The sequence below is a fragment of the Bidens hawaiensis genome, unplaced genomic scaffold, assembly GCF_021521415.1.
Source record: "Bidens hawaiensis isolate Kalapana, Puna unplaced genomic scaffold, B.hawaiensis_p1.1 tig00031510_1, whole genome shotgun sequence".
In the NCBI taxonomy this organism is placed as follows: Eukaryota; Viridiplantae; Streptophyta; class Magnoliopsida; order Asterales; family Asteraceae; genus Bidens; species Bidens hawaiensis.
The window spans coordinates 12174-83990 of NW_027495326.1; the positions used below are offsets into that span (position 1 = coordinate 12174).

A 71817-nucleotide genomic window follows, 5' to 3' on the forward strand; every position below is an offset into this window, starting at 1 on the left:
AATTAAGGGCGTTCCCGGATCTTGAAGCTTAGGAGGAAGATCTTCTTTTAAAACCGCACTTACCCGCTCAGTTAAATCTACTCATTTAGGCACTTTTTGTTGCCTCTTTAGAGTGCATAGATCTTTTAAAAACTTAGCATACGCAGACACTTGTTTTATTACCTCAAGTAAAGGTAAATTTACCTTTACTTGCTTAAAAACTTCCCACATCTCTTCTTTTTGAGGACCCCTTCTAGAAATGATGTTTTTCTTACCCGGGTCAAGTAAAGCCGAGGGAAATGGAACCGCATTTGGTTCCACTTCCTTATTTTTATCATTTAAATTTGAAGTTTGACCCGGATTTTGTAACGGTTTTTCAAAAGTGACATGTTTAGTGGGTTTATTTGTTACAATTTCATCATCACTTTCATTACCCATAATATCCTCAACTTCCCCATCAACCACACCCGGTGATAAATCTTTTTTATATTCTTTACCACTTCTTAAAACACTAACGTGGTTAATAGGAACATTACGAGAAGAGTTATGAGAAGGATTTACCTTTGTGTCGCTTGGCAATTGACCTTTATTCTTCTTCAACTCGGACACTTCAGTTGCGAGTTGACCCATTTGTGTGGTCAAAGATTGGATGGCCTTATCTCTAACTTCATCCTTTTGCATTTTAACCTCATCAAGTTGATTTCTTCATTGCATGTCTTGTTGCATCAACTTCAACATGTCCATCACTTCATTTCCACTCGATGAACTTGGACCCGTTGACCCGCTTTGACCACCACCCCCTTGACCTTGAAACCCTTGATTGTTCCCGCCGTGATAATTACCTTGGTTATTATATTGTTGGAGAGGGACATAATTGCTTAGACTTCCTTGAAAATTCGGGTTAGATTGAGTGGCCGGATTTCCATATCGAAAATTCGGGTGATTTCTTAACCTGGGGTGGTAGGTGTTGGAGTTCATGTTGTAATTTCTAACACCTCCCCCCTCGAAGTGCATTCACCTCTTCCACCGGTGGTTGACCTACCGTACACACCTCCGTTGCATGACCCAACTCGTTACAATTTGTACACACATCAATTACTTGATTAGTGGTTTGTACATTTCCTTCTTCCACGGCTTGCACTTGCGGTCTACCAACCGCCGGTCTTGCTCTTCTTCCGATTTGGGCATTTCTCTTTGAAGTAACCGCCATTTGTTCCAAATATGCCCAATCGTCTTGTTCATAATTGGTACCAAATGTACCATTCATGATCGACCTCAAATCCCGTTCATCCTTCATACTCAACCCTTCATGAAACGCATTCAACAACTCCCATAAAGCAATACCGTGATGAGGACAATTCTTTATCATCATATTGAACCTCTCAAATGCTTCATGAAACATTTCCCCCGTTTGTTGTTGGAAGGTTCTCAAACTTCTTCTCGCATCATTGGTCTTTTGGGCCGTATAAATTCTTCCAAAAATCTTTGTTGCATCTCGGCCCAAGTATAAATAGACGCGGAAGGCAAAGTGTAAAACCATCTTTTTGCCTTGTCTTCCAACGAAAACTGAAATAAAACCAATTTTACCTCATCCGATGTAAAACCTTGACCCCCAATTGTATTGCAAATGGAATCATATGCCTTCAAGTGGAAGTAAGGTTCCTCCGTTGCTAGACCCTTATACTTCGGAAGACTTTGAAGGGAATTGGTTCTTACTTCAAATGTCCTCCCTTGATTATTGAAAGGGATAACCACCGGAAACGGATTATTAGTAATTATGGGTCGGAAATGGGCTTCAATACCCCTTACAATCTCTCTTGCATGCCTTCTTGGTACACCCATGGGTACCCTTGGTTTACCCATTTGCCTATAAACGGGCCTTGGCTGCGCAAACTGTTGTTGAAACTGTGGTTGGAGCATTTGCGGTTGGAATTGTTGTTCTTGAGGCTGCCCTTGTGGTTGTGGAACAATTGGTGGCGGTTGAACTTGATTATCCGGTTGTTGTTGAGCTTGTTGTTGAATCGGTGGTTGCACATTATGTTGGACAACCACCTGTTGTTGTTGAGGTTGTTGTTGAACAACCGGTGGTGGTTGTGTATTAAACTCTTGCACCGATTCCGGATGTTGCCATTGACTATAGGCCAAATTTCCCGGATTTACCCTTTGGCTTCCATCACCTCCCGTGTAGTAACCTTCCACTTCATACCCCTCGAATTCACTGTCAAACCCATATCCATATCCATCACCTTGTGATCTTGAATGTTGCATAAACGGTTGGGGTTGGTATTGGTAGTTTGATTGTGATTGTTGAAAGGGTGGTGGTGGTTGATATTGTTGAGATGATGATGACGCACCAAAGGTAGGAAAAAGGTTTGTAATAGGTGGCAATGTGGATGATGTTGCATAGGTGAATTGAGCATTAATGGGTTCAGTTGTGGGCGGTGGTTGGAGTTCACTTGATGCTGTTTGTATATTAGTAGTGATTGGTGGAGGTGGATTTGGTGAAGGTGTAGTCGGGACTGGTTGACCCGAAGTGGGAACTAGTGAATCCATGTTGTTTGATGCGGTAGGAGAACCAAGAAGTTTGTTCTCCCTGAGTAAAACTCGGTTTCTTCGAAGTGTTTTGTCAATTTCGGGATCAATAACTAGCGGTGATGACCTGTTAGATCTTCTAGTATGCATACACCTGTGGGTACCTGCACACTAACACAACCAGCGTAAACCCAAAAATAACACAAAAACTACTAAAACTAACACACGTTGCGCACTACTCCCCGGCAACGGCGCCAAAATTTGACGTGAGATCGAAGACTCACTCAAAAATAAACCGATTACAACTATTAGCTAGCGGTAAGCGGGTATCGAACACAGGGAGTTTGTGGAATTGTGTTACGAAGTACTTATGAAATTTATCTATATTAATCTAAGTGCAAAATGTAAATTCAATGATTTGGTTGTTTGATTTTTAATTAACAAAATTAACTAAAACAATAAACGAGTTTTAAACAATATAAGAAAGAATCCCGATTTCAGGTTTCCAATGTTAATCACGTTAAAGCTTATTTGTGGGATGAACTACACGAATATAGTTTGTGAAAATGCAGTAGGTTGTGATAAAAGAGGACTAAGTACTTGGGTTGTAAAAACACAAGGTTATCACTCGATAATCAGTATAGTATAATGAACCCTAATTCTCTTCTACTAAATCCCGATTGTCTATGGCACCAAGAACGGATAGTCAAGAACACGAATTCAAATCATACTAACAATTACAACACAAACTTACAATCACCATAGCAATATATTCATAAGATCAAAAGATTATCTCACAAATAACATAAGCAATTAACAAGTAATCCAATTGAAAACCTTACAATTCGGGAGAGAACATAAATAGTACTAGCCACACATTGTTTGATTAATCATCACCTCAATTAAGATAATTGAACGAATCATAAACCCAAACAATTGATTAGAATCACCAAAGTCTTGTTTTCAATCTCCAAAATTCGGCTCTAGCTTGTTGTTAATGAAAAGATAATGAAAAGACCCTCAAAAACGTCTAAAAATAATGCAGGAAAAAGGTAGTTACAACTTGAACCGTGGCCCACGGTCTACACCGTGGGTCACGGTGGATTTCTTCAAAAGCTGGACCGTGGCCCACGGTGGAACCGTGGGTCACGGTGGTCCTCACGGTGACCATACCTGCTACGGTACGGTACCCTCTGTCATTTTTGTCAATCTTGGACCATGGCCCACGGTCTACACCGTGGGTCACGGTGGATTTCAGCCACGAAACGTCAATTTCTTCACTTGTTTGATCTTCTAAACTCGTCGATTCCTTTGGTTTCTTCGTTATACACCATAATAGCTCCGGAACCTCCTTTGTACCTACAATTTACCAAACACACCGTAGTCATCTAATTCCACCAAATAAATTAATTCAAAACATGATTATTACGGCTTTAAATCAATTAAGGGTTGTCCCATGGAACACCCGTCAGTATTCCACATCGGTATAAACAAGGAAAATGGAAACCATCCCACATGGAAAGTGATAAAGAAATGTAAGCTCTGTATAAGAGATGGAGTTTCCATAGTTATATTATTTTATGCTTAGCATGCACCAAGTGGTCCTAGCGGAGGGTGCGGAGCACCCGACGCGCACGGGCTGGGCTCGGGCGAGGACGAGGATGACGGCGAAGGAGAGATCGAAGGGCGTTGGGCGCAATGTGGCGCACTTCGCACGCTCGCATCGCCACGAGCCGCTTGAGAGCCGCCTTAGTATTTTTGGACAAAGAGAGTAAGACTCAGAAGTAACAAGCTATGAGGGACCAATAATGAAAAATGGTGTCCAGGGACCCATCACGATACGCGATGAGTCCAAGAGAAAGGCCATCGCGTATCGCGATGGGCCGTTAAGACTCAGCGACACGCGTCGCAATCGGGTGACACGTGGTAGAGGGGTCAGGCCACGTGGCGACACGTGGCGGTCTCCGAGTATTATGTGTCATCGCGATACGCGATGACCATAAGGGAGGGCCCATCGCGTATCGCGATGGGACCAGTTTAAGCCTATAAATAGGATGTGTTATGGTTCATTCTCATCACACCTCCCAACTCTCTATCTAGAAACTTTCTCTCTCTACCTCGGTTTCCGTGCCCCGACCCGACAAATCATAACCAAGTAATCCGTACCATATACCGACGACACCTCGAAGTTCGTGCCGACAAATCCCGACGATCGGCGTACCTCGTTTTGCGTGCCGATCTCGTAACGCGTACCGACGAGCTTTGAAGACTGGCGTGATTCGATTTGCGTACCAAGAAGGTGTTGATCAAAGAACTCGAGAGAAGTAAAGGCGTCGAAGAGCTGCCGAAATTTATAAGATTATATAAGCGAAACAAGGTAGGCATAATGCCCAAATAAATATTAATAAAATAATAAAGGCTAAGACCCTAGTTAGGGGTATAGCCTAGACCTTGATCAAATTAAAAAGTAATAATTAAAATAAGATTTCTTGATGATTTAAGAAATACAAAATTATATAAACAAAGGTTATAGCTAAAAATAATTTCTTCATGATTAAGAGAAATAAGCTATTACCTATAAAGGGTATAGTCTAGTGTTTCATTACGATTAAGAAACATAGCACATGATTAGCCAATAAAGAGAAATAATTCATGTCCAAAATGTTTTATTCAAACAAAAGATCAATCAAGGTTTAAGCTATTAAAACCAGACTAAAGGTCTGTAGCCGGATTAAGAGATTATCCGAATATTTATATAAACCTATTTCATTATAGGTCAATCATTCATTCATTCACAAAGGTTTTCAAACGAGCTGACCACATCATTCAGAACAGACAATCATAGGTAAATACGTTAAACCTTTTTCAGTCAAGATAAACGGGTTGTTTATCTTAAACAAAGTCAGTCAAATAAAGATTTATGGGATTGCGTGATCCCTATCAAAATACAAGATAGAAAATAAAAGCAAACTCAGACCGAGTACACATGTGTCTGGATCCAAACATAATTAATCTTGTCTATCAGTCAAGGCTACGTGGCCACAGACTAGAGATCATAATAAAAGTTCTCCAATGGGCATCGGTTCCCAATGGGCGTCAGTTCCCAAAGGGCGTCAGTTTCCGGAGAACCATAATTTTATGTGTATGACAAGTGGTACAAATCCCAGAAATAAAAGACGTTTCTGCTAAGGGTGTTCCAGAAAACTATCTTGTCAGTCAAAGAATGATTTATAAAAATGTTTTTAGAGTCAACGATTCACCAGCATATCGCTGACTATCCACCAGTTTAATAAGTAAAATGCCCAATATACAACGTTAGACCATGATTATTCAAACATCTGTTTGGTAGCTAAAATTAACATGCGCGAAGCTTCTATAGGGCCAGGGGTCTCCGACCCCTCCGTTCTTTTGCTCAGCAGTGTAAATTTACCCGTTTTCGTCCAAAAAATTTTATACGTGATGTAAATTTACCCACTTTCATCCTTAAATTTGAGTACGGCCCCCTCCATTTATGAAAAATTTATACGTATTTTCATCCGGCACCCTCGGCGTTTTGGTCCAAACTTCGCTACTGCAAATGTGATAAACAATGTTTATCACACTCCCATTTTTTTCGGTTGGCAACACCATTTTCATGAGGTGTCTGATCATGTGTTCTTCACAACATGCTTTGAAGTCACACAAAGAGAACGTACTGACTGCCAGCTATAAAGATATGCAACCAAATAGATATTCTCATTATCAGTTTGTAAATATATACAAAACATTACAAAAGACAAGGCTATGAATGTGGGATTTCATTACAACAAACTAGGAAAAGTAATAACGAGAAAATATATCCAAATACATAATAACAATTTAATATTCAAAATATGTTACTAATTGGGCGTACAATCAGTTGTAGTGCTAATATGCCCCCGTAAGTTGGACGATTGAGAGGCTAGTGTTAGAAATCTTGTATAATAAAATCAGAAATAAGAACAGAATTAAACACGAAACAGTGAACCGGGATTGTGTTTAACACAATTCCCTTAAACAGATTCGCGGTCTGTTTCCAGCATACTCCGGTTCTAAGCAGAAGCGTAGCACTGCCGGACTCGAACACTTGCCTGAAACGAAAAACCGTAAATAATATTGTTGCAACAAAAAGGAAGAAGATGAAGCGTGTTGGTGTGTCTAAAACTGAAGCCTGGTCATGGTATTCATAACCATGAATCATAATCAAACCTGTTAATGACTATTAAGTTGAAATAATTTCAATTTAATGGTCATTAGTGCAGATTACAAAATACAATATAATAACCATTTTCTTAATGATTATTAATGGTTGACCAGACCAGATTTTGAATCTCAAAAACAAATTGTCTCACGCGAGCCCGGGTTTTTGGAGTTGCATTCGTGTCCGCGGGACGTGCGGGCATACACGAGTTCGATGAATTTCTAGTCCAGAAACCCAAATTTGCACCCCCCCTGCGCGCGCGTAGGACTTGTGGTAAAACATGCCATAAAGATTCAAATGAGTGGTGAAGGCTCAACCTTATATACCACTCCTTATTTTGTTCCCAATCCGATGTGAAACAACCTTTTACCATTTCCTTATTAAGACTTCATTCACACACTTTTACTTAAAACTTCCAACAGCTAGTCCAATCTTGGAAATGAGATTATGGAATGGTGGCTTCAGTAGCGCTTTAGTGAGGAGTCAACAAGTTGGCCGTCACCGGAAATACGCGTGACACCTATCTCACCTTGTTGAACTTTTCTCGTATGAAGTGATTTTTAATAGCAACATGTTTAATATGGGAGTGAATAACCGGGTTTTCCGAGTAGTGTGTGAAACTTAGATTGTCACAATAAATTGCGGGTGTGACGGTGGAAGAGTGTGCTATGGCTGGTTGGGGTTTAAAACTCCAAGCAACTGGATTAGATCCTAGATAGACAATGTAGCCCGTGGTGCTACGATAAGTAGACATGTCACTAGACCAATCCGCATTAGTGAATGCATGAAGGTTTAAGGGAGAATTGTTTTTGAAAAATAACCCATGGTGTAGAGAGCCATGACGATAGCGAAGTAGTTGTTTAACTGCATACCAATGTATATTGGTATGTGAATGCGTGAACTGGGAATTTTTTAAACGACAAAGAAAACGTCTGGTCTCGTAAGGGACAGTTGTTGTAAGGCGCCAACGAAAGCACGACATTGAGTGGGTGATGATAAGGGGGTGTTCTATTAGTGGGTGTGAGATGGTCCAAGAAGGACATTAGAGTGTTGGTCGGCTTGCAATCACTCATATCAGCTTGAGTTAACAAATCAAGAATATATTTAGGTTGCAAAAGAAAAAGACCATTGTTATGTGGAATGACACCGAGATCTTTTAGGGAAAAGCTTGAAGTAAGAGAGTTTATAAAACAATTTATGAGATGAATTTGGGCCGTTGACAATGATGTCGTTCACATAGACGAGAAGATAAACAGGAGATCGAGTGGCATGATTGACAAAGAGAGAAGGATCAGAAATTGTTGGTTTGAAACAAACATAGGGGAGGTATGATTTTAATTCGTTGTACCAAGCATGTAAAGCTTGACGAAGATCATAGATAGCCTTTGCTAATTTGCAAACATGATCCAGGGGATTGATTGGTAAAGCTAGGTGGTTGAGACATGAAAACATCCTTGGTTATGATACCTTGGAGAAAAAAATATAGTTGTTAATTAATGATTCAAATAAAAATATTTGCGGCATGATATGCTATAAAAAAAATTTTAATATAATAGTTGTTACATAAAAAAAATGCTTTAAAAGTTTGTGTATTCTATCGCGTATCAAAAAAGAGTACCAGGTATAGGGTATAACCAGTCTCGGGTAATTTTGGGTATAAATCGAGTATGGTTGCTGGTACGGTTATTGAGCTAAAAATGTGTGCTTTATCCATACCCTAGGGGTAGGGCCTGGTTCAGTTATAGATATAAAACACCCGGGGTACAAAAATAAGTGGTTCGGGAATTTTTCAGTGTCCGGTTCCGTGTACGCGTTATTTTCACCTATACTAACTAGGACCTAGGTTACTCGTTCTTGCCTTCTGGGTCTCTACTCTCTACTTGTCTAGTCTCTAACTCTCTACATTCTACACAACATATCTAACAGCCCATTAAAAGGCCCAACAACATTCTGCCAAGCCCAAGACAACCCTAGGTCAAGACTGTATCCCTTCATAAACCCTATATCACTCCCACATCCTCATTTCCATTCCACCTCTCTGCACTCCACCAGCCGTCACCTCAAACTCAAACCCTAACCACCACCGTTATGGGTCGAGTCATCCGAGCTCAACGTAAGGGAGCAGGGTCTGTCTTCAAGTCCCACACCCACCACCGCAAGGGCCCAGCCAAGTTCCGAACCCTTGACTTCGGCGAACGCAACGGCTACCTCAAGGGTGTCGTCACCGAGATCATCCATGACCCGGGTCGTGGAGCCCCGTTGGCCCGTGTGACCTTCCGTCACCCGTTCAGGTACAAGCACCAGAAGGAGCTGTTTGTGGCGGCTGAGGGTATGTATACCGGACAGTTTGTGTTTTGTGGGAAGAAGGCCAATTTGATGGTGGGTAATGTGCTGCCGCTTAGATCTATTCCTGAAGGAGCTGTGGTGTGTAATGTGGAGCATCATGTTGGTGATAGAGGCTCGTTTGCTAGAGCTTCTGGGGATTATGCTATCGTTATCAGTCATAATCCGGATAATGGTACTTCAAGGTATACTTTTTTCTTATTGTTTGTGTTAAATTGCATCATTTGTTACATGTTTATGTTTTATAGTTTATTTTTGTATTAGTGGTTTTATATTGTAGTTATGATTAGTTATTTAATTTAGGTTTTTTCATTTAATTTTGTGAAGTAGTTTATGGTGGTACTTATGATACTATGTTTCAAGTTTTGTTTATGTCATCTACATTATTTGTGTTGTATAGTTTTAAATTTATATTGGTTTTTAGGATTCTTTATCATGTACGTTCTTGTATATATATGTTTTGTTGATTGGTGGTTACAAAATGTGGATTGTTAATATAAAATACTTTATATTTTTGTGTTTATTTGCTTATGTTTTCTAGAGAATTGTGTTGTTTAGTTTAGAACTTTATGTTGGTTTTTAGGATGAGATGAGCTTGTTTATTACCATTTTGTGTTTTGTTTTTTTACATGCTTGTTGATGTATGCTTTTGGTGATTACAAAATGTATGCTTTTGGTGATTACAAAATGTATGCTTTTGGTGATTACAAAATGTGTTTTTTCTATTTTAATGCGAAGGATTAAATAGCTTGTTTATGCTGTTAAGCAAATGTATAAGTAACATTTATACATGTATTTAGGCAATATAGTTGATCAATTGGTGAAGCAGACACTGGTTATAAGTAATGATGTAATCTTTGCAAGACAATCATGGGAATAATATTTACATAATGAACTTGTATAGACATATTATTTTTTGTAGTTATACTTTGTTGGTTAATATTTTTGTTGTAATTTCTTGGTTTTGTTAAGTTTGATTAGGATATATGTGTTAATAACTCACTATATCAAAATATATATGTTCATGGCTTGTTCTGTATAAGCAATATATATTTGTAGTTATACCTTGTTTGTTTATGTCCATATTTTTGTAATTTTTTGTTTTTGTTAAGTTTGATGTGGATTTGCATTAATAACTCACTAAAACAAATTAATTATATTTATGGCTTGTATTGGTATTATGAAGCTTTTATTTTTTTTCAAACTATTAAACATTTTATGTTTGCTGATAATATTGTAGAGTGAAGCTTCCATCTGGTGCCAAGAAGATTGTCCCAAGTGGATGTCGTGCTATGATTGGTCAAGTAGCTGGTGGAGGACGTACCGAGAAGCCAATGTTGAAGGCAGGTAATGCTTACCACAAGTTCCGTGTGAAGAGAAACTGCTGGCCTAAGGTTCGTGGTGTGGCTATGAACCCAGTGGAGCATCCCCATGGTGGTGGTAATCATCAACACATTGGTCACGCTAGTACCGTTCGTCGTGATGCACCACCCGGTCAAAAGGTTGGTCTTATTGCTGCAAGGAGGACTGGTCGTCTCAGGGGTCAAGCTGCTGCCACTGCTGCTAAGGCTGATAAGTGATAAACTGGTTTTATGGATGTTGAATTTAGTTTTGTTATGTTTGGATATGTTGCTTTTATTGTTAGTTTTTTCTGGATTACTTGTTGCTGTTATGTTTTTGAGAATACATTCTGTTATGTTGGAAAGTTTTGCAGTAAGATGCTGATTATTGAACATTTTTATTGCGCTTGTGCCTCGTCGTATTGTTGGTGATTTGTTTGATTTCGGTTGCTGCTCTAGTTTTATGTGGTGCTTTTTAGAAAAATGTCTACGTAACATGTAATGTTAATGACATAACTGAGTATTAGATTAATTTATAAAGTTACAATGCTCAGTTAACTTAAAAATTGGTTTTTGTACATTTGACATGAACAGTGAAACATGAGTCTATTAAATAATTTTAATAGCAGTTTTAATTCAGTATTTAGGTTTACAATAGCTAGTTTTATAATCCGCCACTGAGTTTATATTAGGTGTATCAATAGTTCTAAACTATTCTTTGTGTCTTATTTTATAACTCTGGCACAAACTTGGATGTCTTGTATTATAAAGCAAACTATAATTTGGTTTATGCATCGTAGCCCTACGGCTGTTCATGCAGACTTATGTCGGATGTGGAATTTTTCCGGCCATACATAGCGTAGAGCAGTGTGGTCATGCTTAAGTTTCCTTTTGGTGGATTTAGGTTATGGGGCATACAAAATGTTACCATGGATGTGGACGTTTAGTCCTCTCTTAAATCGGTCTTGGGTAGCTTGGGAGTATATTGCTTTTCTAATTTTAAGGCTCCAACCAAGGTTCTTAAATAGTTGGGGAAACGAAAAGGAGAAGTTTTTTGTGGGGTGGCAATGAAGAAAAAGAGAAGATAAGTTGGGTCTCGCTTAGCAGAAAATATTATTTGACAAATGTCGTGGGGGTTTAGGTGTTGGACGCCTAAAGGCTGCTAATGTAGCCTTACTTGCTAAATGGTGGTCTAAGATATAAAAATGAAAGAACATCAATATGGGTAACTAAGAACTATAGCGGCTGTCCATATGGGTGCTAAGCAATTGGTAAGTTGGAGAATGAGGCTTCTTCTAACAATCTGAGTTTGATGGGAAGGTTACGGGTTCAGCTGCTGGGTGGTGGGGATAAGGCCCTATTTTGGCTTGATAGTTGGGCTAATGATAAACCATTGCAATTGCTTTTTCCCTCACTATTTGTCTTAGAAAAACAAGATGATATTTATGTAAATGATTGTTATACTCAGATCGAACAACAAGGTGAGCTAGATTTGGAGATGGAACAAGCATCCTAGCACGGTCAGTTGAACAAAAATTTCAGATGCTGTGCAGAGTTGGTGTCTAATGTTCAGGTCAAATTGGGCCCGGATAGTTGGGTTTGGAAGAATGGGGACGGAACGGAATTGAGTTACATGGTTAATATGAAGACGGCCCTGCTGGTCACTTCTTGGTTAATATGGAGAGCACGGAATGACAGAATCTTCAACAATAAATTGGTTTTGGTAGATAAGTTGGTATATGATATTAAGACGACCTCATTCCTACGGGTGAAGAGAAGAAGCCGGAGATCGAACCTTGATTGGGATATGTGGTGCAAGTTTAATTTTGTAAATTCTATCGTTGTCTTGTTTGGTTGTTTTTTTCCTTCCTTTGTATGTTCCCTCTTGCGACTTGTTAGTTGCCCTTTTGTTTTCTTTTTATACAAGACTGGCCTTTCAAAATCAAAACAGAGAAACAAAAATTTAACCTTTTAAATGTGTTTGGCTTGTGTAATCTAGTGTATTTATACTTTGTAGGTGTAATATGTCAATAAAATATCTTGAATATGTTTTATAACAGAGCTCACACCGAATTATCTTGAACTCAAACCCTATTAACTTCATTTAAATGATATTGCAAAAATATTAACATTGTTACTTATTAATTAGGGGTGAGCAATTTAACCACCATAACTGTTAGACCGAACAATAACCAATTTTAACCGATAACCAACATAACTGTTGGTTCGATTTAATAAATTTTTAAAAATCGCCAAATACGGGCAAGTTTTAGTTAAAGATAATTCCAAAACAGCCATAATCGAACCGACCCGTTTATTGAACCAGCAATATGGTTGGGATTCACTTCCACTAAACATGTTTTTGGTTCAATGTTTGTTATCAAATTAAATTGAATTACATTGTCGGATTATATAATGGCATCTTTTTTTGAATATTTGTTATTAATATTATGGATTATAATATACTTTGTTAGATTATATCATGTCGTTTTTTGTAATAATTGATACCAAACTTTTAGTCCTAATTATATTGGTTTGGTTACGGTTAACCGACCCATAACCGACTTACTATAATCTACAAAACTGATTAACGAAAACCGTCATTACGGGTCAGTTATGGTTATGGATGGGTTTAGCTTAAAACCGACTCAAACCGACCTATGCACACCCCTACTTATTATTGCCTCGATCATTATTAATTTAAGCGGTTTACATTTTGGATGTTAAACCTTTTTCACATCAACGATTTTAATGTTTTACATATCGATCCGGTTTTTAATGAAGTCCATCCAATCCAATTAGACCGGTAAAAACATAAGTAGTCCAGTTAGATATCTATCCGGTTCTTAACATCGCACAAACTACAAACCACAACCGTGAACCGTCTAGAAAGACACGTAGCAGTTTAAAATCTCAAATAGTTAAATGAATTGTGGTGATCTGAAATTGATTTTAATGAATAGGCATAAGTTATTTGATGTATAGTAATATTAATATGTAATAGTTATTCGTTTATGAAAACAAAAGTTCGGGGGAAACATTTAAACTCAAAATCGGGCATCTTAGTGAGTTTTGTTTCTCCAAAATGCAGGTCTCAGCAAACGCACAACGGATGAAGGACTTCATGAATGCTTTGCAAAGTTTGGCCAAGTTCTTCTTGGTTTGACGATTGATCCTTCTTCCATAAAATATTATTCTTACGCTTGGTTTAAAAAAGCGTTAGGCGAGGCGTTTTGGTCCAAAAAGCCGAAGCGCTAGGCGTGAAGCAAGAGCTTCACGTATCAATTAAAAAAATACTAAAAATTAATTATACATGACATATTCTACTTGTTAATTAATCATTAATATTAACATATTTGTAAAACCGAAAATGAATACAAAATACGTAGTTTAAACATTATAAAAACATACTTTAAAGTTGCAAAACACTTACATTCTTAGAAAACAAGCAGATTAAAAATAAAAAATGTATTACACAAGCATTTAATAATAAAAAAAATAAAAATGTATAGTAAAAAGTAATAATGAAGAAAATACCCCTTGAGTCATAAACAGATGTGTAATAATTAGGAGAGTTTAAACCGATTAAAAAGATGGGACTAATAACTAAGGAGAAGATAATTGAACCATCTAGAAGGTTGACATTTGGAGAAGATAAACTTTGAATATGAAAATTAAAGAGTGGTTTGAATTGAAGATAGAGTGATTAGATATATATGATACGGCTGGTTAATGTTTTAATGATGGGCCCCAACGTTAATAATTTAAGCAGATGGGCCTTAACAGATACATTTTCAACCTAACTTTGACTGCATCACTTGAAGCGCCGCTTTAGGCAGCCTCATGTAATTTCTTGCCTTATGGAAAATAAGGCGTTTTACAAAACGCCTCGAGCGCCTCACGCCTCAGGCGCACCTTTTTAAACCAACTTCTTACGCATACGTGAATAATATTGTTTAAACATTAATTACCATTTTTTTTTGTTACTTTTGCAGCTAGAGTAGTAAAGGATCGTGCATCGGGCTGGTCAAAAGGATTCGGTTTTGTAAGATATGCTACTCTTGAAGAGGCTGCTGCTGGCATTGAGGGCATGGATGGGAAGGTCAGAATCGTCAGCTTTATGTTTTAGTTTTGATGGTCATGCTATAGTTTTTGACTTTGTTGTGTATATTTTGCAGTTTTTGGATGGTTGGGTTATATTTGCGGAGTATGCCAGGCCAAGAGACAATCCCCCGCCATCACCACCTTCTTACATGAACAACAACCAATATGGCCACCGCCAATGAGCTCTTTACTGAACCTATATTATTGGTTACCAAGTATTATTATCACAGTGAAGATTAATTTATGAACTATATATTTGAACTGCGTTGGAGTTTGAACACCAAAGTTTTGATTCTATGTATTTTATCAAATGCTGCAGCTCACACTGGTAATATTTATGTGTTGCTTGATAGACAATCTTTGATTTGCTTAGTGGAAAACAATAACTGTGTTGTTATATTAGAACACCGTTAGTTATTGTACCCTAAACTCTGCTCAATAGTTTCTTTTATAAAAGCGACTGCGGTTGTAATATTTGAACCGGTTCTGAACTCAGTCTCTCAGCTCGGTTGAGCTTAACCGAGCAGTTTAGTTTATTTTCAAGCTCAAGCTGAACTCAGCTTGGTTCAGGCTGTGAACTGTCTAGCTGGAAACACAACTATATTGCTTATAATTACATAATGCACTTCTGGCAATACAATGTGAGTATATAATACAGATGCTACATATGATTATCTTTATTTTGATATTTTGGTATCTTTTCAAATTAACCAAGTATGTTCAATAAACCAGTTAAGTTAATTAACCAAGTATATTTTCGTATATTTTCGTATCTCATCTTTACATGTATATAAAGACGTTCTTAGATAAGGCAATGTATTGATTATTGAGTGGATATAAGGGTGAACAGAGTGCCCTTGAAGTGGATTTGGGGACTGCCTTTGAGGGTGGGTTCGGCGAGGTCTCGGGATCATTGGGAATACCCTTGTTGTCATATGACCTAGACTTCTAGATGGTCATGAATCCTCAACCTCTTGTTTCCTTTTTAAGAGTGATTTCAATGGAGAACTAGTTTTTGCAGCTAAAGAAAATGCTAGTTTTGCGACTATAAATGATGTTACCTAAAATTTTTAATGCTTTTATCTTAAGCACGATCCATGGTAGTAAAAAGGCAACGACGTGTCGTGAAATTTACTATAGTCTATAGGTAGTGTACTATATACGGAACATTAATGTGAAATTTCATGAAGTAGCATATATTATAACGATTAAATAATCAACAAACAAAATGTCACATTAAATCATTTAGTGTACAATATCCTTGGTACAAAATTCAGACTCCAGAAAGAAAACATTGATGTCTTCTAACATGTAACACCCAAAATTATTTTTCCTGTGAAGTGGTTACTGGTTAGAAACATGTGATCAAGACTCTATAAGGTAGACTAACATAACCCAACAAGGCATATCAAAATTGCATGTACAAATGAACAATGGGTTATGTATGGATGCAATGTTCCTCTAGGATAAACATCAATTTACAACTGGTGTCAAACAGCTTACAATCCGTGTCAGGCACGTAGCTAAAACATATGTTTATGGCGTCTAGTTTATTCTCCTCATGAAAGTTCTAGATCATCCTTTTTTAGGTCGAGTAGATAAATTAACGAGTCTGACTTGTTGAATAAAAAGAGAGATGTTTAAGCTCGAACTTAAGTTCAAACTTGCTAAAAATAGGCTTGTTCAAGCTTATACTGATTCTATCTCGAGTAGCTATCAAGTAGTTTGACTCTCTTTGACCTCATAAAATAATTGTTTTAAACGTATAAAAGTGTTCCTTAAAATAATTAAAAAATGTTCAAAATTTTAAAAGATTTAGATACCTATTTTAAATTTGTTAATGAGATTTTAATTTACGTTTCTGCCTTTATGGTGAGACTTCAGGCCACATTCCACATCCATTAGAACTTTTGTTTCATCAAAAGTGGATGAAGTAGGTGACACAATTTTAGTTAAACCAATCATGGTTCACTTATAATTACGCTTAACCATATATCTAACTATGTAAGTGATGTAGTTAGGCCATGTGTAGTGGAGGGGCTACAATTAGAGGCGAATTGTGACACGTGACGCCCAGTTAGCATGGGGTGGAAATTTGTTTTTGTGGTGTAATGGTGTAGGGGCTACAAGTTGGGCCCCACAGTGTTTTTTTTTATTATTTTCTTTTTATAATTAAACTAATTAAATAAAAATCAATTTATTTAAATAATTAAATAAAAATGTATTAAAATTAAAAAATAAATACAAAAAAATACATAAACTAAAAAAAAATACACGAATAATAAAAATAAATTATAATAAAAAAACACACCAAAATAAAAATACACATAAAAATTTCTATAAAAAAACTAATCTATTCGTCTTCATCTTCGTCTTCGTCCCCGTCCTCGTCATCGTCATCCTCCTCGTCTTCGTCCTCGTACTCGTCTTCGTCCTCCTCCTCGTCTTCGTCCTCCTCCTCAACGGGACGATTATCCCACACGTGTTGAACCAAATCCGCCTTCAGTTGGTTATGTATATCACTTGATGTGAGCTGGTGAATGTTATTCGTTGTTCTTGGGTTGGTTCAGAGAACTGTTCTGGAACGCTTCCTGGTATATAGTGTTGACATATTGCTTTTCCCTCGTCTTCTAAAATCATATTATGCAATATGATACACGTATACATGGCATCGCTCATTTTTGCCAACGTCCATACACGACAAGGGTTTTTCACATAATGCCAACGTTTTTTAGAACCTCGAAACACCTCTCAATATCCTTTCTCGCGGACTCTTGCTTCTTCTTAAAATAATCTCTTTTTTCTTCGATAGGGTCTTGAAACGTCTTGACGATGATCGAGTACTCTGGATATATCACATCTCCTAAATAGTACCCGTGACGATAGAATGTATCGTTGGCATAAATCGGTAAGACCGGTATGCTACGGCTGATGTAATACTCTAACACAGGTGACGCGTTGAGAACGTTTATGTCGTTGTTGGACCCGACTAAGCCGAAGTAGGCTGACCAAATCCAGAGGTCGTGTGAACAAATGGCATGAAGACTAACCGTTGGCACTCCATGGTCACCACGAGTATATTGACCTCGCCATGCGGTTAGACAGTTGGCCCACTCCCAATGCATGCAATCTATACTCCCGATCATGCCTGGAAAAGAATGTTTGCTTTCGTGTATATCATATATGCGAGTCAGGTCGTTTGAAGTAGGAATCCTCAGATAACGACGAGAGTATAATTGTATGCCCCAAATCGCCCAAATATCGCCCAGGGGGCGGTGTTTGCGCCCTTTGTCGCCCAAAATCGCCCTCAACCGGCACCCACTACATATAGCCTTATGACTCCGATGCTCTAATTAAATAAATAATTAAATAACTATAACTGATAACCTACCAGCTTACAAACCTTTTTCTAGAATTAAACCAAGTTAAAAACCCGAAAAGAACACGTAATAATTATAATTTTAACATGTTAATAAAAACAATGGATGGGTCACAATCTTGCACATGCGTCCACGCTTGAAAATTGATATTTAAAATCACAGACTGTTCAAGTGACACCATCAATATGGAGAAAATTATTTTTTTATACAAATAAGTATTTTTTATACCCAAGTCAAATGGATGGAAGCCACGATAAAAGAGTGACATACAATTTTCCAAACCACCATAACCTCCACCTATTAACTTAAAAGTCCTAGTGAAGAGGTAGGTCCCAGCAGAGCCCAGTTGGACCCGCAAGACTCACCTTGAAGAGGGACGTCTGCGCAGAAACCAACTGGATCCGCAGGACCCAACATGCTCAGAGACGTGACGTCCTTACGCGCAGTACGCAAGCTGTTCCCGCAGGAAATGCCTCCCAATGGTGAAGGACTCCGCCTGTTCCCGCAGCTTCGGATACAAGCCATCAGGGAAGGCCACCCGCGCAGCAAGGCTACACGCACAAGGCACTTAGCTCTCAATCACTCAGTGTCACCTGAAGGAATGAGCAAAGCCGGGGTCAATCCCGCACAAGGGCGGGAGGGGGAATACTCCCGCCCAAATAAGCCAGTCCGTACGATACGGGAAGATCTTCTGTACTGTACCTGACGAGGTATGGGCAAAAGATCTGACTAAAGATATGACAGCTTATTGACAACAGTATGGCGAGCAGCATGCTCCTGTACTGTATGTCACTATTAGCCGCTGCCTACTCACCAACTCCTGTCATACCACGTGCATAGCCGGCAGTTGGTGGAAAAGGAATAGTACACAGCAGGCCTGGTCACTATCAGCCGCTGCCTACCCACCAACTACCAGCAGGGCACGTGCGTAGGCCACTGTTGGTTGAACAGGAACACTATTGCAGCCGGCCACACCTCCTTGGAAACCTACCTTCGGCTATAAATACCACAAATGGTATGACCATCTCATCTTAACATATCTTATCATATTATACCTGATATCTGCTCTAGCAATCTCTTAATATACTTTTATATTTAAAGAGCAATCTAGTCTGATTCTCACGCCGGAGGGTGGTCACAAGGAGGAACCCCCCCTTCTCAGTGACAAGCTCACGGTGTCTGTTTTGCAGGTTATCAGAAGAACCATCTTCTCCGGGTCTAACCCCTCGTGGGAAACATCTATCTAACCCCTAGGTTACCCGTAATCTGCCCGGGGTCCGGTTAGTGTTTCTTCACCTAGCAAAACGGTTTACCATGTTTAACTACATTACAACATTCTAACCTAATCATGCTTATGAAAAATGGAGAAGTAAAAGAACAATTGACGGATGAAAAATGGAGAAGTAAAAGAACACGTGTACGGCGTATGTGGTCAACCAATGATAAAATGTATTTAAATATTATCAACTGCCGGTTAGCTATTTAAGTCTTGTGCAAGAAAAATGTAAAATATGATGTATGTGTCGCACAAAAACTTATTATTATAAGTTGTGAGTTTGTCACTTTGCTGTTTATTTTGTTTTTGTTTTGCATCCAACTCTTTGTTGATGTCACATGTGAGATTAGTCTAATGTAGTTAGATACCCAACATTTCATATGCAAGGTCTAAGAAAAGTTTAATAAAGTTGAAGAGATCCATTCTTTTTATCATGTGTAAGGGATTTGTGTCTCATGCTTACATGGTATGATCAAGATGACTAAGATCTTTGGGTGTTTCTTTAAGTTTTATAATGATTTTTTTTGTAAATTTATTCTAGCCTTCAAAGTTAATAACTGGAGGGCTTTGATTAAGTTATATGTTTCTTTTACAAAACCTTTAAAAGATTTATGCATAATGTGTTTAGATTTGTGAAACAAATCAACATAACACATTTATAAACCCCTAAAAATTAGTATGCCAACAGGTCTTCAACTATAGACATTTAAATTCTCGTCTCCAAGTTTAGCAATTCATTTATTCCAATAAGATGTTCAAATTTGTAGCACATTTTGCATATTAGTGTGTGGTTGTGAACAATGAAACAATCACACACACATCAAAAGCACACAAAAACACGTCTTCGACGTGATCGATGGCACAACTCTGAGTTAGATTCATGAAAAGGGTGTTTTCGTTTCATGAATAGATAACCCTCCGGTTATAACCCACTAATCCAAAATAACTTCCTAAACTTCAACCCCTATAAATTTTTTTAACACCTTTAATAAGGGTAAGTATAATACAAAAAGATAAGAGAACTATATTTATTTATCAAAAACACTTATCATCTAACGGTCAGAAAACAAAATGGATATCATGTAAGTTATCAACTCAAACTCATGTAGAACTATTTTTTTGCGGTGTGCATGATTATGTAAGTTACTTTTAAGACTTTTACAATCACTATGTGTATAATTATGACACAAAGAAGGAATGTCCTGATTCAAGGGCATAATGGTCTAACTATGGCTTTAATCATCATCTTTATTTACAATTAAAATAAAAAATTGACTGAGTTAAAACAAATAATAATAATAAATAAATACTATATATTTAATGCTGACTCACCTACTCTTATATTTACTTATATAAAATAACTAATAAAATATTAGTATTGTTAGTAAACTGAGGACGTCAGTATTAAGATTTAAGAGTATAGTTTCTAACTATGCCCGGTTAAATAATCAAGTTTAAAATATAGCTAAATAGGCTGCTTTTTAATCAGTTTTGGAGGCTGTTTGGTAGCCTCTTAAGTTTAATGGCCATTAAGAGGAGGATTAAGCGACTACTCCTTAATTGTTTAATTGTTGATAATCTCTTAATGGTTAAGAGGTAACTTTAAGTCTGAATGATAATGCTACATGTTAACCATTAAAAGGTTAACTCTTATAATCATTAAAAGGCTACCAAACCGCCCATTAGTAAGAAAATCTAAACAACTTTTACAGTAGTTTATTTTACAATAATATTTAACATGTTATTTATTTAAAACTTAAGCCTGGGCACCATATTTTAGTAGAAGCTTCATGATTCTTTTTTATTTATCATCTCTCAATCTTCGATTTTCTATTAAACCGTATGATTTTACGTTATCAGAAACCGTATACTGTAAATATGTGTTATCGTATTCGTTAGTTTTAACTTTATAAACAACAATACTAATTTTTCTTTACATATTTACATTAAACTTTGATATGAATATATCATGTAAGTCGTCCTCCTAAGTCCTAACCTGTTGAGGTATTTCACCAAAAAAAGAGATTTTCAACACTGAATTATGCCACTTTCAAATTAGGCATTCCAACAATAACATTATAAATAAAATAAAATACATACATTAAGTCTAACTCAATTGGTATATTATATTTCTTTGAATATCACCAGTTCACCATTTCATTTCAATTCAATTCAATTCAATTCAATTCAATTCGAGTATCGTGAGTCTGAAAACCGGATCTTGTCTCTGCTGCAACTCACATAATTATAATTACTTTATAGATGAAATTCATCAACCCTAACAAACTGCAACTGACTTCAAACACGGCTAACATCCTCATCAGGTAGTAACTTAATCACTCACATTATCATTCTCATCACTTTTTCCTGTATGCTATTACTCATAATTTCGTGTTCGTTTACTGTTCATCGTTGATTTTGACGATTTCAATTTAGTTTAGTTAAACATTAACATTAACAATGACGTTGAGTTGAGTTGAGTGAGCCCTATCTTCGCTGCTGAAAAAGTAAAAGTAAGATCTATATTATAGAATTAATAATCATTTAATCAGCTATGACTTTGAATTCATGTTTACTGTTTATAAAACTACAAGTCTCGACGGTTGAATTTCGTTCAGCATTGGAACGTTGTAATTTGGCTATATCATCTCCTGATAGTGATATAATCTAGCACGGTTATTTCCGATCTGCTTGCTTTATCTTTCGGTTTCATTTCACTATGAATTCGCCGCAACGGTTGCTTATTTCATAATTTTATGTTATTTTCTGTATTATTGTTGTGATAGTTTGAAGAATCTATTGTTCAGGCCTTCGGTTACATAACCGTTGCTTATTTAATAGTTTTCTGTTATTTTCTATATTAGTGTGCTGATAGTTTGAAGAATCTGTTGTTTAGGCGTTCGGTTATGTAACAGTAGTTAGTTATTAGAGTCACACTTTTGTTTCTGTGAAGTGATTTCGATATTATGTCTAATGCAAGCCGGAGTTGGGAAGCAGATTCTGATTTGAATTTTTGTAGTTAAGTTTGCTAGTGTCTGAAATGTTTAACATCAACTTCCTCTGAATTATGCTTATACATCTTGCTGACAACTTCTAGTACTGCTGGAAATCGGTTTAATCGGCAACTAGTCGCTGATTGGTAGGTTAACAATTAGATTTTAGGTAAACGACGGCATTAATCGGTAAAAATCGGCCCTAATCCGGCCAATTTCAGGCCAAACTCTGAAATGTCCAGTTAGGTCTAATGCTAGCTGGAAAACAGATTCTTATTTGGATTTTCATAGTTAAGTTCACTAGTTGATAATATTCTCAGAAGTTTATTATCAAATTCCTCTGAATTATACTTATATGAGTATACCTTGATGACAACTTCACAGGTGTTTTGATGGTTACTTGAATAGGAAACATTTTTGATCCAGAAAAGAGATGAGAGAGAGGTCATCTGGTTTGATTATTGGGATCTCGATAGGAGTTGTAATTGGAGCTCTTTTGGCCTTAATTGGGCTGCTTTGCTTTAGGTATCACCGAAAAGGACCTCAAATAGGTAATAGCAGTTCTCGGAGGGCAGCGAGAGTCCCCATTCGTGCAAATGGTGTTGATACTTGTACCATCTTATCTGATTCATCAATGGGTACTGAATCATCTAGAACATCTATGCAAAATGGCACTCCGTTATGGCTTGCTGGTCTTAGGAAGGGTCATGTGGTTGCTGCTTCTGGAATTCTTGAGTATTCTTACAAGTATGCTGTGTTCTAATAAATCATCCTTGATAAACATTATTGTTTCTTTATTACCATTATCTATCTTGCCATTATCTTTTATTTTGTTTTCTGGATCAAGCAGAGATCTACAGAAAGCAACCTGTAATTTCACCTCTTTGATAGGCCAAGGGGCTTTTGGCCCAGTTTATAAAGCTCAGATGGCTACTGGTGAAGCAGTTGCTGTTAAAGTTCTTGCAACTAATTCCAAACAAGGCGAGAAAGAGTTCCAAACAGAGGTACTGATCAATCATACTCAAGTTCACCTCATAATTAGATGTTTTGAGATTGATTACTTACAGAGTTTTAATTAATTAACAGTTTATAACTTCTTTTAAAGCAATCTTTGACACTTTGTTGTTGATGTATAAGGTTTAAACACCAATACCATACACGAATACTGTTTTCTTAAGCATCATCTGTATAATCTTGAAACTAGAACATCAAGAATATCATTGTTATATTTTTGTAGGTTATGTTATTGGGAAGACTACATCACAGGAACCTTGTGAATTTGGTAGGGTATTGTGCAGAAAAGGGACAACATATGCTCATATATGTCTACATGAGCAAAGGCAGTCTAGCTTCTCATTTGTACAGTAAGTGGTCATCCAACTTCCTCGTAAACAGTAAACATTGTTAAGATATATGCTTAATAAACTTCTTAGATGTTAATTTGTTCTGTACTATTATAAACCTGTTACATTTGAAATTTTTAGGTGAAAAGCATGAATTGTTAAGGTGGGATCTAAGAGTTCAAATAGCTTTAGATGTAGCTAGGGGATTGGAATATCTCCATGATGGAGTAAGCTCTAATCTTAATGTCATTTTTGGCTTTTTTTTTCCTCTCTCTTTGAATTTATTCAATTTATTTATCATTTTCTTGTAACTCCAGGCTGTTCCTCCGGTCATACACAGGGATATAAAATCTTCTAACATTCTGTTGGATCAAGCGATGGGAGCTAGGGTTAGTTTTAAATCTCTGAAACTAGTATAGAAATTGATCTAAATGCCTTGGATTTTGACTTTCTTTTATTGGTGATTATCTTATTCATGTTATATTGTGTAATAATCAGGTGGCTGATTTTGGACTATCTAGAGAGGATATGATTAATAGAAATGGCTCAAATATACAGGGGACATTTGGATATCTTGACCCTGAATATATATCAACAAGAGCTTTCACCAAAAAAAGTGATGTTTACAGCTTTGGAGTTCTGTTATTTGAACTTATTGCAGGAAGAAACCCTCAGCAGGGTCTCATGGAATATGTTGAGCTTGTAAGATCTCTCTCTCTCTCTCTCTCTCTCTCTCATGTGTGTGTGTGTAATAATAATAATAATATATTAGTTTAATCAAAAAGTTAAATAAGTATTTTGATTTTCCTAGCTTTTAAGCAAGCAATATATACAAATCATATAATATGTCTAGACCAAAAAAGTATATCTTTTTTAGTTTCTTAAAAAACATATCTTCGTATACCCACAGTTTTTTTAACTAACCACATGGGTGACAATGTGACATTTAATGCAATGTTTCCAACTTTTCAATCCATCAAATCATAATATTATTCGTACCCTATTTTTGACATAAATGTCATCATCTTATGTAAGGATTTAAGTTATGACAGTTTGCAGTGTAAGGAAAAAGATAAGGGCACAATTGTCATATTACAAACTGTATTTGATAAAATGGGCAAATATGAAATTTTAGACGTTTTAAATGGTATTTTTGATGTTTATCTTTTTAGTTGGGTAAATATAAACTTCAGTCTTTCATGTTTTTTAGAAAACAATAAATGAAAGTTTTGGCAAAGTTGAATCATTTTCATGAGTCTTTTTTAAGACTCGGGTGACCAAACTTAATGCAAAGTTTTATACATCCGCTTTTCTTATTTTGATACTAAACCGGATGCAAAATACACTTAGGCCGCAATGAACACTGAGGGAAAAGGTGGATGGGAAGAGATAGTGGATTCCCGTCTCGAAGGAAACTTTGATGAGCAAGAACTGAATGACGTGGCAACTCTCGCATACAAATGTGTAAACCGTTCCCCAAGAAAAAGACCATCAATGAGGGACGTTGTGCAAGCACTTTCCCATATTCTTATGATGAGACATAACAAAAAACATCATAGACGCGATTCATCCGTTGCAGCTGACGAGGTTGCTCTTAATGTGGACCAACTAGGTCGTAGAAGTCCTATGAATGGTGAACATCGGAGGCTTGAGTCTTTTGGTAGCACAGCTGAATCATGTGAAGTTTGATCTGACCCTTGGCTTATTCTGTATTATATATGTGGATGTTTACAAATAGGAGTTCCACAGTATATAGATTAGGTTTGGTGTGTTGTTGAGTGAGGAGATTAGGTTTTAAAAATGAGTGTGTTTTGTTATGTTTTGTGCTTGTATAATTGGTAAATCTGACTGTCATTGGTCTCTGATTTTGTTGTGGTTCAGTTTTGTATAGTGATAGTCTGATAGAGAACATTGGATAAAAGAGTGAAAGAAAGTGGAGCCTAAAGCCCGTTCGGTTAGCGTTTGTTTTTTCTTTTTCAGTTGTTTGTATCTCGACCCGAAGATGAAGTCTTGATAAATTTAAGTAAATGTAACGCGTTTACTCAAATAGTTATTTGCCCAATTTTTTAAAAATATAATCATTTGACTTTGACTGTTACAAACAGCTACACGAAAGTAAAATCTAATTGAAGGACACAAAGTGGACTTGTATATTGCAAATGACATGGTTGTGGCTTTAAAAAACAAAAATGGTACAGTTGGACAACCAATCAAGTGATGACATGTTAGTTTAGACTGAAAATGGCGCGTTTTGTGATGAAAAGATGAAAATAGCGAAACCATCTAGTTTAACCAATAAAATTTTGACACCTAAGCTCAAAAAAGGTCTAATTTTCTTTGTATGTGCAATTTGACCCTTCACCGAACCTCAAATGATTGTATATTTAGAAATTGTACCAAAATGACACTGCTTTTTTTCTTAAAAAAATGATTATTTTTATAATTCTCTAATAACCCAAAATTTCTGTTTCATTACAAGTCTCTCTTCATCTTTCAGCTGATAGCTTGAAAACTCAAAATAATAGAATTGTGCAAGTATACTAAAGTATTTAGTATTTACAACCATTCTGATAATAGGAAAACAAAAAAGTTTTATTTATGAATAACAACAAAGTTTGGATAAAGGAGTAAGCAAATAACATGGATGGTTCTATGGCTTGGAGATAATTACATATTTGTTCTCTAATCTTAATCTTGTGTAAGATTTTATTAAGAATTTGATACCTAACGGCGTTGTTTGCTAATTAAATCGTCTACTGATTTAACCATGTTAAATTAGTGAGTTAACTAACAGCAATTTCGGTCATTAACTTAACGAACCTGCAAGTGCTAATCCAACCTGATCCTTTAAACAACTATCCAAAAATCTATTGGGCTTTTGAAAAACCCGGCCCATTAATCTCATCTCTGATATGTAACTTTATCCTCTTCCATCTTCATTCTCTTCTCCATATCATCTCATTTCATAATAATAATAATAATAATAATAATAATAATAATAATAATAATGGCATCCATTGCTACTCTTCAGAGCTCATTTACCGCCCTTTCTCTCTCTTCAAAGTCCTTTTTCGGTCAACGCTTATCCCCCTGTTCTTCTCCACCTCTGGTACACACTTTCTTTGCTAACTTATTTCACTACTAAATAATTACTCTGTTTTTTATATAAATTCTTCAGTTCTAAACGTTAGTAACATCTTTACTGAGCTTATGGGTTTGTTTCTTTTTGTCTAATTGTTACCCTTTGTAATTTTAATATTCTATGTGTTGTCTGTTTTTAATTGTTGCTAAAATGTTGTAATTTTGTAGTTATTAGTGTACAAGTAATTTTACCTGTTTTTTTTTTTATAGAAAAAAAGCAGAAGAACAACATAGAGTTAGATTTTGAAATCGATTTCGATATTGCGTAGAATATCGCATTGGACGTGTAAACATGTTTATGAAAAATGAAAGAGTTGGGAATTTTGAAGGTAGTTGAGTTGCTAGAAAATGTGGCTTTAACATGGATGTTTAATATTAAACACAAAGTGATGTAAAAGAATTTAGGGTTTGGCTAATATTCATCAGATTTGTGTATCTTCTGGCGCTATAACAGGAGAGTTTTGTATCGTGTCATGTTGAATCCGGACATTATCGATGTATCTATTCGTGTTAAACTGTCAAAAGGCATCATGTAACCTGGCTACGACCCGTTTTATTACCCATTTATCTAAACTTGTCAAATGGGTTAATGGGTTGTAATCAAGATGTTGAACGGTTCGTAACTGGGTTGAGTGCACGGCGTAACTAATTAAGGGCCCAAGACACCCCCCATCCCCCGCTCGTTTTTTCCTCGGTAGTGTTAATTTAGTCTTTCATCTGAAAATTTTGATACGTAGTGTGAGTTTACCAGTTTTCGTGCGAAAATTTTATACTTTAGTGTAAATTTGCTGTTTTTGTTCGAGCTTCGCCAGTGGTTGGTTGACTGACAATGATTGGTGGTGGGTTAGTCTGTTTGATTAAATGGGCTAAGCAAGTCAAGTTGAACGACCCGTGTATTTGTTGAAATGGAGTTTCGAAGTTTAATTTTCTTTATTTTCAAGTGAAATCTCAAAATACTACTTTGCATCTTCTAAAATTGATGGCATCTAAGTTTGATTATTACATGAATACATTGCAGGTGCAGAACAAGTCTACGAAAACAACGTGTCCTCCAATTCAAGCAAAGGTTTTTTTTATCAAACATTTATGGCTTTCTTCAATTACTTTCGGTTCCTTCATCTTTGCATAGATGTTGACTTTTTCTAGTTTGACTTTTGCAGCTAAAGAGATGGGAACGGATAAAATGCAAACCGAACAGTCTTCCAATTGTACACAAGATGCACGTGAAGCTTGGTGACACGGTTAAAGTGATAGCAGGACGCGACAAGGGCAAAATTGGTGAGATAACCAAGATTGTTAAGCACAACAGCACGGTTATTGTCAAAGAGATTAATTTGAAGACCAAACATTTGAAGAGCAAAGAGGAGGGTGAATCGGGCCAGATTGTTAAGGTTCTATTTCTTCTCCTTTGACCTTTATAAAGTAGATTGATCGAAACACGTCATAACGGATTATTTTAAGGTGGATCGAACGAGTTTGATTTGACCCATTAATTAATGAGGTGTTTGGAATGAGTTTAAGACGTAGTTATGTGATTTTGGATAATCAGTATAAGATAATCAGGTGTAAAAAATGTGGCGTGAGTGCGTGACACGTAAGTGTTTGGATGTGTTTTGTTGTTTAAACCTTTCATGGCCAGATAAATTTTAAAAAACGTATTATTACAGTTTTAATCTATTTTCTTGTAATAGAGATTTAGGAAGTCATAAACTTTTGGATACGACTCGAGTGACTTGTAACCTGCTTGACTCGTTACCATGTGGTTTGCTGAGATATTTATAACCTGAGTCAACTCCTTTTAGTTATATGGGTCAAAAGTTATGAAATCTAATTAAAAGTTGTACTCGAGAGAACAAAATGTTGAATTAATTCATAACAAAATGTTGCATTAATTCATATAACAAAATGTTTAACCTGCTTATGATAATCACCTATCCGTTGTTTATGTTTCATGGGCAGATAGAGGCACCAATTCATAGCTCGAATGTGATGTTGTACTCGAAAGAACAGAATGTTGCAAGTCGGGTGGGTCACAAGACCCTTGACAACGGTAAACGGGTACGGTATCTCTTGAAAACCGGTGAAATAATCGACAGTGATGAAATCTGGAAGAAGGCGGTCAAGGAAAGAGAGAAGAAAGCCGAAGAAATTACGGTTGCGTCATGATGATGATGATACCTAACTGTAATTGCAAAATTATGTGTATTTGTTGTTACTCAAATTCTTGTTAGTAGTTTTCTGATGTAATGCTATTTGGCCTCTTTTTGATCCCACATATTCAAGTTTAATTTGTTGAGAAATATGAAGAATTATTATTATTATTATTATTATCTATGTAGTAAAAGGCAAGTCAGATGAGGTCTAGGCGACTCGTATCATCAGCGTGAAGTGAGCCTTAGCTGTTCACAAGCTGTGTCCAAACCCAAGACAGGGCCAGCTCACATTCGGCTCCAATTCTTAACCAAGTTGGCTTGGCTCTGCTCATATTCTAGACCTAGGGGTAGACCTACATATGTAGGTCCAGGTTTACAAGTACGCACTTAGTTTCGAAAAATTTACTAAGGCGTCTATGTAAAAATATTGGAGTGAATCCATAACTCCGGTGGCTACTAAGCTGCTGCGGCTAACAACGGCTAACAAATAGGACCCTAAACCATTGTAGTTCTTTGCATTTTTTAATGAAGAAATGTTTTCAGTCTTTCACCACGTTTCCTTCTGTTCTCTCTGTTTTATGATTACAAGCAGGGGTGAGCAGATTAACCATCATAACCGTAAACCGGACGGATTTTAACCGATAACCGATGAGTCAGTTTAATGAATTTTTGAAAACCGCAAATGTGGGTCGGTTTTGGTTAATGTTAATTTCAAATCCGACATAACCGAACCGCCCCATTAATGTTACTATTAATCGAAAAATAAGGGTTTGGAAGTTAGAATTAGTGCATGAGCATGATACTTTTACACTTTTACACTTATTGCCATTACAGAAAAAATTCTCTACACCTACTAGGATTTAGGACAATAATAATAATATTTGTGATATTAGTTACCATATTCATTCCAATGTTCCATAATTGTCGTTCTAAATTTCCATCCAAATTGCCATCTCAATTATTTAATATAACAATCAGAGCATTCCCAATAGGTTCTCTATCTCCATCTTTAAAAATTTAACCAAAAAACACAATTTCTTTAATTTATACATAATTTTCTAATAACCTTTCCCAACCCATTCTCAATTACTATCTCTATATTCTTTCTCTTCCTTTCGTTTATAATCTTAACTCATAGCTATTTTGTCTTATTATCATTTTCAATATAAATTGATTTCTAATATATATTTATAGAATAGTAGTTGGAAATGGAGTATTGTGGCAAGTGGCAACACTCTAAATTTGGAGGCTTCCTATATCATTTCACTAAAATTTGGAGATGGAGTTTGGAAATAGGGAATGGGTTGGAGTGATTATTTAAATGTTTTTTCTAAATTTTAGAAATGAAGATGGGTATGGAGAACCCATTGGGAATGCTATGTATATTCCATCAATTGCAATAAAAAAAGAAAATATATTTGAATTCCACAATACAATCAGCGACTATTCAGTGTTCACAATCATACGAAAGAATTGTTTATTTTAATCACGCTTAACCGACCCATAATCGACTCGTTATAACCGTTAAAATCGATTAACCGAAATCGCCATGACGGATCAGTTATGGTTATCTATTAACCGTTATATCGGTTATAGTTATGGGTTTTGCCAAAAACCGTCTCAAACCGACCTATGCACATCCCTAATTATAAGAATAATTATAAGAAACACAATCTGATATACATTCCAATAGAATCAACGAATTAGGAATTAGTAATGTTAATATTTTAGCTCGGTATCGTATTTTTATTACATGATGAACCTTATCTGACTAAAAAATTTTAATGTTTGATCATATGAAATTGAAGCATCTAAAAACAATGAGTTCACTGAAAAAGATTCTTAGATTCGTGGTGGTCTAGACCGAGCTAAAACTTTGAGCTCGAGCTCAAGTTGCAACTTAAGTCTCTATTTCATAGTGATGGTTGTCCATGTTACACACTTGTTTATAAAATATATGTTTATCATGTTACACAGTTACACACTTGTTTATTAAAATATATTTTGTATTTGTTTTTATGGTTTGTATGTTACGAGGACAATGGTCATCCGCAATTATTAAATGGAAAAGGTTAGTACCATAAAAACAAAAGTACTTTTTCGTTTTTGTTGTAAAAATCCTTTGCACATAAAACCCAATAAAGTCTGTGGTTTTCCTCGTAAAATTCCCATAGTAATATTTTGTACATAAAAATTTAACGTGTTTTATGTTTCTTTTCAATAAAAGTCTCGTGTTAAAGTTGAAAAAAATATCTGTCTTAATTATGATCGGAAAAAATCATGAAACTATTATTTTACAAATTAAATTTTAATGACGATAAAAATTTGTTTTTAACTAAGTAATGATTCTAAATTTATGCACACTATTTCATATCTTTTTAGCGTTCTATTTTATTTCAAGTTACATTTTCTACATTGACAAGACGCAAAATCTAAACATAAGATCATCTAATCACATAGATAACTAAGTTATATCCTTAATTAAACACTAGACTTTAGTCCCTTACACCAAAAATGCAAAGACTTGACCTACAATAGAGAAAGAAAAGATAAGTTGTTACATATTAAGCTAAGGAGGTGACCGCCCGTTTAACATGGATGGAAAGCCCCTCTATAAAGGTTGCCTCGGCATCCCAAGTAACACATCTCGTTCATTCTTTATACACTTAGTTATACCAATACATATACTCTTCTATTCCATTATCATTATCAAAGAATAGCTAACTTATTTTCACCTTGAAAATTATTGGTATGAGGCACTCTCTTACGATACGATGAGACTAACGTTTTGTTTCTATCTTAGCAGGACCATTTGAGCCATCATGACCAGAGGACTTCGAGACTCTTCCCTCACCCGTTTTTTACTGTAGCAACAATTATTAAATTTTGTTGAAGCTAATTTTTTTTATTTGAAAATGAAACAAAGAAAATAACTAAAAGTGTCCCAGACATTAAGTTGTGTGAGATCACTTTTCGGTACAAACAGTTTATGGTTTTCAATTTTGTTACTAACGACTTGTGGAAGACAATGGTTTCCAACAGATTCTTGTTGGCCACCCACCACATTTTAAAATATTGAATATATTTGAGAATCAAGTGGTCTAATGAGTCATAAGTGGACCGAGTCTTTAAACAAGTTGAGCTTGAGTTTAAGTGTGCAGCTTGATTGATTTTCAAGTTGAGTTGAGTTGAGTCAACTCGAGCTGATTTGTTTAAAATTCAAGTCAAGCCTGAGTTGACTCTGCCTTTACAAACTAATCTCATACTCAAAACACATATCCATGTCTAGTTACATGCCCTGGTTTTTCATGTTTCGAGTTTGCCCAATTGTTCGTCTGTTAGATTCATTAACCGTCCATACATTATTTTAGTATAAAAAAAAGGAATTCTGTTGTTTTTAACAAGAAAATTTTAATGAATTATGTAATTTACAAACAAAATTACACAAATCAAATAATTTTTTTTTATTTCGTTCAAACTTTAAAAGAATATAAATTTAGTCTTGTATAACATATTTGATTTCTAACATCATAGTGACATAGCTGTAAAAATTGCGTTTAAGTGACGCCTAATCACCGATTAATCGTTATTTGATACCCAACTGACTGGTCGACGATTAATTACTATTTTGTCAAAATTGAAAAACTTTTACATAAATATTGGTATATTTTAGTTGAAAACTTGATGGTCGGGTATTTTGTATATATATTAGTGTATTAATTATGTAGTTTTATTGAGTACATTGTTAGAACTTTGGTACTTCATACGTGCTTTTGTATTTCAGGTAATTGATCGTTAAAGATGCTAAATGCTAGACCTGTACGAGCATGGAATGATATCTCGGGAAGACCGAAGCATGATTTGATTTCTTGGGAAGTGTTACAAGGATTCGGGAAGAGTATGGATGATAAATCATAAGCCAATGCTAAAACTAAACAAGATGGGTTGACAAAATGCGACCTTGAAGTAAAACGAGCATATCCTGAGCTAGAAAATGAGTTACGGATATATGAATTTTGGGTTTTACGACGAGAGGAATCCAAATATGAGGTTTTCTTAGGTCGCGGCACGCGACGGGTAGGGTCTATGGCCATCGCGATACGCGATGGTCTTAAAAAACGTGAAAATACGGATTTTGACCTATATCTTCTATTTTCCAAACCCTAATCAGCATTGACGACCAGCAGCAGCTATTAGGCGATTTTGGGTGAATTCCAGGGCTACCAATCATCTCTTGATCAATCCTAATGGCCTTCCTCATCATAATTGAAGATCTAACGATGACGATGCTCGGCTAGTCTTCTCCGAATCATACCTGGGATGTAAAGTTTGTAACAATTTCAGTTTCCTCATGTGACTAAGAACATTTATGTATAAATGTTTATGGTTAATCTATGATTATTGATGTTTAGTATTTCTGTGTGTGCAATCGGTTTAGGTTTACGTTGATCTGAACGATTAGTTACCAGTTGCTATAATAATTGATCATAGGGTTGTTTGATTAGGTTGAATACGACAAAGCATATAATTACCCTTAACTGAGTCACACTGGCAGGGACCGTTTGATAACCAGTGCCGTGTGTAAAGCCATTATTGTTGCCTAAGGTTTTGTCTAGTTGATCAGTCTGTAGTTAACCGTTAATGATTAATCTGTTAGGTTGCATGAGATTACTATAAGTTACCTACTTGAAGTCCCGGGTGTGATTTGCTTTGTTAATTGATTGAAACTCGTTTACTTATTTGTTTGCTTAATTCTCTAAATTCAACTTAATTGCTTGTGTGATCAGCACTAAAAACCAGTCACTTCATAATTAGAAATCTGTTACACGAATACATTGACCACATACTCCTGGTGGATACGATACCTTACTTATCCTATCTATATAGTTTAACTAGGTTTTTGATTGACTCAAACGACGGTCATCAAAATGACGCCGCTACCGGGGAGTTAGTGCGCTTAGTGTTTTTCGTGTTATTTGATTTTTGTGTTTAATTTTAATTTTAATTTTAGTTTTAATTTTGTTTTCAATTTGTAGTTTAAATTTTATTTTTCTGTATATTACGCGGGTTGTGTTAGTTGTGCAGATTACAGGTTTATGCACACCCGCCATTCGGGCCGACAGTCTCCGTTAATTTACGAGCCCGAAATAGAGAGGTTAGCTCGGCAGAACCGAGTACAAAATAGAAATTCAGAAATGGCAGACCAGAACCAGAACCAACACGAAAACCAGAACCAGAACAATGACCAAAACCAAGACCCACTCCCACAAACTAACGCGTTTCACCCAGCCAACATACCTGACCTACCAGACTTCAATAACCAAAATGACCAAAATCACTCAGCTAGTGCTTCCAGAACCCGAAACCAAAACCCAAGATGAAACCTAAACCTCAACTTTGACCGAGCCGGACCATCCGCTCCAAATAATAACCCCAACCGCCGTGTTCGGATAAATATCGATGATTTTCAACCGAGTGTTCCGACAGAAGAGGAAGACGAAGGGGAAAATAATAATGGAAACGAAGGTTTGGAGATTGATAATGAGGTAGACAGATGGGTTAGAAATAATCGGGCAGTTGAGCCCGAGAACGCAAGTTTTGAGCAGGAAGATGTGGGTTATGGTAATCGGGGTGAAGAGGTAGAAAAGCCGGTTAATCGAAGACAGGCTGAACCAGTTAACAGAAACGGAAGGGGTCGAGACAGGGTGAATCGGGCGGAACGGCCCGAGAGAGTTCGTGGTATTCCGGTTAACCGGGGTGGTTTGGGAAACCCCGGGGGGCTTAGGAGGAATTATATGGCTCCGGTTCACGGTGTTAACAGTCGGTTCAGACCGGCTATCTCGGACGGAGCATCCCCATGGTCCCATGGGAACGAATGCAGGGACAACAAACTTTCAAGTCCCGGCCATCTTACATTAACATCGTTCCTCATTTCCATGGGTTGGCTTCGGAAAACCCGTATTCGCACTTGACCGATTTTTCGGCTATTTGCGGGTCTATTGGTGATGGTACGTTCGATCAGGATGAAGTCCGGTTGCGATTATTCCAGTTTTCCCTGAAAGACAAAGCAAAACTCTGGTTTAATTCACTACCGATGCACAGTATTAGAAATTGGGCCGAGATGCAGCAGGTGTTTCTAAATGAGTTTTATTCACAGGCGAAGACTACCGAGGCCCGTTCAGACATTCGCAACTTTTCACAGTTCTCTGGTGAGCTATTTCATGAAGCTTTTACCAGGTATAAAGACATGATCAGGAAATGCCCACATCACCAAATCGAACTGTGGTAACTGGTAAAGTGCTTTGTTGATGGGTTGACATACGAGGACCGAAAGCATCTTAAGGCATCGTGTAATGGTCTGTTGCTGAATCAGCCTGAGAAAGATGATTGGGATTTTCTAGAGTTTATGTGTGAAGATTCGAAATCTGAAGCAGCAGCTGAAAGAAGAAGACGGGGTAATTCATCAAGGTCAGTTAAGTCAGTTGCGAGTGATTCTGAAAGAGTTACTGAGTTGGAACGTGAACTGGCTGAGTTGAAAAAAGGTAAGAAAAAAGAGGTCGGGAAAGTTGGTGTTAGATTCCCGATTTGTGAAGATTGTTGTTGTCACACCCTCAAAATCCACTAACGGAGTTTTACCGTCAGAGGGTGTGAACTAACAGGATCGGAATCATTAGTTATAATCAAACCATAAGTAAAGTTTTCAAACCACGAAAACATTTAAGTGTAAATAAGTGCGGAAGCGTAAAATCATAAACCAAGTGTTGCGTCACGCAGGACGACTTAAAACCCAATTAATAACAGTTTAAAAACAAGTTTGCAAAAACGATAGAGTTCAGTGTAATGCATGTTCCTATACCGCGCGCCCGCCTCGGCTACCTGAGAACAACATACTAAAAGTGTCAACACGGGGTTGGTGAGTTCACAAGTTTATATAAATAAAGCGTTTGCGTTTGCGTTTTGCGTTTGCGTTACCAGATAATGTTATGTCAATTATATATCGATAGGTAGCTAGCCTATACAACAAGTATTACTAATGTTCAACACTGAAGCTGACTGTTTATCAATTGCCTTGCCACCATGTCAACCACGACCATGGTAATGTGTTAGCCAAGATTACACCCACTCGACCTCCAGTCGAGTTTAGCGTTGGGTGGGGTTTGTCAAACCCAGTAGTACTACTCAACAATGACTCGCTATTATCCAAATATTAAACGGTTCGATGTTATGAAGGACTTTAGTTGGTTCGTTTGCCACTTAGCCTTTACAAGTGATATATAACTAATAACAAAATCTAAAGCGTTTTGGAGTATGTTATCTCCCCCAAATAAAAAGCGTTTAAAAGAGTAAAAGGGGAAGTGGAACTCACTGTTTGCGAAGAATTCAAAAACAAGTCAACCATGAGATGCGCGTCACAGAAAATCCTCACTAGCATTCTAAAACAAGAATGAGATTTTCTAAGTGTTGGAACTATTATTGAGTCTCTAGACTCGGCACATAAAACCTATGCATAAGACACGTTTCGTGTTTCGTTTGTGAATTGTGTGTGACTCAACAAACACATTGGTGATACGTTACATGTGTGAACAACTAATTACGTGTCAAGTATTAATATTGTACATTACTAGTAATTATTCCCCACAAGGGCAATTTAGTCAAAACATGGCAATTATCTAACAACAAGCACGTTTCATGTATTTTCACATAGTTCAGCAGCTAGTTTTATCAAGACAGAATTCTACTTGAAAGATTACTCTATTCAACCAATCATAACATATCAATTAATTCACCAAAAATCGTCACAAAAGCACACATGAGTTAGGTTTCCAGACCTATTTTTATTGTATTTTTATTCCACATAGTTTTCTCACAAAGACCAAAACATTACAGTAAACTCACAGCAGTCAAAATAATGCGCAACAGAATGTTATTTGTTATTCCCGTTAAATGAAAAGTTCAATTAATTCAAGACCAATTGGGTTAGATTCTCAACTCAATGTATGTTCTTCCAAAAGTGGAACCAACCCATTTGGTCATGTAGTTTTTGAGATATCTTAGTCTCAAAACAGCCTAACAGCAGATCTCACAATTCAGACTTTCACTTCAGTTTTGTAAAATAATAAAAGTTAACTTTTACACGTCCAAAAATTACAAACTTGGACTTTATAGAAACTAGACTCAACCTAGTACACTGTAGTGTTAACAATTTCGACCAATTACCACATTAACATTCAGTTACAGTCGTCTAAACATAAACTTAACAATCTGTCCAGTACCAGTTTACATCAAAACTCAACATAACAACAATCTATGAACCATAATTCATGCATATGACACTCTAGACACAATATTTACCAACCATGCATATCAATCTCACATTACACACATAGTTAGGGTTTTTCTTGAAAGTTTAAAATCAAAGAACAATGATTAACAACAACAATAACACAACTAGTTATCAATTTCATTAGCAAATCATCATCAAGCATATAATCAAACCCTAACTCATCTTAATCATCACTTTCAAGAGTCTAGGGTTTTGATTAACCAATTCAATATCAAAATTAAACACAAAGAATACATAGAGTAGTTGTTAATACCTTCCTAGCACCTTAATTCTTCAACCAAACTTGAAAAATCCTTGTGTGTATGTGTGTGTAGTGTGACGGCAGCCAAGGGAGAAGGGGAGGGGGGCCGATAGGGTCTGGGAGGGGGAGGGAAGGGGTTATGGTTTTGTTATTATTTAATAATAATATGTTACACAAAGGCCCCTCAACTTTTAGTTATTACTTTTCTAGCATAAAGTAGCTTTTTGCATCTTGAGTTAATGTTCTACACAATATTATCAAATAACACATAAGTCTAACACATAATTATCAAATAATTATTGTTTGGATGTTTGTCGTTTATTCACCAATGGTTTGCATCAACTCGTTTGCGTTTCGGTGCAATCCCGAAAGACTACATGTGTAGTGATTGTCAAGCGTCATTTAAAACCCTAGTTTAAATGTAATGAGATGTGCGTTATAGATCAAGTGATCTTAAGTTTGAATTGAAGGAGTTTGGATTAACGGAGTTAACCTGAAATTGACGAGTGTCACATCATTCCCATGTTGAAAGAATTTTCGTCCCGAAAATTTGAGTTAAGTCGCAATGGGTGTCTGAAAAAGCAAGAAGAAAAATTTTCAGTTTGTAATATCATCCCCTAGTAGAAAGAAATTTCGTCCCGAAATTTAATTCATACCTCTGGTGATTTCTGACGGTTTGACGGCTTTCGCGGTTTTCGGTGTTTGGTCAACCCTTCAAAAAGGTGAGGATACTTTTTCATCATTTGATCCTCGCGTTCCCACGTGAACTCCGGTCCACGTCTCGAGTTCCAACGAACCTTAACGATTGGAATTTTGCTGTGCTTGAGTGTTTTGGTTTCCCAATCCAAAACTTCGACTGGTTCTTCGATGAAGCGTAGCTGTTCATCAACTTGAAACTCGTCCAAAGGGACTGCTTGGGTTTCATCGGATAGGCATTTCTTCAAATTGGATACGTGGAATACATTGTGTACGCTACTGAGTTTCGTTGGTAGATCCAGTCGGTACGCCACCGGACCAATGCGCTCATTTATCCGGTAGGGGTCAACGTATCGTGGATTGAGTTTGTTTCGCTTTCCAAAGCGAACCACACCTTTCCAAGGTGAGACTTTGAGTAATACTTGGTCGTTCACTTGAAATTCAAGAGGCTTTCGGCGCTTGTCGGCGTAACTCTTTTGGCGATCTCGTGCTGCTGCCATGCGGTTTCGGATTTGAACAATCTTTTCAGAGGTTTCAAGTACTAGTTCTGGACCAGTGATTTGGCTATCACCCACCTCTGCCCAGCAGAGAGGTGATCGACACTTCCGTCCGTACAACGCTTCAAACGGCGTTGCTTTAATGCTTGTGTGGTAGCTGTTATTATACGAAAACTCTACCAAAGGTAAGTGAGGTTCCTAACTTTTTCCGAAATCCAACACGCATGCACGCAACATGTCCTCCAAGGTCTGAATGGTGCGCTCACTTTGCCCATCCGTCTGAGGATGGTATGCTGTGCTCATATCAAGGCGGGTGCCTAGTGCGCTCTGTAGTGACTTCCAGAAGTGCGAAGTGAAACGGGAATCTTGATCCGATATGATTGAGACAGGCACTCCGTGTCTAGACACTACTTCTTTCATGTAGATGCGAGTCAGTCTTTCCATTTTGTCCGATTCTTTGATTGCTAAGAAGTGTGCAGACTTAGTCAATCGGTCAACGATCACCCAGATGGTATCGCATCCCGTCGGTGTTTTGGGTAATCCCGTGATGAAATCCATGGAAATGTGTTCCCATTTCCACGTTGGAATTTCCGGTTGCTGTAGCAGACCAGATGGTTTCTGATATTCTATTTTGACTCTTGCACAAGTCAAGCATTTGCTCACGTAGGTGGCAATGTCGGCTTTCATGTTTGGCCACCAGTAAAGTGCCTTCAGGTCATGGTACATTTTATCTGAGCCAGGGTGGATGGAATATCGGGACTTGTGTGCTTCGTCTATCACTAGAGTTCTCAACTCTCCGTATCGAGGGACCCAAATCCGGTTTTCGAAATATCGGACCCCGTCCGATTTGGTTTCAAATTGCTTGTTCATGCCCCGCATAAGTTCTGATGGGAGATTATCCTCTTTCAAGGCTTCGAGTTGCGCATCGCGAATCTGATCTGGTAAGTTGGCGTGAATCGTGAGTTGTAATGCTCGCACTCGCCTAGGTTTATCGGTTTCTTTCCTGCTGAGAGCATCGGCCACTACATTGGCCTTGCCAGGGTGGTACTTGATTGCACAATCATAATCCTTAAGCAGCTCGATCCAACGACGCTGTCGCATGTTCAGCTCCTTCTGATCGTAGATATGTTGGAGACTCTTGTGGTCGGTGTAAATGGTAAACTTAGTACCGTACAAGTAATGCCTCCATATCTTAAGAGCAAACACCACAGCTCCGAGCTCCAAGTCATGGGCCGTGTAGTTCTTCTCGTGAATCCGTAGTTGTCGAGAGGCATAGGCTATAACTTTCTCGAGTTGCATCAGCACGCAACCGAGACCTTGTATCGATGAGTCATAATGAACCTCAAAATTTTCTGTTCCCTCGGGAAGGGCTAGGATAGGGGCGCTACAGAGTTTGGTTTTCAACAGTTGGAAAGCGGATTCTTGCGCGTCACCCCAATTGTACTTAGTACCCTTGTGAGTCAAAGCGGTGAGGGGTTGAGAAATCTTCGAAAATCCCTCGATAAAACGCCGGTAGTAGCCAGCCAGTCCTAGGAATTGTCGCACCTCAGTCGGAGTCTTAGGTGCTTCCCAGTTTTTGATGACCTCTACTTTGCCGGGATCGACATGGATACCATTCTCATTGATCACATGTCTTAAGAAGTGAACCTCGCGAAGCCAAAATTCGCATTTCGAGAGTTTAGCGTACAGCTGTTCCTTCTTTAGTAATTCTAGGATCAATCTTAGGTGTTCTTCGTGGTCGGTCTTGTCCTTGGAGTAGACGAGGATATCATCAATAAAAACGATCACAAACTTGTCGAGGTACGCCTTGCATACTCGATTCATGAGATCCATAAATACGGCCGGTGCGTTGGTTAAGCCAAAAGGCATAACCGAAAACTCGTAGTGACCGTACCGAGTTCTGAAAGCCGTCTTTGAAATATCTTCTTCGCGCACTCTTAATTGATGGTAACCAGATCTCAGATCGATCTTCGAGTAGTAACTCGATCCTTGAAGCTGGTCGAACAGATCATCAATTCGGGGTAAGGGATAACGGTTCTTGATCGTCACCTTGTTCAGCTCTCGGTAGTCGATGCACATGCGGAAAGTCCCGTCCTTATTTCGGACAAATAAGACAGGGGCTCCCCATGGTGATGAGCTAGGTTGGATAAAACCTTTATCCAACAAATCTTGCAATTGAATGGACAACTCCTGAAGCTCTGCCGGTGCGAGCCGATACGAGGCTCGTGCTGTGGGTGCTGCACAGGAGGTCAATTCGATTTGGAACTCGACTTGTCGTATAGGTGGGAGTCCAGGCAAATCCTCCGGGAAGACTTCCGGAAAATCTTGCACAATCTGTATATCTTCGATTCGCTTCTCCTCCGCGGATTTCTCGACAATATGGGCTAAAATTGCCGGATGACCCTTTCACAGATAGAGTAGTTGTTAATACCTTCCTAGCACCTTAATTCTTCAACCAAACTTGAAAAATCCTTGTGTGTATGTGTGTGTAGTGTGACGGAAGCCAAGGGAGAAGAGGAGGGGGGGCCGATAGGGTTTTGGAGGGGGAGGGAAGGGGTTATGGTTTTGTTATTATTTAATAATAATATGTTACACAAAGGCCCCTCAACTTTTAGTTATTACTTTTCTAGCATAAAGTAGCTTTTTGCATCTTGAGTTAATGTTCTACACAATATTATCAAATAACACATAAGTCTAACACATAATTATCAAATAATTATTGTTTGGATGTTTGTCGTTTATTCACCAATGGTTTGCGTCAACTCGTTTGCGTTTCGGTGCAATCCCGAAAGACTACATGTGTAGTGATTGTCAAGCGTCATTTAAAACCCTAGTTTAAATGTAATGAGATGTGTGTTATAGATCAAGTGATCTTAAGTTTGAATTGACGGAGTTTGGATTAACGGAGTTAACCTGAAATTGACGAGTGTCACATCATTCCCATGTTGAAAGAATTTTCGTCCCGAAAATTTGAGTTAAGTCGCAATGGGTGTCTGAAAAAGCAAGAAGAAAAATTTTCTGTTTGTCATAGTGGTGAACTCGGGCATAAGGCAGAAAATTGCCCCGAGTATTATGATGATGAGGAGGATGACACCGAGGAAGTTAATTATACTTACGGGGATTCTAAAGGCCAAGGGTTCAATTCAAACACATATCACCCGGGCCTGAGGAATCACCCGAACTTTCGTTACGGGAACGCGTCTACACAGTTGAACCCGAACTTTTAGGGATCAAGCCAGAACAGGTCGCAAGGTAATTACCGCAAGGGCGGTTATCAGCAGCAGCAAGGTTTGTATGATCAGAATCGGGGGTATAACAGAGACGGTAACCGGGGTGGAAATTCATCGGGTAATCAGGACCAACAGAGGGGGTCCTCGGGAAATTCGGATGAGTCGTGCACTCAAAGTTGGATGCGTTGCTAAAGGTTATGACTGATCATAAAGCTGAAACGAAGCAACAGTTCGAGTTGCGAGATAAGTCGTTAGAGGCAATGATGAAGCAGATCGGTCAGCTCGCTTCAGATGTGGCAAAGTTACAGAAGAGCACGAGCCAACTCCCGAGTGACACCACAGTCAACCCGAACCATTACTGCTCAAGCTCCAAGAAGGGAAACAATGTGCACATCAACGCGTAAGTCTTTTACCTCATTTTGAAATTTCTGTTGTTGAAGTTGATTCACCACCACAGTTTTTTGAGGGGGTGGTGGAAGATTTTAGTGGTGAAAGTGATTGTGTCGGTCAAAATGAATCAATTTTCCAAAATGAATCAGAAACAAAAACATATGAAATGTATTTTTGTGAAAATTGCACATGTGAAAAATGTTTAAATGGTAAATCGACCAACATGAGAGATGAGGAGATGGAGAATAATACCGCCTCAAGTAAGCTCCAAGACCCAGGAGTGCCACTTTAATCAATTCAAATTGGGAAATTTAAAACTGATCGGGCACTTCTAGATCTTGGAGTAGTATCATGCCTGGTAGTTTATATGATCAGTATGAATTTGGTTCTTTAGAAAGGGTAAACACCACCGTGGTGTTGGCAGACCAAACTCATACACTTCCTCGGGGCATGGTGACTAATGTAATGGTTCAGGTGGAGGAATTTTTCTACCCAGTTGACTTTCTTGTACTTGACTATGCTAAACTTGTGAATAATACACAACCGCAAGTCATATTGGGTAGGCCATTCCTCGCCACAGCACATCGGTAATTGATTGTGCTAAGGGGATTTTGGGAATCAAGTGTGGAGACCGTGATAAACGGTTATTATTGTTTGAACATTCTACTAATCCTCTTGTTGACAAGTGTGTATCCTTGGACAAGGATCGCAGAAAAGAGGAATGTTTTGTGATTGACAGGATAGATAAGAAGGGATTTGATAAACTACAGAGTGAGAAGGTGGAAGAGAAAGGTAACCGACCAAGGAAAAAGAAAGTGAGACAGCTGCCCAAACAAAATGATCGAGAATGGAGATTGAGGATGCTCGGGACAGATTCTGGCCTATCGGAAGAGTGGCAACAAATGATTGAAGAAAAGCGTGCTTATAATGAGAAGGTTGCACGGGAGCGGGCCAGACGCCCACCTTGAATGGCATACAAGTTTCAAAAGGGTGGTAATTGTACATTTTGTATATTTTTAGTTTCCATTTTGTTTTAGTTTTTATATTACTAATTGTTTTTCAAGCGTTCCATCATAGCGAAAGCTAAGTGTGGGGATACTGCACCACGAGAAAATGAGGTTTCAGTTAAGTGACCCAGAGTTCTTTCATGTTCATTTTCCTGTGGTTAATCCAGGTACGTGTATATTATGTTGTAACCGAACTTTGTGGGTGTAGTTCACTCACTATAAACCCTCACGAGACCCCACTCGTCCTCCCGGGCTACCGGGAGGTTTACAGGGCTTGTTGCATATGCTAAATGCAATCGTGATTCCTACGAAAGTGAGTTAGGTCTTTTATCGTTTTTAACTTGTTTAAAAAAATTTATTATGAAACGACTTAATTTGGCTCGGTAATTGTTTTAATAAAATTAACGAAAAATCATATTCATAACTCGTAAAAGACCTATGTCTTACACTTGTGAGAAGCTTGCTTCTACACGTCTCGAGATTTTGCAGGTTCGGTTGTCAATTTGGTACTTGGTCGAGACGAGAGTATACGAGTGTTTATAAGAGTTCGCGAGCCGACTGGTCCTTTTCCAATCTCATTGATATCAGGTGATTTCAGTTTCATACTTTAATTGTCTTATTAGTTTAAATGTTAAAAGTGTAATTGTATATTTGCTAGGAGAACCGTCACATTTGAGCCCGAATTTTTAAAATTGTTTAACAGTCAAAAAGTCAATTTCAACCCCCGTCCCTCAAATGTTCATTAATTGTTTAAATATTTTAACATTGAGGACAATATAAACCTCAAGTGTGGGGATGAGGGAAATTTGAAAATTTTAGCCCGATAGTACCTCGAAGAGTGTTCAGAAACCAAAGTTATTAACTATTAATTATTGTCATTAATGCCAAGTTATAGGTTTCTGGTCATGGTTGTTTTTTCAGCTTCTCGATAGTTTTACTCACGAATGTTTTCAAAAAGAGAAGTTGAAAATGGGGTCGTTTAGGCGGGGATAACGAGTCAAGGGGACGGGTATACATGTTTCATATCGGCAGCCCATTATTCCAGACATATTGTGAGATGACCCCCCTATACTTAATACACATATTATATAATAGATATAAAACATGTCTTACACCATTGATTGAGGGAAACCGGTACGTTTTACAGAGTTAGAACTTGCTTGTCACATGCTTATCGAGATCTTAATACCACCACCTGTATAGAGATTAGGATTTTAGAAAACCTTTACATACACATTTCCTCCACTAAATAAATTTCCTTACCCGACAATATCCCCGTAGGAGCCCGTTTGGACCTAATTCCTGTTTATTTGCTAAACCAAACATTACACACCATTTCAGCCTTGGCCTTCACTTTATTTTAACCCTGTGTGATGAAATCCAGTTCGTTATCGAGTTGTATAAAGTCAGTTGTTGAGCACAGTACACAATGTATGTATGTCTCGGTTGAGTTGTAAATATGTGTTTGTCAGAGTTGTATAATTATTTGCTTCAGTGTATTGTCTATCAGTTGGTAAAAAAAACAAAAACAAAAACAAAAAAAAACAAAAAAGAAGCCAAAAAGAAAGTCAGTTCTTATTCAGTTATGTAATTAGCAGTCTGTTTATTTTTGATTAGTTGTTTGTGTATTTGTAAACTGGGTTACATCCACCTTAGTCACTAAATATGCCTATTCCGCACCCAACCTAAGCCCCAGCAAAACCTTAGTCCGAGTCTTTATGAAACCGGTGGGTAATGGGTGGAGATAAGACTGGCCTGCAAGCTTATTAAGTTGTGACTCATATTTGGTATTTGAGGGCAGAGACATATACTGACACATCTTTTGCTAGTCCAGATATTAAACCAAAAGGAGTGTTGATAGTGTGAGGGGTATGAACATGTATGCTTTAACCGGAAACAAAGTACACTCGTCTGGACGGCTCTATTGTTTTTATTATAGCACTTAACCGTATTTGTGGGATGTCAATCTAGAAAGTGTCAGTCTGGGAAACTGGGTATGACCTTAAACCTTACAAGTATTAATTGCGATAATTCACATACCTATGATGGAGGTTAATGTTTAGTTTAGAGTTTTGCTTAAGGGCAAGCAAAAGATAAGTGTGGGGATGTGATGGTCGGGTATTTTGTATATATATTAGTGTATTAATTATGTAGTTTTATTGAGTATATTGTTAGAACTTTGGTACTTCATACGTGCTTTTGTATTTCAGGTAATTGATCGTTAAAGATGCTAAATGCTAGACCTGTACGAGCATGGAATGATATCTCGGGAAGACCGAAGCATGATTTGATTTCTTGGGAAGTGTTACAAGGATTCGGGAAGAGTATGGATGAGAAATCATAAGCCAATGCTAAAACTGAACAAGATGGGTTGACAAAATGCGACCTTGAAGTAAAACGAGCATATCCTGAGCTAGAAAATGAGTTACGGATATATGAATTTTGGGTTTCACGACGAGAGAAATCCAAATATGAGGTTTTATTAGGTCGCGGTACGCGACGGGTAGGGTCTATGGCCATCGCGATACGCGATGGTCTTAAAAAACGTGAAAATACGGATTTTGACCTATATCTTCTATTTTCCGAACCCTAATCAGCATTGACGACCAGCAGCAGCTATTAGGCGATTTTGGGTGAATTCCATGGCTACCAATCATCTCTTGATCAATCCTAATGGCCTTCCTCATCATAATTGAAGATCTATCGATGACGATGCTCGGCTAGTCTTATCCGAATCATACCTGGGATGTAAAGTTTGTAACAATTTCAGTTTCCTCATGTGACTAAGAACATTTATGTATAACTGTTTATGGTTAATCTATGATTATTGACGCTTAGTATTTCTGTGTGTGTAATCAGTTTAGGTTTACGTTGATCTGAACGATTAGTTACCAGTTGCTATAATAATTGATCATATGGTTGTTTGATTAGGTTGAATACGACAAAGCATATAATTACCCTTAACTGAGTCACACTGGCAGGGACCGTTTGATAACCAGTGCCGTGTGTAAAGCCATTATTGTTGCCTAAGGTTTTGTCTAGTTGATCAGTCTGTTGTTAACCGTTAATGATTAATCTGTTAGGTTGCATGAGATTACTGTAAGTTACCTACTTGAAGTCCCGGGTGTGATTTGCTTTGTTAATTGATTGAAACTCGTTTACTTGTTTGTTTGCTTAATTCTCTAAATTCAACTTAATTGCTTGTGTGATCAGCACTAAAAACCAGTTACTTCATAATTAGAAATCTGTTACACGAATACATTGACCACATACTCCTGGTGGATACGATACCTTACTTATCCTATCTATATAGTTTAACTAGGTTTTTGATTGACTCAAACGACGGTCATCAAAACTACATATAGATTCCAATCCGATTAATCGATAATCCTTACCTCACCATCTATTCAAAAAATTTATATTCAGCTTTTTTTGTATATATAAAAGTAACTTCATTAAAAATGTTGATGATGGCTTGTGCTACTGAAGTGTACATCTCAAAAGTGGCATTTCCCTTTAGCCTAAATTTTGACACGTTTCACTTGTCAGCGAATATTGGCGATGATGATGATGATGATGATGATGATGATGATGATGATAATGATAATAATAATAATAATAATAATAATAAATGCCATTTATAATTATTATATTTCATTATAAATGTATTTAATAAATACAATTGTTTTTCTGGTCTAATAATATGAGATTAATGGTTAAGACTTTAGATATTAAGGTTTTAAGTTTGAAACCTGGCTTAATATCCTGCAGTGGCTGGGTTTCTCCCTGACGTCCTTGACAAGTCAGGTCTGAATGGCTAAAATCAGTATGTATAGTTGGCATCTCGTTATAAAAAAACGTGCCCGTATATTGGGGATGTTTCCGAAGGTTGCTTAAAAAAAGTTAGTGAATGAAAAATGCATATGTAAATATTTAAAGTTGTCATACGTCAGAACGAATTCTAGAAGTAAGTGATTTGCGCATACACTTGATTATCGATTCCATTGTCTACATAAGATTATACTATAATATAGTTGTTAAGATCATAGAAGCATGCATTCAATCTTTTAGTTTATGCTATGACTTAACTTTAAATTCTCACATACGATAGAAGTAGTTGATTAATTACATTAAATCATCAACAAATTACACATTAAAAAACTAATTCATTGAACGTATATTTAATATTAACACCTTAAGCCTTAAAATCATTAAAATAAGCGGTGTTTGGAAGCAAATTAGACGGATGGAGAGATTATTACCACAGGCTGGAAAAAGCGATAAAACTCTCTTAGGGTTGAGGACTTGAGCTGTGTGTTGTGTGGTATGTGTCTAGAGATGCTAAACCATTTATCGTGAATTGTAAGGACGTAATGGTGTTTGGGCAATTATTTTTATTGGTTAAAACCACCAAAGCGAGCCAATTTTGGGTCTATGAAAGAAATTCTGGAGCACTTGAGTTATATATTTAGTTACAAAGAGACATGTCTGGCGATTCAATTGGTGTTAGTGGTGACGCGTTGGCTGATTTAGTTGGCAAGAAATGATCTAATTTTTAATAAAGTACCTATCGCAATGCACAGGTTGGTGAACGATGTCAAGTCGACATTATTCTTATGGGTTAATCAAATGAGCAAAAGTTCAAGTTTTAAATGGGAGATATGGTGTAGGTTTAATTCCTTGAATTTTCCGATTTAGTCGGTGCTTGTCTTTGTTTTAGTTATTGTTTTTTTTGGCTGCTTGTCTGTTGTATGTAGCTTCGTTTTTTATTTTTAATATATTTGGGAAAAAAATAAATAAAGTTGATACAGGTTGTTTTTAATTTCGTACAAATTATAAAATTACAACAAGTTGCAATTAATTTATATTTTACGAGTTCCGATAATAAATATTTAAAACTCTAAGAACGCCAATATTTTTTATTTAAGGCAATAAATGAAATATTAACTATTCTAATAAGCTTCACGTGACCGATCATGGTCATGGTGATGGTCAATTAGACAAGAAATTCCTTTGAAAGATCATACATATATTATATATCCATTCAAGCTTCTACACTCTACTCTCTATATATCACTATGAACCAACTAATTAGGCTTGACGATTGCCGGACCTACTGCGTGACCGGTGCAACAGGTTACATTGGCTCATGGCTTGTCAAGACTCTTCTAGATAAGGGTTATGCTGTTAATGCTACCGTCCGAAATCTTGGTTAGTAATTTATATGTCGGTATTAATCTCTTAATTTGTTACAAAACTGATTATTAATCTTTTTTTTATTGTATTAGATAATTGTGATCGTCTGTGGCGCGGTGGTGATCGGTTAAAGCTATTTAAGGCTGATTTGCATGAAGAAGGGAGCTTCGATGAAGCCGTTCAAGGCTGCGATGGTGTCTTTCATGTTGCGGCTTCCATGGATGTCATCGTTAAACCTACCGATGATGGTAAGTCCATATTTTGATCCTTTTTATTATATGAACATCCTCTATCTCAAATAGAGTTTCACGAATAAGATGCTAAAAGACATGATAGGTGTAATTTTGTGTCTTTTAGAAATTGTATATAAAATCGTTATCTGCTAGGATATTAAGCAGAAATATATATATATATATATATATATATATATATATATATATATATATTTTTCATATGTAAAAAGCTACTTATAATCTGTTTTAATTGTAACAAAAAGGTTAAGCTAATCCTAAATGCGATTATAAGTTAAATCGTGTTTTGTACTTTTTGTGATTTGAAGACAGGGCTGTTGAATCTAATGTTATTAAGCCTTCGATCAATGGAGCATTGAACATTCTGAAATCTTGTTTGAGATCAAATTCCGTAAAACGGGTTGTGTTCACATCTTCCATCAGCACTATGACTGCTAGAAACAAACAAGGAGAATGGGTGCAGATTGTGGATGAATCTTGTCAGGTACCCGTTGATGCTGTCTGGAACAACAAATCAAGTGGCTGGGTAATAATAATTTTTTTTTAATGCCAAACACCGTATTCTATAACTCATAAGTCATAACAACACAATCACTTTCAAGATAATGGCATTATGCCAAACACTACCTAATCATTTTCTATTTTAAATTCTCAATGATAACCTTTCAGTGTTTCAGTAATCCATTCTACCTTCTTTTGATAATTATTAAAGGACCATATGGCATTTTTATACTAGCTGAAATAAAGTTATAATCAAAAGGCAGACTAGTAATTATTAAAGGTGTTTATAAACCGTTGAAACCGATCAAACCGTTTAAACTAAAGGAAGTCGACTTGCTCGGCCGTATTGATTCATTCGGTTTGGTTTGGGCAGTTAATGGTCCTACCGACGGTTTGAACATAGAACTGGCCGTGTAAAACGATCCGTTTATTATTTACGTTTTTTTTCATTATGGAGTATGTAATATATTCATGAATCATCTTTATCATTTTCAAAAAGCGTAAGATCATCAAGATTTGAAATAAAATATAAAAACATGTGGTGGTCCACCCAACCGAGACAATGTGGTTTTCATTTCCTAAAACCATAGTTAGCAATTCAGCCCATAAATTTTGTCAAAAGAAGCTGAATTAGACCGTGAACACTCCTAATAATTGCTTAAATGTGTGTGTTTATTTTTGGCAATTGGTTAGAAAGAGTGGTATTCACTAATTTTGTATATAAATAGTTATCCATATGCATATTTGTGTGTGTGAATGTGTGATATATGATTAGTAATTTTTGACTTGGAATGAGCAAATTAGGCATGATATGCTAGAGTTGCACTACTTTGATGACATGGTCTAGGATTTGGGTTTATGGAGACATGGCATTAAGGTTAAGGAATTTTAGGAGATGGACTTCGCATTTGATTGTCTTTTTGTATCAGTGGACTGTGAATATGCGGTTTTATCTGTGTACATGCGTCTATTTTTGCTATGTTACTCTTCCACCAATTCTTTTGTTATTTGGTATCTCTCTATTTCCCTATCATTAATTATGGTTATTTGTCTATTATTTGTTTTGGTGTCGTGGTCTCTGTGAAAGGAAGGTATCTCTAAAAAAAACCTCTCTAACTGCAGGATTAGAGATAAGTTTTGCATACATCCCACCATCATAGACCATACCAATAACTATGTTATTCGTGGGGGGTCCAATTGTTGTGTGCATTCTTCTTAATGATAACTTCACAACAAGCTAAATGTGTCTAAATTCTAAAGAGAGTTAGGGTGGATAGGTGGGGGTACTTATCCTTGAGTCCCCAACATCACTCAACATATTGTGCCACTTGTTTAATTGTTATAACCCACAACAACCTAAATTGATAGGGGGTGGTGTACCCAAACCAAATTCCCGTACTCGTTTGTGTTTTTGCTCCATCCACCCTCACATTTCTTCCGAGTAGTAGAGCTCACAAATCTTACTTGTACGCCTAACTTGATCAAGGCGAGGCGGTGTGCTAGGAGGCTTGGTGTACTCACGCGGGGGTCAGTGGAACACTCTGTCACCCTTGTGGTAAATTAGGGTGTTTGAAAGGATACAATTAAGTTTATTACAAATTTAAAAGGCAGAACAACTGAAAAAACAAACAAACAAACAAACAAATTACACGGCGGTGCGACTTTTCAAGTAAATTTAATATTTTGGTACAAAAACTTTTAACTTTAACAAGAATCGATGTGAAAGTCGCAACCTACCTTGTGACTTTGCTTCTTTCGCATGCGAGTTTCATTGCAAGTAAAATTCTTCATTACAAGATATATATCGTTTTTGTTTTTATGTCGTTATAAAATGAACATTATGAACATTTAATTTGTATCTTGTAAAATCTCATTCATATGTAGGGTATATGCAGTTTTATATATTTTCACATATATCAAAAGAAAATAGAGATTCTTCTAAACTTCCTTCTTGAGTTCTTGTATAATCATAATGTTCCAAAAACAACCAACACCATCATATGTGATTACTAAAAACATGAAGTAGCAGAAACACATTTGAAAACTATTTTCTACACCATGTTTATTGCATGTAATTATCTTACTTTTTATCATTAAATTAATACCATAGTTTCACTTTCAAAACGCACATCCAAACACCCCCGAACGCTTTCCTAATTCAGGAACACTCGTTATGCAGGTTTATGTACTCTCCAAACGTTTAACCGAAGACGCTGCATTCCAATTTGCAAAAGAAAACAATATACAACTTGTATCCATCATCACAACTACTGCTTCTGGCCCTTTTCTCACTTTAACCGTCCCTTTGAGCGTTCGGGTTCTTCTCTCGCCCGTTACAGGTTGTTAATTACCACTTGCACCTTGTGTATAAATAATGATACACGGTTTGGTTCTAACGTGTCGGTTTCATTGTTCATAGGTGACTCTAAACTTATACCTGTATTATCAGCTGTGAATTCAAGAATGGGCTCAATTGCTGTGGTTCATACTGAAGACATATGCAATGCACACTTGTACCTTATGGAGCATGATCAAGCACAAGGGAGATATATTTGCTGCACCAATAGTTGTACAATGTCTGAACTGGCTCATCATTTTGCTAAAGTATATCCTTCAACTAATTCACAAAGGTGAAAAGTCAAAACACTGAACTATGTTAAAAGAATTTGACTTTGTTTTAAAGGGTATCTAAAGACTTGACCTTTTCCTTACAAGGGTATCATAAGCTTTGACCTTTTTATCTAAAGGGTATCTAAAGATTTGACCTTTTATTAAAGATACCTAAAGATTTTGCATTTTTTGCAATTATATTTTAATGGTATCTTAAATCTTTACACACCCTTTAAATATTACTAATGTAACAAATTATATCAAAAGGTGTAACAAGTAAAAAGAGTGAGCGATACACTTGTATCACTACATATTCTTTAAATGGTATGTAAGGATTTGAAATAATTTTAAATGGTATGTAAGGATTTGAATTTTTTTAAAGGGTATGTAAAGGTTTGAAAATATTTAAAGGGTATGTAAAGATTCGATATTTTTTTTTATAGGGTATGTAAAGATTTGAAAATTTTTTAAAGGGTATGTAAAGATTTGAAAAATTTTTAAAGGGTATGTAAAGATTTTAAATTTTTCTAAAGGGTATGTAAAGATTTAAACTTGTTCCTAGCTTCTTACTAGTCATTAATATTACCAGCCTTCCAAATAAAAATGTAGACATTTAAACTAAGGGTATTAAAGATCTGACCTGTTTTATATCTATGCAGTGTTTTAGAGGCAGAAATGATATCAGTTCCTACTGAGATAAGTTCAAAAAAGTTGAAAGATTTGGGTTTTAGGTACAAGTATAGTTTGCAGGAAGTAATTCATCAAACAGTTGACTGCTGCATTGACTATGGCTTCCTACCTCCAATCAAAACAGAAGGCAACCAATTTATGTACAAGAGTACAAGTAGTGATGCAATGAATACAACATAACAAAGCAGATGTCATGATGAAAGCCGACCTTCCAATGAAAAAACTGTGGAGTCTACATCTAAAGAGTTAATGCCAACTGCCATTCACCAAATCTTTTAGTATTGTCAATCTTCAAACTGTCTTATTCATTAAAATGTGTCGATTTCTTTTCATGATGAGCTACTACTATCAAACGGCATATGCACTTATGGTTTTGCATGTATCACAGAACATTTAAATCCATGTAATCATATTTAACTATGGACTGAGATTGGATTTAGTTCAAAAGGAAAAACCATCTTTAATGGTCTCGTTAAAGACCGACATTCCCCAAAACTATAATATGAAAACCGACATTGCAAATTATTTCACTTAGAAAAAGTTTGTTTATTGGCTATGCATTATAACGGTCAGATTTTACTTACACCACTGACATACTATTCATACACCAGTTACGTGGGCCATATAACATTTTTCACATATCAATCGGAGCCCTATAAAGTTACACGGCTTGTATGATGTTGAATGCAAAAGTTATAAGGTATGTATAACGTTAAACGATCGTATAACATATGGATTGGTGTATCTATAGCGCCCAGCGCCACATTTGATATTGATTGATGAATTATATAAGTTGTTGACTAGCTATTGAGTATTATACAAAGTGATAATAATGTGTTGTTTAAAAGTAAATGCTTAGAGAACAAATATGTTGAACAAATGTTGTTTTTTCCTCTATATTTTAAAAAACAGTGGAGATGGACCAAATCATGCTTTAAATGGTTGTACCTCAAGTTTTATGTGTTGTGATCTTGAACCTAAACCCAGTTTTCTTTTAGCAAAAAGTTTCAAACTTAAAAATCTGGAGGGAAATACTTTCGAATCTTAATCTTGTTGGTATCCTCAAGAGACACCAAAATAGACAAAAACAAAATTTTATTGCAACAGGTTGCTTATTTTGTAATATGTACTACTGTTTGCAGTGTAGGCCCTATTTTGGGTATGCAATATTCAAATAAAATGGGCTGAATTAATATTATACTTGGGCTATTTTTAGTTCCTTAGGTCAAATTGGTAAATGGTAACCTTAATTTGAATCAATATTGGTCTAAAAGGTCGGCACCGGTGGCCCAGACCTTCAGACCAATAATGATAGTTCGAATTATTCATCATTGGTTTAATACTGTGGGGACCAGTTAGACCAATGATGGCTTATTCCGGACTATTTAGCATTTAAAACTCTATGTACATACAAATGAACCAAATTCAAAACCTTCTTTGAATGCATTCAAGAATCAAGACTTAACCAAGAACATCATCATAATTCTATCTAAATAACCCTAAGCAAGAACTTTACCAAAAAGAAACCATTCAAAATGCCATACACCTAGAGTTTACAAATTACTACAAAGCAAGGTAAGAGAGCTTTGGGGCTAAGCAGGTAAAGATCTTCAATATTTGAATGAAGGCCGACTTTACCGGCCAATGAGTCAAAACCCGTCTGTGCGGTTATCTCTTGAATGTTTTCCAACGGTCGGTGAACCCGACCCGCAATCACTCTACACACCATCAATGCCTCTCGTGTATCGGGCCCGTCATCACACACTTCTATGGATTCAAAAGCCCGAGCACTCGTTGAAGTCGTGAAAACGCCTATGCCTCCCTTGAGCTCCCTGTTGGTCGAAAACCCGTGCCTTATAATCCGACAAACGCAGCATTTATCAGATATGCATAAACTAGATTCACCATTGATGCCGAGAGAACACGCGATTGTGGTGCCATGAAACCTTAAAAGTTCGTTCCCATCGGCTAGACAACGAGGATGTTTCTTTGGTAGTTTGCTGGCTTTGGTTTTCACCAAGTCTCGGTATTCTTCGAATCGGGCTAGCGTTTTTTGCATGTTGTGTACTTTTAAAACCTTCTCGATTCGACCTGAATTGTTCTCTGTCTTTAACCAGCCCGATCGGCATATTATTTCTACAATCTTTCTTGATGAATCACCCTCCATAAGCTCAGTAACTACCAATAATTACAAGATTCTACATTAATTCAAGAAATGTGAATTTAACAACATAAAGCTTAATTCTTAATAATTAAATAGAAAATCACCATAAATTCAGCAAGTACCACACAGAACAATAATATACCCTTTAAAGTTTCTTACTTTTTTTAATATTATGAACACCATTAACAGGCTAGCATCAACAAAATGGGAATATAACATCATAAAAAATAAATCTTGATAAATTAAATGATGATCAATTAAATAGAAAATTCCCATATATCCAGCAACTACCACACAGAATAAAGATCCAAATTAAAGTTTCTTACTTTTTTACTATTTAAATAACTATGAACACCATTAACAGACTAGCATCAAGAAATGTAGAATTAACATCATAAAGTTTGTATCTTGATAAATTAAATGATGATCAAATAAATAGAAAATTACCATAAATCCAGCAAGTACCACACAGAACAAGAATCAACCATTAAAGTTTCTCACTTTTTTAATATGTAAACAACTATAAACACCATTAACAGGCTAGCATCAAGAAATGTGAAGTTAACATCATAAAGTTTGAATCTTGATAAATTAAATGATGATCACTTGAATAAAAAAAACTACCATAAATCCAGCAACTACCACACAGAACAAGAATCCCATTAAAGTTTCTTACTTTTTCAAGGTTTGAATAATCATAAACACCATTAACAGTCTTGAATCAAAAAATGTAAAATTACCATAAAAAGATTCAATCTTGATACGTTAAATAAAATGATGATTAAATTAAAAATAAAAATAAAAATAAAAATAAAAATAATAAAATTACCAGCATGCTTCCATAGATGATGGGCTTCAAGATTTTCCCACTTTCCAAACTGCTTACCACACTTATGGCACGTGACTGCACCACCAGAAGACCCATGAGTCCCTGTCTCCATAGAAGCTCTAGCCTTTTGTGGGTTCATAATATTATTCTTCCCAGTAGCAGTAATAATATTATTATTACCATCTGACAATGCCAACAATGAGTTCCTTCTTTGCTGATTCTTGAAACTATGCATTGTTGTTACATGCCCACCCGGACCCGGTGTACCCGGCATCAATGTACCCACAAAAGTCGACCCATCACCACCACCACCACCACCGGTCACGGCGGCGCCACCGCCGGAATCTTGAAAACCACCATGAAATCCAGTAATCTTGAGCTCACACCTTGAATCACTGAGAATAACTTCATGGGTAATTGGGTTTAAGAACTCACTGCTGCCGATGGATCTAGGACTGCAGTTAACAGGCTTCTCCGAGTGTCTTTTGCTACCACCATGGATGACATCTTTGAGATTTGCAATGGACCTTGAACAACCGGACCGGGTCGGTTTCCGGGTCAAGATTGTGGCCAAGTGTTTTTTGGATTTCGGGTCATGGACTTCTGATGCATCTGATTTGCAGTGAAGTGATTTCTTCAAAGAGAACCAAACTGTTGGCATGTCTTTTGGTGGTTCTTGGTTTTGTGCTTTTTTATTTAAAAGTTATTTTGTAGGCATTTATTTTTATTATTGAAAGATGAAAGCTTTGGGCATTGAATGGAGGAGAAGTGAACTAGTGAGGTTTGGGTGCCACTTGAAGACTAGTTTTTTTTTTGAATGTTAATGTTTTCCTTCTATTATTTAGATTAAACCACCATTGTCAGGAATCGAACCCTGGACCTCTTACCCAAAGGTCAAAGCCTTTACCATCCCACCTAAGTGGAGATGGCACTTGAAGACTAGTGTTGAATAATAAAACAAAGAAAGGAGTTCAAATGAAAATTAAAGATTTTCTGACAGCTATGAAATAAAAGTGTGACAGATGTTTGCTCACGAGTCACCTTTTCGAATAAATACAGAATTAATTTTGATAAAGTTTTTTAAAAGTGGATGTGATACGATATGATTTTGATTTGATGTCAAATTCTACACTAATTTGATTAGTTAAGTGTGTTCTATAGTTAATAAATGAACGAACAAAATATAAATGTTATTAGATGTTAAGACAATAAATGCTTATAATGACTTCAACATAAGCAATCGTGAGTGATCGCTTAAAGATTTCATGTTCTCTCTTCTTCTTTCATAGTCTTTCATATATAACGTCCATAAACTTCTTCCCTCTTTGCCTCCTCTGTTGTTCGTCCCCCTCTCCTCCATATTAGATGGACATTGACGACATCAAGTCTTCGCTTTGTAGGAATATCATACAAAGTCAAAGATTTACATATAGTTAAATAAGAAAGTTTACAGTTTTTATAAAAACATTAGTAAAATAGGCATTTTGTTAATTATTATTAATAAAATGTATTGAGATGGTTAAATATGAAATATTCATCCTATAAGATTGCTCCCGAGGTTTGATCACAGTTGTCACATTCGTCCAAATAGGTTAAAGGACATAAATACCCCTGAATTAACGTTTAAAAAAATTAACGTGATTAGTGAAATGAACAAAAATGACAATATTTAAAAACCTCGATAGTCCAGTTGCAAACAAGATAATAAATTTTGTACTAAAGTTATGTAGTTGATCAAACCTCATAAACAAAAATAACACTTCACTGAAAAATAAATAAACTAGTAGATACAAATTGTTTAATGTACTCCTAATGATAACTTTAATATACATAATAAATTCTAAAAATACAATCGATAAAAATTGGATAGAATAGCACCAAGTGTGCTTTTTTAAATAATTATCCCGAAATTCTCCATAGAAAAAAAAACTAAAAACTATAGTTCAAAAAGTGTATATATTTGGTTTTGGTAATAATTCTAACTTCTAAGCAATGAAAGTGATTATATACTTACGCAGTCTGATAGGAACATTGGGTTCCATATAAAGTTGCTTCATTTGGAGGGTCGTGGTGCAAAGATGACCGGCAACACTAGATGCACCAGCAAAATGGTGCATTATGCCTAATCTATGGATCCGGTACTTTGAATCAATTAATCACACTTTGTCTCCTGTAACTTCACAAGATCTATTTTGAGTTTTCATGTGGTCTTGGTGTAGGCTATCGACGGCTAACTTCCGCTCAATGGTATCACTCTTATTGCTACCAAACCAACAAAAAGTGTCAAATTTAAAAGACAATGCATTATTGGTGGTCTTCAAGATATCTTCTTGGGGCATTTAGAGGGGACGGGGTGGAGCGTGGTGGCATCCCATCTAGCGTGATGGCCTCACAAACACCGCCGCCAGTGCCCCCATCTAGCGTGATGGGGGTTTTTGCGTGATGGCCATCACGCGGTGGAAACCAAGAAATGTTACCGTTGGGTGGGTTTTGACCGTTTGGGGTGGGGGTGGGGGGTGGGGGATTTAAATAAAAAAAATTAAACAATATAAATAAGACATAAACAACCATTTCAATCCAACTCAAAACCAAATCCAACTTAAAATACTCTCAATCTTCCACTTCAATCAAAACAAAAAAATATGGAATTTCCGAACAACTTGGTTCCCTTAGACACCAATAGCTCTTCGTCTTCGGACGATGACATTCTCGAATGATTCCCGTTGTTATATAACGAACTTGAAGGCCCGAGCCGTCCAAAGAAAAATATGGTGGATCATGATCATATACATGCCCACGAAGTGCTAATGAACGACTATTTTGTGGAGGAGCCGAAATACAATGACGATACGTTTAGGGAACGCTTTCGTTTGTCAAAATCTTTATTTTTAAATATTGTAGCCGACGTCACAGCAAACAAAGAATGGTTTCAAGAATCTTACGACGCGAGGGGCAAACGAAGTTTTACGGCGCTTCAAAAATGCACACCCGCTATTCGTCAATTAGCGACAGGTAACCCACCCGACCAATTCGATGAATACTTACAAATGTCTGAGAGAACTTCACGTGAATGTCTACAATTCTTTTGTAACGCGATTATTAAATTGTATAGCAAAGAGATTCTACGAAAACTAACAAGACACGACATTACACGTCTTTACGCCGCGCATGAAGCTAGATGGCATTTTCCAGGGATGCTCGGTAGCATCGATTGTACACATATCGAATGGAGGAATTGTCCACGGGAGTTTCGAGGGGCGTATGTTAGGGGTGATATCAAAAGACCGAACATCTCACTTGAAGCGGTTGCGTCAAATGATTTATGGTTTTGGCATTCTTATTTTGGTGTTCCCGGCTCAAACAACGACATCACTGTTCTGTACACATCACCGTTGTTTCAGAGCGTAACAGATGGTACCACACCTTTCTGTCCGTATTTTGTCAACATGAGATATTACAGACGTGGCTACTATCTTGTCTGTATCTACCCGCAATGGTCTGTTTTTGTGAAAGTCTTTTCGTTTCCTGTCGAGGACAATGAAAAAGCGTTCAAGAAGTTGCAAGAATCGGCAAGAAAAGATGTCGAGAAAGCTTTCGGTGTTTTAAAGGGTAGATGGTGCATACTTAGTCGACCGGTTCGTGCAATGAAAAACCCCACTATCTCTAGCTACATGTATGCATGCATCATATTACACAATATGCTAATAAAAGAAGATTGACATGCAATTTCTCCAGATTGCGTTCCGGATCCACCTACTCAAGTTCCCGTTCTCGATGATATGCAATTAGACTTGCGGGATGAAAATATTCACCATCAGTTGAGATGAGATCTAGTTGAACTTATAGGTTCTTTAGGTTTGGAATTTCCGAATTCAGACGAGGAGTAGACGTTTATTGTAACTTGTATTTTTTAATTCTAATTTTTAAGTTGTATTATGTTCTTGTAAAATATTGTTTTTATTTTTTTAAGTTGCAAAAAAAATAATAATAAAAAAATGTTATCACATCACACCACCATCCATACTAAATTCCATCACATATGATGGATTTGGTTGGGGTGAGGTGTCACTATCACATTAGGTGTGATAGGTGATGGAAATGAAACCACCTCATCCCCCCTTATAGAACAAGACTCGATAAGGTGCTTAATGACCAAACTAAATCATTTCATAATACATGTGACGAGATCAAGATATTGGGGTTTCCATGGGTGAGCGATAGCTAAAACCCTAAATTTAACTTGGAAGAATTGGTGTGATTTTAACTTTATAAACCTACCAATATGATGCCTTGTAAATTTGCGGTTTTGTTATAAATGTTGGGACAAAAAAACAGTAAAATAAAATAAAAATATCTTGTTCTAATACTGATCAACATTAGGTGATTTATAATGTTACTAGTGTTCTTAAAAATGATTATATACCACATATGTGGCCAACTGTCCGTACACTTAATAAATACAATCATAAAAAATATATATCAACTAAACCTCTAAACATAATATCCATCCATGAAAATAAAGAAACAATCATAAAAAACAACTAGCTTGGTTGATTAAGGTTTAAGCCTGCAACATAAATATGTTGTGGATTTGAAAACACTAAAAACAATCACATATAAAATGACAAGATTTATAAAGAAAATATTAAAAAACAAGTTTTATTTAATAAAAACATGATGCTTTTCAAAAAAGTAATATTAAAGGATTTGAAGTTTTTAATAAGATTTATTAAAAAAACAAAAACAAAAAATTATAAAATGTCTTATAAAAGGATTTGAAGTTTTAAAAAGGAAGTTCGTGGAACCTATAATTAAAACGATGTCTTCCAAATATGTTTTATCCTTGAAGACCCAGAGTCCCAGACAAACTAAAAAGAAAATAAGCCAGGATAAAAGAAGAAAATACCAAACATACTTTTCAAAATACAAGTGTAAATCCTGTAATTTCTTTGATAAAGACATCTTTAAAAAAAATGTAGCTTAAATTTGTTGAAATGGGTTTTTAATGATCGTTTTGACAATACACAACGTTCACAACACAAAAGCATGAAGGACATGTGGATCAGGTCGTCATTATGCGTAGTTAGTTTGTTTTCTGTGTGTTGTCGTGTCTATATATTGAAGTCTTCCCTATCCATGTTCCTCGCCCAAATTTGCTCTAAACACTCCCATCCATACATACATCTAATATGTGTCTCTCTAAGTCCCTTCATGTTTAAATATCAAATTAAAGAAAAGAGATCAAGATCAAAGAGCAAAATTAACGAGTTATGCTACAACTAAATATCATATTCATTTTTGTGTTATATTTGTAAGGTTGATCATTACCATGTAAGAGACTTAATTACCATCTATTGAGATTAATGAAACGAAGAAGTTGATTAATTGGATTAGTGAAATGTTTGTGCAAGATGATCACTACCTTTGAATTAGTGAAACAATTGGTGTATCAGTGATCTCATTCATTAAAGAGAAAAGTTAGTCGAGTAACTCCCTTTTGGAGAATCAGGAAGATAACGTAGAGTGAATCAACTAACATTCACTTGAACATTTATAAATTGGTTTTGTCTTATGAGACCTTAAACTCTTGACATACTAGTATGCATGACTACATGACTTATAAAAAGAGTTTACAAACAAGATTAGTGTTCCTAAACAAAGAAAATTTTAAGGAGACCTATTCACCCCTTTATTTTTCAATACTAGCTTCTTGCTAGTGATTTTAAACAAATCGCTTCGCCCGCTCTATTAGTAATAATTATTTTTTTATTTGTTTTCTCTTCATGCAAGATATACACAGATTGATGGATAATGAAGCGACGAGTCTATGAATATTGAGAATGAGTAGCGAGTTGTTGAAATTCATATTCAAATAATAATTCGAAGCTTTTCTTCAAATTATAAGGATGAAGTTGAATGCATAGTCGCACGCCGGTTGTAAAATATCCAAATTTGTTTAAATACTTATTTCTATTGACAAACTAAGTGACAACGATTATTCATTTTCATCATCCCGTAAATGGGACCAAAATGTCAAACATTTTGGATTCTAGTGCCGAAAGTATAAATATTTAACTTCGCCCTTACGTATTAAAAGATGACACTTTATTACACGATTTATATAAAATAAATGATATGTATGGGGGCTTAAGAGTGTAAAAACATCATTTATGATGCTTATAATCCGTTCATCAATGATAGATAAATAGCTTAAACTTAGAATTGGCCATGTGAGTTTGTTATGAACCGTATTATTAGGCCCATTCGAACCAGCCCAGTTAGGTCAGCCCAATAAACTGAAAGAAAGAAATTGGGGACTAGACGTGCACAAAAAAACCGGTTCCGGAACCTAACTGGTGGAACCGAACCGGAACCGGTTCCAGTTCCAACCCGGTTGGTACAATACCCGGTTTGGGTATTTTTGTACCCGAAAATCGTACCCGGTTCTCATATTTGTATGTTAGTATCAGTTCCAACCCGGTTCCTACCCGGTTCTTAATTTAACCGGTTCGGCTCGTACCAGGAAAAACCGGTTCCGGCGGGTTTTTTTTGAAGAGTCAAACAAAAGTCAAAGTAGCCGTTGGAACCGGTTCCAACGGTAATATAGCCGTTGGAACCGGTTTTCGAGAGGCAATAGATCCGTTGGAACCGGTTCCAACGGTAATATAGCCGTTGGAACCGGTTTTTGATGCCCAAACCTATATATAACTTGTTTTCCACCACTAATTTCACCACCAAACTCAAAAACAAACTAAAATACTACTCCTTTAACAAACCCGTTCCATTACCCGACCATCCAACTAAATATTATTATGGCACCCATCAAAAAAACTAACAAGAAGGCTAAGAAGAGTGTTTTTGTTGCCCCTGTTCCTGTTACGGAGGACCCAAGGGTTGTTACGGTAGTCAACCATAACCGCAACCAAGACATATGGAAGAATTGGGATTTGATTGTGGATGATGAAGGTTATCAAAAGGCTCGTTGCAAACTATGTGGTTCAATATTAAAGCACGATTCCAACTCTACTTTGAGAAAGCACATCGAGAAGCCATATTGCAAGGCGTTGAAAGGGATTGGCGCGACCGATCAAATTGACTTGGGTAAAGATGGTACACTATTTCGTTACAACACGACTCAAGTTCAAGATAGAATGGCAAAGTTCGTTATTCAACGAGGTTTGCCGTTTAACCACTTTGATGACCCGGAGTTGACGTCGTTGATTCGCGAAACTCTACAACCGAGATACACACATGTAAGTCGTACTACCTTAAGACGTCATTGTATCAGGTTGTGGGAGTGTGCTAAAAAAGAGTTAATCGAGTCTTTTCATTCTTTAGAAGCCATGGTTAGTTTAACTACCGATGTTTGGTCGGCACCACACGGGTTGCCCGAATCATACATATGTGTCACCGCTCATTGGGTTGATCCGGTGACATGGCAATTGATGAAACGCACCATCGCTTTTGAAAACTTCCCGTTCCCACATACCGCCGAAAAATTGTTTGAATTACTTGATGAAGTTATAACGACTTACAACTTGAGAAATAAAATATTTTCGATTTCGTTTGACAACGCTTCAAACAATACTAAGGCGGCTGAAAAATTTATCATTAAATATTCACCACCTTGTTTCGGGGATTTTTTTCATGTCCGATGTGTTGCACATATCATCAACTTGGTTGTTCAAATAGGTCTTGACAATGAAAACATTTGTGAAGATTTAAAATACTTTAGACTTATGTTACAAGATGTCTTCAAAAGTGGTAAAAGAAGACATCTTGAATATAAGAACTATTGCAAGTCGGTTGAAAGAAAGTATTTGGGGCCGAATTGGGACGTTCCAACCCGTTGGAACTCAACTTGTCATATGTTAAAGTGTGCTTTTGTCCAACGCCAAACTTTACAAGCTTTTCATAACAATCTTGTTGAAGAACGCGAGGCCGATATGTTTCCGGAAAGTTTTTGGGTCCAAGTCGGTTATTTGTTGGAGTATCTTGACGTGTTCAAAAAGTCAACAACAAAATTATCGGGAGTCTATTACCCTACTAGTTGTTGGGTTTTGCAAGAATTGTACTATATGTCTTGTGTTTTTAAAAGCTTTGCGGAGAAGAACAAACTCTTCGAAAATATTGTTGCGGTGATGAAAGAAAAGTTCATAAAATATTTTGAAAACATACCGCCGGTCTTTACTTGTGCCGCCACATTAAACCCCTATTGGAATGTTAATGGGGTTGAAACAACGATTGAGGAAATATTCGACAACTTAGGTATGCACGAGATTGACCCGAAGTTGTCGACGGAAGCGAAGGACAAGTTCAACAAAAACCTTCAAGACCTTTATGACCATTATTTTCAAATGTATGGTCCAAGCACGAGATCGTCTTTTGTGAAAAAAACAACAACTAGTAGGTCGTGCAATGACCCACTTATAAACTTGATGAATGGGATTCGTGAATCGTCATCTAAGAGGCAAAGAGGAAACACACCAAGTAGCGAACTTGGTCGATATAGTGGAGCAAACTATGTTGAGGGCGCAACGGTCGACGAAATTCGCAATATTGATTTGTTGGCTTGGTGGAAAGGTAAACAAAACGAATTTCCCATTCTATCCGCCATGGCTCGTGATTTGCTTGCCGTACAAGCCTCAACGGTTGCTTCCGAATCGGTTTTTTCTCTTAGTGGGAGGGTGTTATCTATGCGAAGAACAAAACTAACTCCCGAGTCTCTAGAGGTTTACATTTGCCTAAAGGACCATTTGGATGCGGTGGATCGTGTACAACACAAGGCGAACTTTGAAGACGAAATACCAATAGAGCGTCATATTCATGATGAGGAGGCGGAGGACGGGGTTTCTTCCGATAACGAAGACGAGGGTGAAGACGAGAATGAAGACGAAGAAGAGTTGTAATTATTTGTTTTGGTAAAATTATTTGTAACTTGTTCAACTAATATTTAGTTTTGATTTGTTTTATTATAATTACTTTTGTTACTCATGATTAATTTTTGTTACTTTTTTAATAACGACAAACATTTTATTTATTTAAAAAATAACTATTACAAACATTATTAAAACATAAACGATACTAAACATAACAACTAAAACATAAAAAACAAAGTCCGTCGTTTTAATCCGGGAATACTTATTTTTGGGTCGTAGAGCCGGACGACTCTCCCACTTCCGTTTTTTTAGCTTCCAAACTTCTTTTCTCTCGACAATACTTATTCGTATGTTTTCGTAATGTCGAGTTGGACCCTGCTTTAAGAAACTTCGAGCAATATTTGCAACGTGCCAACTCATGTGAGTCGGTCATGAGACACAAATCATAATAAACCCAAACATCGGGGCATCTTGTTGTTTCGATCACCACAACAACGTTATCATTAGTTGCCATTTGTTGTCGGTTTAAAGTTAATTGTGGTTTGGAGTGTGTTTTATAGTTTTGGAAGTGGTTTAACAAGTACACAAACAAACATTGCTATTTAGAGTAAAAAAATAACCTATTTATAGTTAAAAAACCGGTTCCAACGGTCAAAAACGGCTATATAGCCGTTGGAACCGGTTCCTAACGGCTATGATATTTAAATTTCAAAAAAAACCGGTGGAACCGGTTTTTACGTAAAAACCGGTTCCGGTTCATACCCTACCCGGTTCTTAAAAGTTAGCATATCTGGGCATCGGTTCGGGTCGGGAACCGAACCAGTTCTTGATTGGAACCGGTGCCATTTTACAACCCGGTGTGAAAAAAACCGGTTTCGAACCGGTTCGGGTTTTCCAGTTGAACCCGATTTGTGCACCTCTATTGGGGACTTGTCAGAGGATATAACAAGCGAATGAGGAATAGAAAAGAATAACGAATATGATGAATGAGGATATGTATCTTCTCTAGGGCTGTGTAACGGTTCAGAACCACGAAAACCGAACCGGAACTGGAATCGAATCAGAACCGAAAATGACTAAAAATTAGAACCCTAATCTTTTATAGTAAACCGGTTCGGTTCCAGAACCAGTAAAGTCGTTTCTCGTTAATAGGTTCTGGCCAGCACCGTTTCCGTTGTATATTTATCAAATATGTTATGCGAATTTTGCAAATTACAAAACAAATTTATATAATTGCATGTCTTTTTTCACAGTAAAATTAATTTAGATTACAACATGAACATCCGTTATATTTTTTATTAATACCTAATTGTTGAATTTAAATAAATCATTAGCAATGATAGATTAAAGGAAAATCATATAATTTTATATTAAATTACCTTGAGGCTTAAATCAAAGTTGATCATGGTTGCTAATTCTTGAACGCAAAGAAATAAAATTTGAATAAAATAATGATTGAATGGATGCGGGTTAATAAGTTACTCTATAAAAATTGGGTATTGGTAAATTTAGTTAAAACGTTTTTAATATTCCGGGTCTTCGGTTCCAAGTCTAGAACCGCGGGTTTTACCCGGAACCGAACCGAGAACCGCTTAATGCAAATTCTGATAACCGAGAACCGTAATGAAACACACGTCAGCGGTTCTGAGACACCGGTTTGGTTTCGGTTCCGTGGTTCTGGCGGTTCCGAATTGTTTTTTGCTCACCCCTAATCTTCCCATCCTAACTCTGGGTTTCTGATTTTTCTTCTCCTTCTTTAAGCCTTATCTTTTTTTTTTTCTCTTTTTTGAAAGGCCAATTTTATTTAAACCAAAAGAAGGACCACTTACAAGATAAAATTAGCCCAAAATAAACAAAAGCAAAAGCAAAAGCAAAAACAAAAAACAAAATCAAAACATACATCTTATTAAATTGGAAAATTCACGAAGTTCAACCGGCTCCAATTTTCCCACTTTAAGCACGTTCTTTTGCTTCTTTGCTTCACCCACATGAAGGACGCCGATTTGATATTGTTCGCCAACTTTGATAAAACAAACTGAATATTATTAAAAATACGTCGTTTCTAGATAGCCATATCATCCAACTTGTTATCGCCGATATAGACTGCACCGCAAGACACAACTCCTAGTTCTTTAGTTCTTACTTGGATATTCAAGAATTTCTTCCACCAAATCAAAATGAACCTCGATAGGTACTTTTACCCAATCATGTATTATTGACCAAATCACTTTAATAACCTTGCAACTTACAAACAAATGCTTGGACGTTTCAACACTGTTACCACAAAGTGCACAATTTAAATCACCCAAAACTATGCCTCTCAAAGATAACACATCTCTAGTTGCAATACGGTCTAATAACAATCTCCATATAAAATGGTTGATCTTAATGGAAATACACTTATGCCAAAAAGTAAAAGTTATGAATGTAACATCACGGAAATTTTGAGCAAAAAATGTCAACTTTTTAAAGTTAAGGGACCGAATCTGCCAAAATCCAAACTCCGGGGACTAAAATGTAAATTCTGTTTTCTTGTCCTATTGCGATAAGCGACGGGACAAAAGACAAGCCCATCGCGTAGCGCGATGGGACTTGGTCAAACCTTCTGGAAGGGTCAACAGCGATACGCGATCGCTGGTTGAACCCTCGTCATCGCGTATCGCGATGACGTGGTCTGACAGGTTGTGACACGTGTGCTACGTGGCACACGATGGCACGGTCTGCCGCCACGTGCAACACGTCCGCCACGTGTCGTCACGCGGCGTAACGCCTGCCACATTTCGCCTCGTGGCAGGTCTACGTGGTGACACAGACGGCCTATATCGCGCTACGCGATAGGCCAGCTCAGGGACCCATCGCGTACCGCGATGGGATCCAAATTTTTGCCTATAAATAGCAGGTCCGGGCATTCACAAAATCACACCAAAATTTACACTCAACTCTGTGGCAGGTCTACGTGGTGACACAGACAGCCTATATCGCGCTACGCGATAGGCCAGCCCAGGGACCCATCGCGTACCGCGATGGGATCCAAATTTTTGCCTATAAATAGCAGGTCCGAGCATTCACAATTTCACACCAAAATTTACACTCAACTCTCTCTCTCTCTCTAACATCTCTCTATACCTCGAAGTTCGTGCCCTCGATCCTCGAAAACCTTGCCCGATTCCTCGATTTCCGTGCCATACCTCGATATTCGTACCACACCTCAACAACATCCCGAACAAGAAGATGGTGTTGTTTTTACATCCCGACGATCATCTCGAAGTGCCTGCCGTGAAGTGGCGATTAAAGCGAGTGTTGAAAAGACTAAGCGGCGTAGAAGTGCTGCTCGAGTGTCTAGAGATTTATAAGCCGAGTAAAGGTAAGTGTAATGCCCGACTAAAATAATAATAAAATATTATAAAGGCTTTATGCCCTGTAGGTTCCCTGGACGGATCACACGAGATATCCCGATATACACAGGTGCGGAATCCCTGTGTAGATCGTTACGGACGTAGAACACAAACACACGAACACACGAATACGATACGAACAAACACACGTTATATTAATAACTCAACACGTGATATAATCACAGTTACAGACTCTCGACCTCACGTCACTTGACTCACGAACAATAACTGACTTACACGAACAACTTGAACTACTAGCCGTAACCTATATAAATACACGACAACTTCGCCTCAGGCGAAGTTGTCCATAACTTCGCTTGGTTAACAAGTTCGCCTAAGCGAACTTGTCAACAACTTCGCTTTAAACAAACAAATACATAAACAATATTACAGACTCGATTACAGACACTAGACATATGAACTACTGACATTTATGCACCAACAGACTCCCCCTTGGCAGTAGCTTCATATCTTGATCTTTCAGCATCTGTCTTGTAATCCTGTATCTTCACGCGTGCACTACTTCTCTAACACACACCGACACAACCCTTTGATATTTCCTTGCTTCATCCTTCCAAGCAGGAATATAAAAGATCTTTTTCTCGTTAAGCATCTTCAGATTAGCTTGCGATAAGTTAACAAGATGCATCGGATCGTAAACTCTAAGGATCTCTTGTTCATCCTCATCTTCCATCACTGCCTCCGCTGTCTCACAATCAACGAACCACCACTTTAGGTCTTTGAGCACATCCTTGGGCATTAGCTTCATCGGTACTTCTTTAAGGCACCGGATTGGTTTATACTTCATAACCATCCAAGGCTTTCCATCAGCTCTCAAACCTCTATCCTTGTCTTCAACAAGTTTCCCTTTCTGTGGTTTCAACAGCTCAAACTTCTTTTCCTTTATGCTCTCTTTCCATACGATTTTCCCTATGACTCTAGCCATATTATAATCACTTCGATTGATCAACCCCAATCTGGCTAAGTCTTTAACCTCACATTCAGGCAGTGTGTTTAACGATCTCAACATTCTTCTAAGGTACTGAACTCCATCATATCGTTTAATCACGAAGAGCCGCAACTGCTCATCATAAATCCAGCATATAATCCCTTTCTTTGCTTCAGCATAGCCCTTAATATTGTAACTCTTTTTGAACATGGTAGGGACTGCCGGTTTCTTCGTTTTGACAAACCATTGAGCGTATCCTTCCTTCCACCTCGGCTGCTCTTCCCATTCAGTATCTTCAACTGTCGTCTGATCACCCATATCGGCCTTCTCAACCTCTGGAATGTCATGTTCGACATTTTCCTCTACTATCTCTCCTTCCTCAATCTCATTCTCAATCTCAATCTGCTCACCGATCTTCTCAATCACATCACTCGGCAGCACATCCTCATCAAACAATATATCATCACTGAACATATCATCGTCAAGTTCCCTCAACGCATCAATCACGTCATCACCTATATTCTCATCATCAACCAACACCACATCATCACCACCAGAACCACCAGCCGCGTCGGCAGACTCCCCATGAGCTGTGGAAGTACCAAGAGCTAGAGTAGTTCTTGGCAGCTCACCACCTGCATCTTTCGATGCATTGGGATCATCGTCTCTGTCGTTTCTCTTCTTCGTCCTGAGCTTGTCGCCTTTACAGCTCATCTCCCCCTCAGATGCCAAGAACTCCTTCAAGGCATCTATAATTTTCCCATGCTCAACCAGGAGGGATGACTGTAGTTGATTTGCTTCTACTAGGCGTTGAATAGTCTTAGATTGCTCTGCCACGATCCGCTCTAGTGAAGCTATTCTCTCTGAGTCTGAAGTAGGCGTAGGCGAGACATCAGAAGCAGGCGTAACCGCAGGTGGTACCATACCTGATAACCCTGCAGTAGTGACGACCGTTGACTCTACAAATCGTGCAGCAACCACCGACTGAGTAAGCGTTGGAGGTGGTAGAGACACAATCTCCGGAGTCGTCATCTGGATGGTAGTGGAAGATGGAATGCCAGCAGATGATGTAGCCACCACGGGAACATCCGCAGTGCTTATACTTGTAACCTGTACAGAAGTAGGAACGATAGACATACCAGACAGTGCAGCCGGAGCGAAACGTACCATCCTTGAAGTCTCTCCAGCTCCCATACCTGTACCTGTCCTTTCCCGTCTTGAACGCCGTATCAGCTTATGTATATCTTCTTCCTCTTCTGACTCATCATCATCCTCCGTCCTCTTTCTTTTCCCAAACGTTCTCTCTCGAGACACCATCAACCGTCTCCCCTCATTCATGATCTCATCCAAATCTGAGTCAGCCATCGACGTTGCTGCTCTAGTAACACTCACACCCGAACCCTGTGCAGCAGAGACCTGCACCTCTTCATGTGTATCAACTTGATCCATATCGAAATAACCTTGACCTCCAAAGACAGCATCAAGATCTATATCTCTGCAGCCGACACAACAGGCGCAGCAGGTACAGCTTGAGGTGCTCCCGCCTGTCGTGGTTGAGGATCTCTGAACTCGTCCCCAGCAGCAGGAACATACCCCGGGTTTATTAAGAACCCAAAGAGTGGAGTATGCCTTGGACGACGTTCAGGCTTGCTCCTCGCACTCGAAGTACGGCATTGAGCAAAGATACGTTTGCTCACAGACTCCACGTATCTGATTGGTCGTCTCTGAGGTAGATTCGGAGCCACATGGTTCAATATCATCTGGATGAAACGTGGATACATAATGAACCGCTCACGAGCCATCACCCTCCTCTGTCTGTCAATCTCGTAAAAGACCATCTGACTAAAATTATAGCGTTTATTGTAAGTCAGTGCAGTCATTGCGGACTGCATGGTCGCACCCATACCGTCAGTGCCCGCCTTCCTTCCTGACATGCAAACTATCATGACGTGCATAAGGAAGCGCCACTGATCAAGTAGAAAACCCTTCCGTCTCTGTGTATCGCCTAATGGACCAGAATAGCCCATTCGGAGAAACGCTCCATCACGAAACGGAGCCACAAACTCAGTTGGGTCGTCCCTCGTCTCTTCTCCAAACCGTAACGCCACCCGAATCTGTTCAGAATTGAACTGAACCTGTTGATTGTTCACAGTCGCTCGCATGACCGGGGGCTCAACACGACAATCGTATTCTACCGTCTGCCAAAAGTCTTCGATATTTGGTAAGGATATCGGCAGAGTCGTCGTGATAGCATGAAAAATCCTCGAGCGTATGAGGAAAGTAATAATCTCGCGGTAATCCTCAACGCCGCTCGCTTCCGGGTCAAGGGTGATGTACATATTGTGACCCGGGAAAAATTGCCTCTGATTGTCACCGTCGTCTCCTCCTGCACCTCCAGCACCAGCTACTGCGGCCATATCTGCAACAAACGAACTAAGTTAGTTAAACATTAAGACTTAGCACAAGTTCGCTTTGTTACCATGAGCGAAGTTGTGATAAACTTTTTATAGGCGAAGTTAAAGGTGGGGCGAAGTTGGGAACAACTTCGCTTCAGCTTTAAGTTCGTCTATTTAACATTCAGTAAAATTGATCTAGGCGAAGTTAATGTCAACTTCGCCTCATCACAACATCGCCTCAGGCGAAGTTAATGACAACATCGCCTCAGGCGAAGATAAGCCTCAGGCGAAGTTACGGATAACTTCGCCTAAACCTTAAGTTCGCCTGAATCTGAATCGGCGACAGTAAGGATTATGGAACAACGTGCAGTTGATGATTTCGTGATTAAGGAATCCGGAAAACATGATGTTAAGGTTATCTAGACGATCAAAGTGGTTCTTAACACGTAAAAACAAGTTTTTGAAAATCGGTTGAATGGCCGACGATTCGAGGTTAATAACCGGGTCGAAACGACCTAAGATTAATGCCCTTGTACATTGATGATATGATATAATTGCATCTCGAACCTTGAATCGGTATGAAATCTGGAACAAAAGGATAATCGGATGAAAAATTCCGGATAAGTTCGCTGAATTGAAAAATATGAACACTGTTGACCCTTAAAATCCTTTATATAGGGGCGGAGTTATACAGGCGAAGTTACGGATAACTTCGCCTAGGCGAAGTTATTCACAACTTCGCCTGTTTA

At 37.3% G+C, this 71817-nt stretch overlaps 6 protein-coding genes across 6 annotated transcripts; 5 read left to right on the forward strand and 1 right to left on the reverse strand.

The window, feature by feature from the left end:
- Nucleotides 1–8727: 8727 nt before the first annotated feature.
- On the forward strand, nt 8728–10778 carry LOC143582262 (large ribosomal subunit protein uL2-like). Its single transcript, XM_077064869.1, has 2 exons — nt 8728–9258; nt 10314–10778. Exons 1-2 carry the CDS (start codon nt 8819–8821, stop codon nt 10651–10653), a joined length of 780 nt encoding a protein of 259 aa, XP_076920984.1. The 5' UTR covers nt 8728–8818; the 3' UTR covers nt 10654–10778.
- A 947-nt stretch (nt 10779–11725) lies between these two features.
- On the forward strand, nt 11726–14936 carry LOC143582260 (glycine-rich RNA-binding protein 4, mitochondrial-like). Its single transcript, XM_077064867.1, has 4 exons — nt 11726–11894; nt 13484–13573; nt 14409–14515; nt 14592–14936. Exons 1-4 carry the CDS (start codon nt 11726–11728, stop codon nt 14697–14699), a joined length of 474 nt encoding a protein of 157 aa, XP_076920982.1. The 3' UTR covers nt 14700–14936.
- A 7548-nt stretch (nt 14937–22484) lies between these two features.
- On the forward strand, nt 22485–25579 carry LOC143582264 (calcium/calmodulin-regulated receptor-like kinase 1). The gene is made up of 7 exons (XM_077064871.1): nt 22485–22913; nt 23017–23170; nt 23404–23530; nt 23651–23736; nt 23827–23898; nt 24008–24211; nt 24860–25579. The coding sequence occupies exons 1-7, from the start codon at nt 22600–22602 to the stop codon at nt 25196–25198; spliced, it is 1296 nt and encodes a 431-aa protein (XP_076920986.1). The 5' UTR covers nt 22485–22599; the 3' UTR covers nt 25199–25579.
- An 854-nt stretch (nt 25580–26433) lies between these two features.
- On the forward strand, nt 26434–28933 carry LOC143582265 (large ribosomal subunit protein uL24c-like). The gene is made up of 4 exons (XM_077064872.1): nt 26434–26618; nt 27669–27716; nt 27811–28041; nt 28610–28933. Exons 1-4 carry the CDS (start codon nt 26517–26519, stop codon nt 28814–28816), a joined length of 588 nt encoding a protein of 195 aa, XP_076920987.1. The 5' UTR covers nt 26434–26516; the 3' UTR covers nt 28817–28933.
- Nucleotides 28934–47692: 18759 nt separating this feature from the next.
- Nucleotides 47693–52902, forward strand: LOC143582261 (putative anthocyanidin reductase). Its single transcript, XM_077064868.1, has 7 exons — nt 47693–47744; nt 48258–48419; nt 48497–48652; nt 48964–49181; nt 51336–51495; nt 51576–51786; nt 52426–52902. Exons 1-7 carry the CDS (start codon nt 47693–47695, stop codon nt 52634–52636), a joined length of 1170 nt encoding a protein of 389 aa, XP_076920983.1. The 3' UTR covers nt 52637–52902.
- A 929-nt stretch (nt 52903–53831) lies between these two features.
- LOC143582266 (uncharacterized) lies at nt 53832–56110 on the reverse strand. Its single transcript, XM_077064873.1, has 2 exons — nt 55450–56110; nt 53832–54634 (listed from the first exon to the last, which is right to left on the reverse strand). Exons 1-2 carry the CDS (start codon nt 56108–56110, stop codon nt 54003–54005), a joined length of 1293 nt encoding a protein of 430 aa, XP_076920988.1. The 3' UTR covers nt 53832–54002.
- Between the last annotated feature and the right edge of the window lie 15707 nt (nt 56111–71817).

Excerpts from the sequence above, each read along its gene's own strand:
- LOC143582265 (XM_077064872.1), top strand. The coding sequence starts at position 26,517 with ATGGCATCCATTGCTACTCTTCAGAGCTCATTTACCGCCCTTTCTCTC. Across the intron at positions 27,717-27,810 it reads GTCCTCCAATTCAAGCAAAG|CTAAAGAGATGGGAACGGAT; the intron begins GTTTTTTTTATC and ends TGACTTTTGCAG. Across the intron at positions 28,042-28,609 it reads AATCGGGCCAGATTGTTAAG|ATAGAGGCACCAATTCATAG; the intron begins GTTCTATTTCTT and ends TTTCATGGGCAG.
- LOC143582266 (XM_077064873.1), bottom strand. The coding sequence starts at position 56,110 with ATGCCAACAGTTTGGTTCTCTTTGAAGAAATCACTTCACTGCAAATCA. Across the intron at positions 54,635-55,449 it reads TCATCTATGGAAGCATGCTG|TTACTGAGCTTATGGAGGGT; the intron begins GTAATTTTATTA and ends AATTATTGGTAG.
- LOC143582261 (XM_077064868.1), top strand. The coding sequence starts at position 47,693 with ATGTCTGGCGATTCAATTGGTGTTAGTGGTGACGCGTTGGCTGATTTA. Across the intron at positions 47,745-48,257 it reads CGCGTTGGCTGATTTAGTTG|CTTCTACACTCTACTCTCTA; the intron begins GCAAGAAATGAT and ends TATCCATTCAAG. Across the intron at positions 49,182-51,335 it reads ACAACAAATCAAGTGGCTGG|GTTTATGTACTCTCCAAACG; the intron begins GTAATAATAATT and ends CTCGTTATGCAG.
- LOC143582262 (XM_077064869.1), top strand. The coding sequence starts at position 8,819 with ATGGGTCGAGTCATCCGAGCTCAACGTAAGGGAGCAGGGTCTGTCTTC. Across the intron at positions 9,259-10,313 it reads CCGGATAATGGTACTTCAAG|AGTGAAGCTTCCATCTGGTG; the intron begins GTATACTTTTTT and ends ATAATATTGTAG.
- LOC143582260 (XM_077064867.1), top strand. The coding sequence starts at position 11,726 with ATGGGAAGGTTACGGGTTCAGCTGCTGGGTGGTGGGGATAAGGCCCTA. Across the intron at positions 11,895-13,483 it reads TACTCAGATCGAACAACAAG|TTTTGTTTCTCCAAAATGCA; the intron begins GTGAGCTAGATT and ends CATCTTAGTGAG. Across the intron at positions 13,574-14,408 it reads GTTTGGCCAAGTTCTTCTTG|CTAGAGTAGTAAAGGATCGT; the intron begins GTTTGACGATTG and ends TTACTTTTGCAG.
- LOC143582264 (XM_077064871.1), top strand. The coding sequence starts at position 22,600 with ATGAGAGAGAGGTCATCTGGTTTGATTATTGGGATCTCGATAGGAGTT. Across the intron at positions 23,171-23,403 it reads AGAAAGAGTTCCAAACAGAG|GTTATGTTATTGGGAAGACT; the intron begins GTACTGATCAAT and ends ATATTTTTGTAG. Across the intron at positions 24,212-24,859 it reads TCATGGAATATGTTGAGCTT|GCCGCAATGAACACTGAGGG; the intron begins GTAAGATCTCTC and ends AAATACACTTAG.